Source organism: Lissotriton vulgaris, chromosome 5 (assembly GCF_964263255.1).
Source record: "Lissotriton vulgaris chromosome 5, aLisVul1.2, whole genome shotgun sequence".
Taxonomy (NCBI): domain Eukaryota; kingdom Metazoa; phylum Chordata; class Amphibia; order Caudata; family Salamandridae; genus Lissotriton; species Lissotriton vulgaris.
This window is the reverse complement of record NC_141693.1, coordinates 1,953,657,148-1,953,729,236: the sequence shown is the minus strand read 5'-3', so window position 1 is coordinate 1,953,729,236 and position 72,089 is coordinate 1,953,657,148. Positions and strand designations below refer to the sequence as shown.

The following is a 72,089-nucleotide window of genomic DNA, read 5'->3' as shown; positions in this document are numbered from 1 at the left end:
TTATGGTCAAGATGTGTTCCCTAGCGCGTACCCCACCGTCTCCATGTACGAGTTAAAGTGCATGTAACTTCCCTCCTGTACCAGCTATGAAGACGCAAATACATTTGCGTCCAACGTCAACATGTCCTCTTTCAGACCCACCCTGAATGGGTTGAATGGTCTGTTCCTAAGTATGCTATGCCAACGTCTTTTTGTAGTGTACTTCCACGTTTTTCAGCTCTAGCTGAGTAGGCCCTGAATTTCTGCCACTGAGCCTCTTTTCTGGCTTCTGACTCCAAGGGCCTCTGTCCAGGCTGCCTCTGTACCCGTGAACTCTGACTTACTTTCAGCGCGGCCCCTCGCGCTCAGCTCAGCCTGCTGCCTGCCAAGATTGACTATAACCTTCGAGTTATCTGTTCCGCTCCCCGAAAATACATTCCTGCCCGCTAGCTTCAGTAAACATTCCCCTCAGCTGCAGAGCCAAAGGGCCGACCTGTCTCTATGCAACTAATTCAAGTAATTCATAGCCTCTGTTGCCATGCTCCCATGGAAGGCCCATGCCCCCACGCTTCTCATACAGACACTCAGGCGCTTATGCACGCACTCACAGTCAGTATAGAATAGCTTCTGCCCTAGAGACCTTTCCGCCCAGATAGCTTAGTTCCTAAACACCAGATATCAGATATGATAGAAGCACAAGTTGATCTGACATGCCAGACTTCTGTCTCTTTCCATCGGTGCAAATGTCAAGCCCCCTGCACCCTCCAGCTTCACGTCAATCACACGTCATGCAGCTGCGCGCGCATCCAAGCTTCCGATTTCTGCTGACATTGCAACATTTCTGTTAGTGCCACCCCTTTGTGACACCTACCTGTGACGTTTCTAGCACACACCTCTAGTTCACGCCTTCTGATTACGTACTTGTAACACGTGTATACTGTTATCTTGTCTTCTCTCAGCTGTTACGCCTACTATAACTGTTTTCTTATGACATGAATTAAGTATATAAGCTATGTAATGTAATAAAAGGGGGCTCTATCCCTTCTGACACCCCTGTGGTGGTCAGAACATGATATCCTGGTCTAGACCATTCCTTTTCGAGGAATAAAACCCCTAAGAACTCTAACACCACGGACTCTGTTTTCTTTCTTTCCGATTGAGTTATTATTGATTAAGTACTTACCTGCATAGAAATTAAGAGAGTAAATTAATTATTTACGTCACTTTCCTCAATCTCTTCTTCTAGCTTCTGAGCAGCTAGGTGGGCTGCCTTTCGCAGCTCTTTTCCCAACCTACTCTCAGTTCTCTTTTTACGTTGTTCGGTTTCTTTGCGCCACATGCCGAGACAATCAAGCATAGTGGGCGTTGTCTTGTGTTTACCAAGGGCTGTTTCTAGCGTAACTAAAGCTAATTTGGCAACCAAGTCAAAGATCAGGCGCACAGCTCTGAGTACAGGAATATATTACAAATTCAGCAAAATCTGAAAAGTGAACTCCAAGAGAGAAAGGTACTGGTTACCAACAGTGACCCAAGATACCCCGGAACTCCAGGGAAATAGACATACAAAACAGTATCTCTCTGAGCTCCACAAAAAATAATCACTAGGTTGTAAATTCACCAATCCGATTCAATGTTCAACAATATTTAGTGCAGAAGTGATATCTTCCTTGTCACAGTAAAGTCTTTAGTTAATGAAACTTCCACAATTCCAGTATTCCAATCTCCTTAATTGGTATTTCTTCACTCCAATTCACAATTTTGTCCTTAATTGTCTTTCAGCCAACACGTGTTTCGTCTGATGCTAATCCCTGCATCAACAGACTTCATCAGGGCTCAGTCACAATTAAGTCTTGCCAAAACAAAGCTTCACAATGTATTTGTGATATGTAGAAATCAGTTAGAAGAGCCTATCGTAGTATAGGTGTTTTCTCACTAAGGTGCACATCAGATCCGATGCAGCAATTAAAGATACAGGATACACGAGTACGTGTACCTGCTCGGTTATCGCAGCGTCTCCTCGTCAGCTTCCCGGCTTTCGCTGTTTCTAGCGTGCTTATTTTATCCTCATCGAAGGATCCTATCAGTGGCCACAGACTTTCTCGATCCTTTTTCGTATATTTATACCACAGCTTGCTATAAGCTATAGCGATCAATCCATGCTTCATGAACATGTCCTTATTAGGGGTACCTTCCAGAGGAGCCGGATGGTTCATCTCTAATAAGCGGTCCGGGCTAAACAGGCTACCAATCAGTGGGGAGAAGACAGGCATGACGGATTACAACGGGGACAAAAGTCTGCACTACCTATCTTATCACTGCGTGCAAAGACTAGACAGAATATTTCTATTTTTCGTTGTTTGCAGGCGGTGAATACCTCAAAAAGAACCAATATCGAACAGTCAATGTTCGGTCAATCAAACAATCAATGGGGAGAATAAGTAGGCACGACGGGTTACAACGGGGACAAAAGTCTGCGTTACCTACCCTTTCACTACCTGCAAAGAGAGAACCTGTTCTTCCCTGTTTGCAGACAGAGAATCTCCAGAGAACAATCCACGAACAGCAGTTCGGGCCAAACAATCAATCAGTGGGGGAGGAAGATAGGCACGACGGATTACAACGGGGACAAAAGTGTGCGTTACCTATCCTTCACTGCTTGCAAAGAGAGAGCCTGTTGTTTCTCTGTTTGCAGACAGCGAATCTCCAGACAAATCAACAAAAGAGTAATACTAGTATTTTCCAAACAATCAAACAATCATTTCGCAATTCGTCGTGTTTACACGACCTTACCCGGACCGCATGGACAGTTTCTTGTCTTCCGAATCCAGCGCCCGATCGTCCTCTATTCTTCGTGATCCTCGCGGCACTCCTGATGGTTCCCAGTCAGGACCGTAGATCACTCGAGAGAGGTCTGTTCGGAACCAGTGAAGTTCGGATGATCGGCTTTCAGACGAGGGTCTATCGGACAGGAGCTCTCCCGATCGTTGCAGTCGTTCACTCTGTCGTCAGGACCTCTCCCACTGGATCCACGAGTCGCTGATGGGCCCCACGTTTGGGACGCCAATTGTGGAAAAAGGTAGGGCTGATGACCTTTTTCTAAGTTGCCCGGCGTTAACCGCCTCTTTACCCACTCAAGTTACCAAACAAAGAGGCAGGCGCTGAAGACTGGAAGGCAGGAAACAGAAGTTTTATTCCGACGGAGCAGAACACATCAAATCAGACAACAGGGTATCTTCTCGAGGTGCTCTAACCGCATCTCTGAGGCCTGGCCTCTTATACACGAGTTTATTGCTTTATTGTATGAAACACATCTCTGTCAATACTTTGATGTACGGAAAGACATCCTCGGAATCCCCCCTTCAGGCCCGTTCCCACACACATTTACAGTTGGAGTCCCCACCCCGGTCACAACAGGTGATGATTATCGCGCAGCTGGATATTCCGCCGATTTACGGAATGTGTGGGGTTGATCGGATCTCATAGGGTGGGGGCTTTGATCAACTCGAGGGTCCTTTGATGGGGGAAGCTTCCTACTGTACAGGGGGGCAATAAACAATATCCGCAGGGCCAGGTGGCGACCTGGGAACGAGGAAGACAAACGGGCACACAGGAAAAGGGGGTTGTATCAAAGGACCCAGGACCATGAAAGGAATGAAGGGAGGTGTCGCGCTGGGAACAGGATGGGGTTCCGAGGCAGAGCTGCACTGAAGAGGGGTTTATGACCCAAGGCATGTGAGAGTAGGGGTTGTCAGCGTGCGGGGGATGCTTGCGAGGTTGGGAGGGAGAGAGAGTGACGCGCTGGCTATCAGCGAGGGGCAGAGAGGCCATGGTACTCAAAATGGCTGCCGCTTACGCGCACGAATGGGCTTGAAAGGGGGCAAGATGGCGCCGATAATGTTGACGTTGCAGCCTAAGTTTTAACAGGTCTTGGGTCTGTCGTAGGCTCAGTGGGAGGGTGTTCCGTAACTTGGCTGCGAGGTGGGAGAAGGATCTCCCGCTGGTGGTTGTTCTTCGGATGCGCGGGACGGTGGCGAGGGAGAGGTCGGTGGAGCGTAACTGGCGGTTGGGGATGTACAAGGAGAGCCATCTGTTGAGGTAGGCTGGGCCGATCTTGTGGAGTGCTTTGTGTGCGTGGATGAGGAGCTTGAAGGATATCCTCTTGTTGACGGGAAGCCAGTGCAGGTTTCTCAAGTGGGGGGTGATATGGCCGTGTCGTGGTACGTCGAGGTGGCGAGTGAGTCGCACAGGGCTTGCGACGGCGGGATGTCTTGGTGTTGGGGTTGGAGAGTTCCTTCATGATGTTGAAGAGCTCCTTGCTATTGTGTGCGTTGTTGTTGAAGCGGTCTTTGAAGGAGGTCCTCTTGGCCGCCCTGATGAGTTGGTGGTGGTTGCAGATGGCGTCCTTGTGTGCTGCGTGGCTGTCCGGAGTTTGTTCACTGTGCCATTCCTTCTCTAGTTTCCGGCAGGCTTACTTGGAGGCAAGGAGTTCTGGGGTGAATCAGCTGGCCCTCTTGCTAGTGTCTCTGTGGTGGGGTTTCTTCAGCGGGGTGAGGGTGTTGGCACAGTCCTCGATCCAGCGTCTGAGGCTGTGGGCAACGTCGTCAGTGTTGGAGGGTTTGGTGGGTGGGCTGAGAGCACGGTTTGCATGTAGTTGGTCTTCGGTGATTTTGCTCCAGCAGCAGTGGGGGATCTGTTGGGTGCGGTGGTGTGTGGTGGGTTTCTGGAAGGCGAAGTGGATGCTGCGGTGGTTGGTCCAGAGGAGTTTGGTGGTGTGGCTGACGGAGAAGTGCGGGCTTGAGGAGAAGAGTGGGTCGAGAATGTGGCCGGCGGAGTAGGTGGACATTGTGACGAGTTGCTTCAGTCCAAGGTTGGCGAGGGTATCAATCAGGGTTGTGGAGTTGTTGTCATTGTAGTTCTCAAGGTGAAAGTTCAGGTCTCCGAGTAGGATGTAGTTGGTGGAGGTCAGGGTGTGCGTGCTGATGAAGCCGGCGATGGAGTCGCTGAACTGGGGACAGGATCCGGGGGGTCGGTAGACAAGGGTGCCTCTGAGGGTGGAGTTAGGGTCTGTGTGGATATGGAAGTGCATGTGTTCGGCGGTGCTGAGTGCGTCGTTGGTGCTAGTCGAGACCCTGATGCTGTTCTTGTGGACGATGGCGATTCCTCCTCCAACTCTGTTGGTGCAGTCTCTGCGGTTAATCTTGTAGCTGTCTGGGATGGCTATGGCGATGTCGGGTGCGGAGGAGTCATTTAACCAGGTCTCTGTCAGGAAGGCGATGTCTGGGGATATTGTGTCGAGCAGGTCCCAGAGCCCGACGGCGTGTTTGCGTGCGGAGCGGGTGTTCAGTAGTATGCATCGGAGGTCGTTGGGGTCTTTCTTGGTGGGTGGTCCGTCGGCTCTGAGGCTGGTGTAGCTGCAGTTCTGGCAGGTGAAGGGACAGTGTGTGCGTTTCTGGGCGGCCTTGAAGCAGTTGTGGGTATGTCCGGAGTTGAGAGCATGCAGATTGCTGGCGTCGTAGTGGCGGCGGTCGTCGTGGTGGGTGCGGGGGCCAGGGGTTCTGGCACTGGGCACGGTCCAGGCACGGACTGGCGCAGATGGGCTTGCCTTAGGTGCGCCTTCGGCACTCCTGCTGCGCACAGCCACGCAGCGGCCGGTATACACGGGGAGGTGGGATAGAGGAGCAGCTGGGAGGTGGGAGGCGGGGTAGCGATTGGGCAGTCAGGGGGGCGGGGACGCAGCGTCAGGGGCGGTGAGGGACGATGAAGGGAACAGAAGGTAAAAGGGCACAAAAAAACGAGGTAAAGCGAGTGTCACAGAAGGCAAGAGGGCATGTAATACAGGGAAAAAACAAGTGGCACAGAAGGCAAAGAGGGTACAGAAATACAGGAAAAACGAGTGTCACAGAAGGCAGAGGGCACAAAAATACAGGGAAAAAACGAGTAGCACAGAAGGCAAATAGGGCACAGAAAAACAGGAAAAACGAGTGTCACAGAAGGCAAAAGGGCAAAGAAATACAGCGAAAAAATGAGTGGCACAGAAGGCCAAAAGGGCACAAACATACAGGAAAAACGAGTGTCACAGAAGGCAAGAGGGCACAGAAATACAGGGAAAAAACTAGTGGCACAGAAGGCAAAAGGGGCACAAGAATACAGGGGCTGCTGAGAAACAGAAGGCAAAAACGGGCAGAGAGGCACGGGGCAGCGAGGGGAACAGAAGGGAAAACAGGGCTGAGAGACTCGTGGGCAGCGAGGGGAACAGAGGGAGGAAAATGGGCACGGACCACGAACAGGCAGCGGGGGAAGACAGAACAACAGCAGTCACAGACACAACAATGAAATACAGGTAATACAATAAAACAATAAAGTGGAAGATGAACAAACCTACGGCCTACCATTGGCCACCAGGGATGAGGCGCAGGTAGTAGCCTGCGGGTGGTGGAGGGCCTCAAACTTCTTCAGCAGTGGCAGCTGAGACAGGGACACACAGGCGGTGCTGTGCGGAGGGATAGCGACCTACCTGGTGGGGTCAACGGTCGTTCTCCTCACCGCGCAGCGGCCGGCCTATATGAGGAGGTGGGAGGGAGGAGCAGCTGGGAGGCAGGAGAGCGAATGGGCAGTGGGCAGTCAGGGAGGTGGGGCCGCAGGGGACGCAGAGGCGGAGAAAGTGAGGGACGATGAAGGGAACAGAAGGCAAAAGGGCACATAAAACGAGGGAAAACGAGTGTCACAGAGGCAGAAAAGGCACAAAATAGAGGGAAAACGAGTGTCACAGAAGGCAAGAGGGCACAGAAATACAGGGAAAAATCAAGTGGCACAGAAGGCAAAAAGGGCACAGAAATACAGGAAAAACGAGTGTCACATAAGGCAAGAGGGCACAGAAATACAGGGAAAAAATGAGTGGCACAGAAGGCAAAAAGGGCACAGAAATACAGGAAAACTAGTGTCACAGAAGGCAAGAGGGTACAGAAATAATGGGAAAAAACGAGTAGCACAGAAAGCAAATAGGGCACAAGAATACAGGGGCAGCTGAGAAACAGAAGTCAACAAGCATTTACAATGCAATGGTCTCGGCATTATTAAAGGTAGAGCTATTGGCATTGCTCATGACTTTTTTTTTAAATCATAAATAAATAGCATTGTCATTTACAATGCCAATAGCTTAATCGCTCGCAAATGCATGACCTATTGCATTTACACCCACACAGAGCCACACACAAAGCCACCCACACACACATACAGAGCCACCCACACACACATACAGAGCCACCTACACAGAGCCACCCTCACACAGCCAGAGCCACCCACACATAGAGCCATCTACAAAACAAGATTCAGGCACACAAACACACTTATATGGCACAACGGAAAGGAAAGGTGTCCCCTGCAGTGGCCTGGTAAGCAATGCCTTGAACTCAGCACTTTTTTATTTACAAATTAAGCACTGAATTACTAATAGGTTGTGGGTGAAGTGGGATCTGAGAGGAATAAAAACAGTAACTGTAGTGCCTTTTTAATAGAACACTTTGGAGCATTTTCCTGCATATTAAATATCTGATGTTAGTTAAGCTTAGTAGCTATAATGGCACTCAATGTACTGACCCCTGTAAGCATAGAAGGCTGAACTGATTTTGAGGAGATGTGAACCCGTAACTTTCTTCCTGCCTCTATGACATTTTGACCCTGCCTGCCTGTGTCACAAAGTCACGAACGATCCTGAGTGGCGGCAATGGTGGCCGGCTGCCATGTGTCCCCCGGCACAATCCTCCTTGGTTGCCAAGAACCTTGGTGTTAAGCTGGATAACAAGCTCTCTTTGAGAGCGCACGTTCTTGGCCTGTCCGGCACTTGTTTCGGCATTCTGAAAATGCTCCGCAAATTTCTTCCTCTATTATCTGCGGAGCACAGGCGGATTACGGTGCAGGCGCTTATCGGATCTAGGCTGGACTATGCCAATGCCCTTTTCTTAGGCCTTCCTGATTACTTGGTCCAACGTTTGCAGGTGGCACAGAATTCTGCAGTCCGTGCGATTTTTGGTCTGCATAGACGAACACGGGCTTCTGGGCTGCTGCAGACGCTTCATTGGCTGCCGATCCGGAAACGGATTATGTTCAAATCCCTGACGCTGATGCACAAAGCTCTGTTTGGCTCAGGCGCGGGATATCTGCAGAAGAGATTGGCCTTCTATCGCCCTGCTCGCTCACTGCGTTCTGAATCCCTTTTCACTGCTGTGGTCCCGCGTGTGAGGAAGGCCCGCATTGGGGGGCGCTCTTTTAGCCTCAAGGCCCCCCAGCTGTGGAATTCGCTCCCGCTGGCACTTCGCAGTACCCCCAATCTGCTTCAATTCAGAAGGAATTTGAAGACTTGGCTTTTTAATCTTTCTGTTTAGGTGGGTTTTTTCTTCTTTGGAATCTGTTTTTCTTGTTATGTTGTTCTACACCTCAGCCTGTGGAAAGCGCCGGGACACTCTTTTAGAGTAGCCGAGCGCTATACAAACGCATTTTAACATAACATAACATAACATAACATAACAAGTCACGTTGTTCTTGTGTGGTCAGTGTGTCCACGGCTGTCTGATGTTGCCTACCTCTGACTGTTGCTGTGAGTCTGCCCTTCCATCTTCCTGTCTTTTCTCTGACTGTGTGACCCTGTCAGAGTCTCACTGAGTCAGATTGTTGTTTTGTCAGCCTGCGTGTCCCATGACTGCCTGACAGAAAGACAGGAATGAAGGAGGGGTGAAGAGACTGAAAAGAGAGAAAAAGGGAGACAGGGAGAGAGAAAAGCGCAAAACGAAGTGAGAGACAGATGAAGTGGGAGGAAGGGTAAACGAGAGAAAGATGCGGGGTAGGGGAGAGAGGGAGAGGGGGAATAATTTAACAAGATGGGTAGAAAGAGGGGAAGTGGAGGCGCTGCTAAAGAGAGCGTGATTGATGGGGAGCAAGAGAGAGGTGGGAGAAGGAGGCAGCTTTGAGGCAGAGAAAGTAGTGCGAAGAACATGGCTACGGATAGAGAAACGGTGATGGAGGTGTGGGTGAGAGAAAGGGTTTGGCCCAGGGGCGACAGACTAAGGATGATGCAGAAGACGGCGGAGAGAGAAGGAGAGGGAAAATATAACACAAAAGAAGGAATGGAGAGGGAGTCAGAAAGAGCGAGAGTGGAGGAGAAAGATGTTGGATAGAGAGACAAATAAAGGATGAGAGCGGGATGTTGGAAAGGGAGAGAGAGAAACTGGGGTATTGAGGCGGGGATGGATGGATTCTGTACTGGAGTCAGAGGCTGAAATATAAGGAATGAGTGGAAATGGAAAATGAGAGGAAGGTGGGGTGGGGTGAGGCGAAGCTATGCAGCACACAGACTCCCGAGGGGAAAAGATGCATCAAAGATAAACGGCATCCGCCGAAGAAAACGGAAATGTGAGAAGGATAAAAGGAGAGAGGAATGAGGCCGCGTGGAGCAGCAGCAGATGCCGACGCACCAAGGCGGGCTCGGGCGGCTGCCCCAGCTACAGGAGCGCCTCATAAATTAACAATAAATAACAACAGAGGCGCTGGCAGGGAGACGGCACCGCCGGCTGACAGAGAGGCACTATCACACCTACGCACAGCAATACCGACGTGCAACGCCTCCCAGACACGGCAACACACACCCATAGCCTCGCGTGTCCACAAGAGACACGCCACAAAAAGCAGCGTCACATGCGTAAAAAACTACGCAGCACACAGCAACACACCAGCAGCCTCCCTGGTACAAAGAGAGAGCCACACAACACAGAGACAGGCGCACCAACACACTGCATAACTGTCAAAACGCTCCCCTCACACAGCAATACTCAGCAATGTAGACACCCTACCACACAGCAGTACTGCCATGCGGCGCTACACAACACACAAAGGATGACAGACACACCAACACACTATTTGGTGCACATAGAAACACACAACAAACATACTATCACAGAAACACGTGCTCACAGAGCTACACATGATAGACAATGTCACTCAAACCAAAACTTAGAAATCATTAGTACAAAGAGACCTTCACACAACACTCACACAGGCGCACCAACACACAAGATAACTGACACAATGCACACACACAGCATTACTGAGCAACACGAACACACTAACACAACAGTACAGCTATACGGAGCTACATAACCTCATGGGTGCATATAGAGAGCATGACACGGAACACAGCCCTCTGATACATGCACACACAGCGTCACACACGCACCAGGACAGCTACACCATCACTAGTACAGAGTCACACAAACAACTTTAAAGACACTGACACTCGTACACAAACATGATTGACCGTTACACAAAGCACACACTGCATTATAGAGCTTCGTTTCGTTTATTGTTTAATAAATAAAAGCCATAACAACATGCAGGCAAAAAACAATAGAATGCAATCATGACGATAAAATCGCTTGGCTTGACGACAGATTACAAGATTACCTCCAAAAGGCACTGTGTATATGTTTACAGCATTATTGATTAACGCTGACCCACAAGCAAACAGATGTACTGCCACACTGAACTACACAGTGTCAAGGGTACACACACGTGTAGCTACACAGCATCATTGACTCACGCTACTGAGCACACAAAGCGTCACAGTTACGCCAACACACTCACAGAGACACTGGTACAGGCACACACGCAGTCACATGACAAATACAGCGTCGCTGACACGTGCACACGGAGCTGTACAACATTCCTAAACATGTACCCTACATAGACACACACACAACGCAAAGTAACACAGACAAGCCATCATACCTGTGGCGTCACACATAGAACAACCAACACACGGATTGACTGACAGAGAAGACGGAGAGATACACAACACTAAAAGTGCCACTGACAAAGACATACGCCACTGATACAGAACACCGATATACTCGCAACATCGCTGTCAGACAGAGCCACACACTGCTTAATTTGCACATCCAATGAGAGAGAGAGAGAGAACACAAAAACCTTCACTGATACAGATAAACCCAGATACATCACTGACAAAGAAACGCGTACACGCTCTCCTCACTAATACATAGAACAGTGCAATACACCTACACAAGTGTCACGGACACACCTACAGACAGCATCTCATACACTAACACACGTCATTGACACACAGCTACACAACATAGTGCTACTGAAACCGATACAACAATATGCTTCCAGCGTAACACACAATAACAGAACTCGCATGGTATTATACCTGAGCAGTAACACAGGCGCAGCATCCCCGACAAAGACACACAACACAGTACATTACACACAACCACAGTTACAGAACAGGACACAACAGAACAGCCTCTTTTATACAAACACACCTGCACACTCACTGTATCGCTAACGTGCCACAAACTGCACACAGAGCAGAACAGAGGAAAACAAGCACACTAACACATCCTCGAGTGACACAAGGCACAAAACACCAGCTGCATCTCCGACGGTAAGGCAGTCGCCATTCATACCTCTTCCCTGACAGCAACAGACACACCAAAGTAGCACAGACTGCAACACTAACAAAACACACATAGCATTCCTATCATTAACACGCATGCACAGTAACAGACATGCTAGCGCACATACATTGCTACGAAGACACAGACTCACAAAGACAGCAACAAGCCAAATGCTTCAAATAAATCAACACCTATTAGGGACGTTGAGTTATATTTTGGGGGGAGGGGGCGGCAAGGCACGGGGTACTTATTGGATCAGCGAAGGTGTAACCTACTGATTTAGTTTTCCGTTCCGACCGCTTACCTCGTTTCCCCGTCGCCAAATGTCTATATCCCACGTCTTCTGCAAGGCACCAGACCCTTCGAGCTCAGGGTATGTCTGGACCCCTCCCACCCCCCTAAACAGCACAGGTGTCCCCCTTTCTCTGCCCGTGGCTCGACTGTAGCGAGACGACTGCAGGGGTGAGGGCTGCACAGGACTAGGAAATTGAAAAGCACGCTGTCGGCAACCACGAGAAAAGTGCCAAATGATTACATTGGGAGACCCTTTCCTTATCTCTGAAAGGCTGGCTACACTGTAAGATTCAGGGAAAGACATCTCGAGGCTGAGAGGGGGAGGTACCTCCTCCGAGCGGCGGAGGATGGAGGAAGGCAGCTCGCCGTGAAGCCCAGAGCCCCGGACCGCCATCCGCCGATACTGCTGCGGCCACACTGTTCCAGCACTGGGGGCCCACACAGGCTGAACTGTGCACCCCGCTCCTTGCCTGCAGCACCCCAACATTCCATTACCACGTTTTTGGGGAGCGGACCTGTAAGATTCATGGAAAGACATCTCGAGGCTGAGAGGGGGAGGTACCTCCTCCGAGCGGACAATGGAGGAAGGCAGCTCGCCGTGAAGCCCAGAGCCCCGGACCGCCATCCGCCGATACTGCAGCGGTCGCACTGTTCCAGCACTGGGGGCCCACACAGGCTGAACTGTGCACCCCGCTCCTTGCCTGCAGCACCCCAACATTCCATTACCACATTTTTGGGGAGCGGACTTGAGTGCGAGCCTGTAGGTGCTCGGAGGGACAGCTGCAAAATGGCGGCTGGAAGCCTCTAAATTTTTCGGAATTGGGGGCGTGGTTTTGTGGTTCTGAGTGACAGACAACATCACTGTCTAAAGAACGCAAAAAATCACGCCCCCAAATCCGAAAAAGACGGGGCTTCTTTGGAGGGATGGCTCTCTCCTCCAATGGCTGGCCTCTGTTTAGGAAGCCAGCCAATGGTGGACAGACAGAGCAGGGAGGCGGGTTCTGAAGTCCTACTAAGTAACATTAATTCTCGGACTTCCGGTCTACCGACCGGATATTACCGAGACCTAAAAAGGGGCAGAGAGGCACGGGGACAGTGAGAGGAACAGAAGGGAAAAGACAGCTGAGAGACACAGGGGCAGCAAGCGGAACAGAAGGAGAACCGGGCAGAGACACGGGGGCAGCGAGGGGTACAGAAGGTAAAACCAAGCTGAATGACACAGGGACAGCAATGGGAACAGAGGGAGGAAAACGGGCACAGACCACGAACAGGCAGCGGGGGAAGACAGAACAACAGCAGTCACAGACACAACAATGAAATACAGGTAAGACAGTAAAACAATAAAGCGGAAGATGATAAAACAAAAGAAAACAAAAGTACAAGCACCCATTCATGTACTTCAAGGTATGCTTCCAGAGCCTGTAACTCCGTTTCAGCACCGCTACTAATATGGGATTGATATTGGTGAACTATAACATGAATGCTCATCACAAAATAATAAGTCAGTTCCCTTTGTTATTCATGGGTTAAGAAAACTGAAGACTATGAAAGTAGAGTTACGTATAAATAAGGACATCCATCCCATTGCTCAAAGACACAGATGGATTGCATTTCATTTACTTGAAGCAGTTGAGAAACAACTTGAATCATTACTCAAACATGATATCAGTGAGTGTTCAACTAGTCCGACACCATGGGTTTCTCCCATAGTGGTAGTATTTAAAAAAGACGGTGAGGGAGCTGTATGAATCTGAGTTGATATGTGTTGAGCCAACAAGGCAACTGAAAGAGAATGACATCCGGGTCTTCATACTGATGCCATGATAACACATCAAAATGGTGCAAAGATCTTATCTCGCCTTGATTTTAATAAAGGATAGGATGTCATCACTTGGAATTCAAGGAGAATTGCGAGTACATTACAACCTTTTCTACGCATATTGGTCTGTTCCAATATAAAAGACTACGTTTTGGTGTACTATATGCTGCAGAGATTTCCCAACGTGTTCGACATATCATATAGCCTGTCTTAAATGCTTTCAATTATAGTGATTACATATTGGTTTTCGGAGCTATCCAGAAGCAGCATGACAAAGCTCTCATGTGTCTCGTTTGCTATCTGAGGCAGGTTTAACTTTGTATGCTGATAAATGTGAGTTACATAAGACAAAGTTAAAATTCTTTGGTCATATCTTTTCTGATGGGGTACGACACCTGATCCAGCTAAAGTGCAAGCGTTGTCTACTGCCAGTCCCCCATAACACATTTCCATGTTATGTTCATTCCTTGGCATGACTAATTACTGTTCTAGATACATAAAAAACTTTGCCACTGTCAGTGCTCTGCTAAGAGACTTAACGGAAAATAATGTTTCATTTCATTGGTCACATGAGTGCAGGCAAAGCTTCCAGAAAATCAAACAAGCCAATAAGAATGCTACTGAAATGGCATACTGTGATCCAAAGCTTCATACAGAGGTTGTTGTTGACGCTAACCCCATCGGATTGGGCGCAATCCTTGCCCAGCACAGCAGACACCCAAATACTTTTAGGCATATTGTGGCATACGCAAGCAAAGTCTGTCTCAAACTGAATGTACTTATTCACAATCTGAGAAAGAAAGTTTAGCAGTGTGGCTTGTGAACATTTCCATGTACTCTGGTATGGAAAGCCATTCACACTTCTGACCGATCATCAAGCATTGTTGACCATCTTTTGCAACCCAAAGGCAGAAATACCTCCTTACATTGAACATTCGGGTCTAAGGTTACAAGAGCACAACTACACAATGATGCACTGTCTAGGAAAAGATCAAAATCCTGCTGACTATTTTTCGAGAGTGCCGTTGTAGTGTCCTAGTACCCCTTCTAAGACGGCTGAAGCATTTCATTGTGAAATCAAGCACACTAGCTACCATTTAATTGGAACAAATTGTCACTGCCACGAGTCACGATAGTGACGTGTTAAAACTGAAAGACATTATAGCTTATCAGTCGTGGAACCAGCACTCTCAACCTCTCATCAGTGGCAGTGAATACCTAACGTTTAAAAAATGTCAAAGATTAACTGTCTATTACATAAGAAAGCATTATCCTGAGAGGAATGAGAATTGTTATTCTGGCGAGTCTGCTACAATAGATATTTGAAGTGGCCCATGAAGGACATTGTGGAATCGTTGCCACAAAACAAACTCTGCGAGACAGAGTCTGGTTTCCTCATCTCGATGAGAGGGTGGAAAGAGAATTGACGGTCGGTCATTTATGCAACTGCCTTTCATTGAAAACCACCCAAAACACCTTAAACATGCCAGAGTTGCCAAAGCATGTATGGTAAAGAATTGCTGTTGACTTTTCCGGTCCTCTTGGCAAAGGACATCACTTAATGGTGATTGTTGATGAATACTCCCATTTTCCATTTATGGAAGGTTCTTTCCTCTATCACTCAAGAAAGATGGCATCTGTTAGATCTGGCTGTCTCTAGTTGGCAGAGGTAGGTACCAATGTCCAAATAGGGACCCTTGCTTCTTGTCAGGGTAAGGGGGATACACTCTTTAGATAATCCCTGCTCACCCCCTTGGTAGCTTGGCACGAGCAGACAGGCTTATCAAAGGCAATGTGTAAAGTATTTGTACCTACACTCACAGTAACACAGTGAAAACACACAAATGGACTCCACACCAGTTTAGAAAAATAAAGTATCTTTATCTAAACTACACAAGACCAAAACGACAAAACTCCAACTTATACCGTTCAAGAATATGATTTTAAAAGAGTTCTAGGGTTTGCGTCAAAATAATCCACGTTTAGCCCAAAGTACCTGTAGATGCGACAAAAGTTCCAAGTGGAAGCTGCAGCGTTGAAAACCAAGCGATTCGTCACTCCTGAGACCCTGGGGAGGCGATGTGACAGCCCCGCTGCACGCAGCGGGCGTGTTGGGACGAATCCGGTCTGTATGAGGAGGGATGCGATACCATGAATGGATTCCGGTGCACAGGTTTGGTAGGAAGCGTCTCACACAGGCATGATGCGGCGATCTTCGGGACAGCGACAATCTCACGTGCGGCGGCGATGCACGGCGCAGCGTCAATCTTCTCGTCTCGCGACCCCTCGATGTCATGGCTCTGCAACGATGTTCGCAGCGACGTGAGGCTGTCCACAAGCAAGTGGTGCGACAATCTCATCCAGCTACGAAAGGCTCTACGGCGATACTCGCAGCGACAGGAATCTTCCCGCACCGGCTCGATGCGCTCCACAAGCAAACTATGCGTCGGTTCTTGCAGCGGCAATGGGCACTGTGACGATCTTCGCGGCGACAGCAATTTTCTTGCACTGTCTAAGATGCGCTCCGCAAACGAGCGATGCATGAAAATTGCAGATCTTCTTTTCTTCTTGTCCAGCTCCCCAAACAGCAGGCACAACTTCCAGAGGCCCCATAATTGGATCAAGCACTCTAGGAAGGGCAGACCTCATACAGCAGAGTGTAGGGGGAAGCTGGGGGTGAAGTCCTTTTGTTCCTGGGACTTCTTAACAGGAGGCCAGCTCTCCTCGGGCCCTTGGAGAGCTCTTCAAGCAAGGGGACAAAACAACAGCAAAGTCCTTCCCCTCTCCTTGGCAGCCAAGCAACTGCAGGTCAGCCTTATAGCAGGTCAGTCCTTCTTCTTCAGTCTTCCAGCTTTCTCCTTGGTAGAGGTTCCTTCTTGATTCCAGGATGATCTAATTTTCTGAGGTCTGGGTATCCCTTTTTATACCAATATTCTCTTTGTTCTCTGAGGGCAGAGAGGCCTTGGCATAGTCAGAACAAGTTCTGGTCAGTCCTGGAGCACTTTGTTTACTTGACTTCTTCTTTCCTTTGAGAGAGAGGGGCAGGGTCATCAGCCTCCCAGCAGGATGTGGAGCAAGCATTGTGTAAGGTAGGCACAGCCCTATTCAGGCCCAGGTGCTATCCTCTCCCGCCACTCAAGATGCAGATAGAGCTATTCAACCCTGGTATGACTCCTTCAGCCTCTGGGAGCCACCCCAGCCCCTGTCACTTACAAACCAGACAGTCAATTCCCAAACAGGAGAGGCACACAGAAAAGTCAGACAAGAAAGCAGCCACTTTCTAAAAGTGCTGTTTTCAAACACAGGATTTAAAAACCATCTTTCCTAAAAGATGTGTTATTAAATTCTGAGTTCAGGGATATCAGACTTTTTTTCTATCTTGCTCCTATGGGAAGATATGCAGGTAAACATTATACACAGCATTCCCCATTATACCCTATAGGCAAGATAGCCTTTCAATAGTGAAAAACTAAAATAGCTGTAATTTACTACCAGAGCCTGTCATCCACTTTAGTACATGCTCTACCTCTCACATACACTGCAGCCTGCCCAGGGGGGTACCTAGGGCCTTCCATAGGGGTATCCAATGTATACAGAAAGGGAATGGTTAGGCCTGGCCAGTGTGGACACTGATCAAGTCAGCATGGAAGCTAGCAACTGCACACTGGCACTGCGGTGGCAGGCCTGAGACACCATTTTAGGGCTACTCCTGTGGGTTGCACAATCAATGCTGCAAGCCCACTAGTAGCATTTGAATCACCAGCCCTGGCACATTCAGTGTACTTTACTAGGGACTTCCTGGTAACACAAATATGCCAATCATGGATAACCAATCACAATAACAATTTACCTAGGGAGGACTTGACTTTGATACTGATCAGCAGTGGCAAAGTGCCCAAAGCATCTAAACCAGCAAAAACGAAATCCAGCACTGCGTCAAAAATACAGGAGGTAGAGGCAAAAAGTCAGGGGAAACCACGCCCAAGATGCCAGGTCTAACAGCACCTTTCCGACATGGGGTGCCCCTGTGATTTTAAAATCTGACAATGACCCACCTTTCAACAGCTGAGAATTCAGAATTTCTCAGTCATCTCAATGTGAAGCTTCAGAAGAGCACACCTCTATGGCCACAGGCCAATGGTCCTGTACAACATTTCATGAGTACTTTAAAAAAAGCTGCTCACCATGCTGTGTTGGAGAAGCTCACCTTAAGACTTTCTTGAATTCCAATGTTCGAACTTACTGTTCGACCCCTCACTTGACCACAGGTAATAGCCCTGCAACCTTGATGTTCGGGAGAGCCATGACCACCATGTTACCTCAATGGACCAACAGTACATCAAGTACTGAGGAAGATACCTGTACAAAATAATTGGATCGTAAAAAAAAATGAAGGCCTATTAAGACAAGCGACGGCATGCAAAAGATGTTACCTTTACTAGAAGAGATCGAGTGCTTGTTCGTCAGTCTAGAAAGCGAAAATCTGATGTTCCCTTTAATGTTGAATTCTTTCATTTTGTGACCAGAAAAGGACACAAGTGACTGCCCAATGTCCGGGGAAGTCCATTATGCAAGAATCCTTGCACTTTTGACATGTGGATAATCACTCGCTGGGCATCGATGTCAATATAGAAACTGGGTCTGAACAGGCAGCTGGAGATCCCTTGACTGCTGTTGTTTCTACATCACCAACGCAGCTCACCGACACTTTGACTGCCTGTCCCCAGTTTCCGACGAAACTATCAGGACATGTGATCAGAGCACCACAAAGACTCATTGAAGAGATGTAATTGTGTATATAGTTGTACATTTTTTTAAAAAAATGTATTTAACAAAAGGGGAGATGTAGTGTTGTGTGAACTAGAAATAACTGATCTCATTTGGCTCCTGGTGGACTCTGTAGACCTGCGACGTAAGTGCTCAAGCGTAGTGAAGTGAATGCAGGTTTAAAATGTTGAGTTTGCATTTACATGCTGAGGAATAAAGACGTGTAAAACTAATCTCTGTGCGTGGTGTACTCATTGATGAGTAACCAGGCTGGGGAGGATGCTACAGTTTTCAGGAGGAGGGCTGGCACCAATAACAGATTACTGACTATATAAAAAACTGAGACAGTTTCATGGAATGTTAACCGCATCGCTGCGGCGGCTTTTCCCGCTGTGTGCGGCATTTTGAAAATACCGCGTTACATGACGAGCTCAGCTCGTCATCAGCATATGAGCGCCGTAGCTGATGATGAGCTGAGCTCATCATCAGCATCGAAGGGGTTAAATGAAAGCAGAGGGAGATAGGGTGTCTATGAAACTAAGCATTTGGCACTTGCCGATTTGATTAAGTGTGCAGACAAGGCATACAATGCATCACAGGCCCACAGAAAACAGATTAAGGCACAATACAAGTATAGATCATTTAATGGGAGAACATCAAATTCAAAATAGTGAGTGTGGCTGTGCCCCGCATCATCAGAGTGCATGAGTCCATCCAAAATAATACACCGGGAGAGGGTGGACGAGGGGAATGGCAATGTTGCCCTGAAATACTAGGAATGAAAAGAGGATGAGATACTGCATTGAGGGACAGCACGCCGACCTGTCGTTCCCACCCAAGATCACAACAATGGACATCCTAATACACCTCTGCAATGAAGGTTTCCCCGAAATACCAACCCTGAAAGTAAAAAAAAGGATTACATATTGATTTGCTCTTGAAAAATGCAAGTTGCTAAAGTAAAAAAGGGGATAACGCTATTTATTGGATAACAAAGTATTCATTTTAAAATGTTCTCAATTTATTTTGGATAAAATACATTCCTAATATTTAGGTCAATGTTTTTGACAAAGCAGCACACAGTGAGTCACATTACAGCCACCCTTCAGCTGTGTCCCATCTTAAAAATCTACTATTGCCACAGGTCTGAAAGAGAAAGCCACCAAACAAGCTCTAGAAAATCATTGATGTCTTTGTCACTGTTGAGTCCAGCAGGGCAGATGAAATCAGCATGTGGATCCCTCAGAGGAATGTCATCAGCAGTGTAGCCATCAGGGTCAGCAGGCCCGCCAGCAGGGAGGGCCTCGCCAAGAAGCCGGCATTGCAGAGACTGCCGAAGCAGCAGGAGTGGGACACAGAAACATCAACCCCATTATAGTTCTCTGTGGAGGAGGACAGGCAGCTCAAGGGACTCAGACAGCCTTTCCCCTTTATGCTCAAGCCCACTAGTGGCAAAAGGAGAGAAAAAGAGAAATATAATCAATTCTGCCGTTTTACAATAAGCCATTGGTTCTGTTCTAAGGGTAAAGGTTAATACGGGGACAACAGGCCATTGGTTTGGAAAGTTGCTTGAACTGGGGAAGAATCAGTCACATCTGTTGCCTTAGAGTTAGTCGCATCACATTCACTTTTTTCCTCTTACAATATATAAAGTGCATTGTCTCTTTGAAAGGCAAGAGTCTGAAGAGATAAAAGTTGTATCTAGATTAATTTCAAATGCTAATGTATCTGTTTATAAATAAACTAATAAAATACTTTGAAATTAAGAAATCAAAGTCATCTTTTGGGCCAGAGTGTATATCTGAAAAAGAAGAGTTGATTAGCATTTTAAAGAATGACGGCAGTGCATGCGGATAGAAGGTTTTGGAAAATTAAATAAGGAATTTAAGAAACAACTGCAAAATGTAAATGCTAACTCTTCATGTTGCAATGTGAAGTAGTTTAGGATGAGCGCTCCACAGTTGTTTAAAAAAGGCTACTCTATGGCTAAGGTCTGCCGTGTCACCTTGTCTTAGGATGACAGACTTACTCCAGATCATTACAGTCAATACCTTAAGTCCTGAACATTTCACCTACGAAACATTGATTTCATGTGTGTTGGTCTAATTAGTTCAGTGGAAGCAAAAAAAGACTATAACACCCAAAATGCATTAGACAATCACACAAACGTCCAAGTCTAAAACAATGTCCATAGTGACAATGGAGTGATGTGGTCACTTTACTTACTTTCCTTAGTGAAGCACAGACCCGGGTTCTTGATTATATCAACAGAAATCATCACTTCTAATTTAACAAATTCAGGTACGCACACACACACACACACACACACACACACGTCTACACAGCTGCAGCTTATCTCTGATCATTCTTTGTCTCATACTGTTGTATTTCACAATAAACAATATGTGCAGAGATCTATGACCCCAAAATGACCTTGTGTCTGAAGATGAGGTATCAGGTTTGAGCATGACTGTAGGAGTGTGATACTGCTGTGAATTTAGTAGGTGGGCTGCAAGACGAGTGCACGCTAGAGGGTGTGCCTGCAGCCAGTCACGGCTGGTGTCGTGGGCAAGTGGTGGGGTGGGGGATGAGGGGGAGAACCAAACAAAAAATGAATAAACAAAATAAAATGTACCTGAATCCTGCTGCATCAGCCCTCTTCTGGCTCTACCGCAGGCACAGGCTCCCAGCCTGCCCTGTGGCCAATCCTGACGCTGCTCTCACACCATGGAAGCAGCGTTACGATTGGCCTGAGAGCCCTCGTTTTGTGCTCCCAGGGAGACTGGGAGCCTGTGTCTGCTCTCTCCAACCGGGCAACATAACTGGGATGGAGAGAGCTTCAGTGTGCTTGACGGTTTGGCCGAAATCCGACTGCTGGCCAAACCAGGCAGTGCCCACCCCTCCCCCTCAGACCTGTCATCCAGTGGCACTGTGCCCAAGACTACAAGGAAGGAGAAAAATAAAACAATAATGAATATGGTTTATTATCTTTTTATTTTTCAAGTTTTGTAGCTGCTGCTGCTGGCAGGGGGGCAACGCTCCTCTGCCATAGCCAAGGAGACGCCCCTGCTGCAGCCTATGTAGCTGACGCAGCGGGATGCTGATTGGCTGTCTGCCTGCAAGGCGTGGCTGTGAATGGTTGATGTGAGAACTCCGACCTAGCGTTTGGTCATTACAGACCCTGTACCCGCCTCTCTTCCGTTCCACTCTCGATTGCTCCCCTCCTTTTTCTGCAACTTGGAATCATCTTTTACACCATTTTCTAACTCAGCTACTGTTCCTCTGGTCCTTGTTCTATCACAGAAGCTATTTTACGACGTACTTGTTGGAGTCTGCCTGGTTCATCAGTCTCTAAGACTCACCACTGTCCCCCAGCACTCATACAGCTTCTACCCGTCAGGGAATGGAGCAGTTACTGACACGACCAAAGAAGCAGCTGCAGCACTGTCTAGAGGACTTAGAATGAGGAATTACTGACGTGACCAGAGTGTGGGAAGTTGGCCTGGTATATGATGTTCATTATTCTAGTGAGCACCTTGCACCAGTCCAAACAACCCTTATGGTGATGGTTGTAAAGTCAACCTTATAGATCAGCTATCCTAGGGGTAGCATGGACAGAGCAGTCTTAGGCTAAACTCAAGAGGGCATGTGAAGCCAGCTGTTTTACCATATGAAATCCCTTTAATACCAAATGAAAGGACACCACACAAGATATATATTGAAAATATATATGTATTTATTTCTAAACAAACCTCTGAACTCTTCGTTTTTGCCCGATGGTGCGCCGCATTGTAAATACGGTGCATCAAGGGTGGCGGAGCTGCGGCGCACAATTACTGGCGCATCCTTGCCGATATGCAGGGATGCGCCAGTAATTGTAAATCTGCCCCATAGTTTTCTCCAAGTATAAATACCCTGAACAGTAAGAACACATGTAAGAGGGGAACGCCTTATGGGAGGATACAAAATTCCAAAAGTAGAGACCACTAAGTGTATTCACCAATGAAAAGCCAGCCTTTCTAAAGGACAGCAAGAGGAACCAATGAAAGAGATACGCATTGTTTCAAGCCCATCTCCTAGATACAGCATGTCTCGAAGAGACAGAGCAAGTGCTGCCTCAACAAGACCTAAAAAGGGTAGTTCCAGTAAAAATGCATTCCATTACAGTTAGTGGCTGGTCCTCGTGTATATAGGCATGACATGTGTGTGTGTGACTGGGAGTGCACGACCTACGTGTTACGTGCGCACGCGCGTGCCTGTTTTGCACTACTCACCAATGCTGGCTGACACTGTGGCGGTGGAAGTGTCACACATCTCACCAAAGGAGCACGACGTGGTGGTGGGTAGGAGGCAGAGGCCCAATGGGCAATAGTAGCATGTCAAAGCTTCCCCTAAAAGAGAAAGAAGAGCTGTGTGAGACAAGGAAGCAACCAACAGGGAGGTGGCAAAGTGGGTGGGCAGGACAAATTTATACCAGACCCCGCCCTCCACGCTCCTGAATGTGCCTGTGCCATGGACCGACTGAGGGCAGACATCACTAGTGCACTGTGTAGGACTCGGCATGAACAATGGCCTGGTGATGATACTGCGCATTAGGTGCCCATACTGAGCCTCACTGAGTACAAATAACACATATGCCAAATTGAAATGTTTTAAAACTTTTTATTGTGAATTTTTAGTTAAACAGAACACACAACTGTCCATGACAGCACCAAAATCGCAGCTCTCTCCCGCAACAGGTTCTCATGACCTACTGTCCAAGACACAGAAGCCATCAAGGCCTCACACAGAATGAGAGCCCGCAGGCACCTTATCCATTCAGGAAGCCTGCTCTTACACCCCCATCCTCCTCGCCCACAGCTCCAACCGGTGTGGCAATTTTCAAATGTGCAGAAAAGGAATTGTCTTTGCGGTAAGTAGAAGTCCTCCGGGATCCCCAATAGTTGAATTGTGGGACAGATGTCTCTATAACTAATGTGAGTTCCCCAGTGACCTCTCGCCAGTAGTCTCGTATGAGGGGGCATCCCCAGAGTGTCTGGAAAACACATGCTATTGGTGTAGTTACATCTCAGACAGTTGGGGGAGGACGTCCTACCCTTTTTGAACAAGCAGCCGCGATCGTAGTATCGCTTTCAGTTAAATAAGCTTAAAACTTGTTTAAGATTTCACAGCGCCATTTCTTGGACGCTAATGTGTTAATATCTTACGCCTGCCATGAGACAGGCGTAAGACTGATGTGGGAACTATCAACATGGGACTTGCCCATGGTAATGACCCATTGCTGAAGTTGCTTCACTTTTGGGACACACTCCAGCAATGTGTCATTTTTGCACCTACAGCTACGTTAGAAATACTGACGGATCTGTAACTCCTGCGACATAATGTGTCATACTGTAAATATGACTCATCATTGGTGTCGCAAGGAGGCCGCAATGAAAAGTGACGCAACGCTGTTTTCACGTAGAGATGCGTCCCTTTTCATAAATGAGTCCCTTTGATTTCACCTCCTTGTGCAGTTTTCTGCAGTTTTTATGTAGTGCTAACTGAGGTATTGAAGCACTTTACATGAACGCAGGTACATTACACAAGGTCACATTTGTTTCTTTTATGTACTGTAGATTTGCCCAGAAACACAGGATGCTGAGCCAACGCCGAGACTCAAACCTATATTGTCCAGTTCCAAAGTTGGAAGCTCTTCCGAGCCAAACACAGCACTGAGACCGCCCTCATCGCAGCAACAGACGACATTCGAACTCTACTGGACAATGGAGACACAGTCGCCCTCATCCTCCTTGACCTCTCTGCAGCATTCAACACAGTCTGCCACAACACCCTTCTACAACGCCTCAATAACATCGGAATCCAAGGAAAAGCACTTGAATGGATCACCTCGTTCCTCACCGGAAGAACCCAAAGAGTCCGCCTCCCACCATTCAAATCCGAGGCCTCTGAAGTCATCTGCGGCGTACCTCAAGGATCCTCACTCAGTCCCACCCTCTTCAACGTATACATGAGCCCCCTCGCAGCCATCGCCCGCCAACACAACCTCAACATCATCTCTTACGCGGATGACACTCAACTGATCCTTTCTCTCACCAAGGACCCCAGCACCGCCAAAACTAACCTACACGAAGGAATGAAAGAAGTCGCCGAATGGATGAAACAAAGCCGTCTGAAACTGAACTCAGACAAAACAGAAGTCCTCATCTTAGGTACATCCCCCTCTGCATGGGACGACTCCTGGTGGCCGGAAGCCCTCGGAAAAGCACCCATCCCAACAGACCACGCACGGAACCTTGGCGTCATCCTGGATTCTTCACTCTCAATGAACAGACAAGTCAGCGCCGTATCCTCTTCCTGCTTTAACATTCTTCGCATGCTCAGAAAAACATTTCGCTGGATCCCCCCCGAAACAAGGAAAACAGTCACCCACGCTCTAGTCACGAGCCGACTGGACTACGGAAACACCCTCTACGCAGGTACCACCGCTAAACTCCAGAAGAAACTACAACGAATCCAAAATGCCTCAGCCAGGTTGATATTAGACATCCCACGCAACGAACACATCTCTGGTCACCTTAAAGACCTCCACTGGCTTCCCGTCAATAAGAGGATCACTTTCCGACTGCTTACCCACGCACACAAATCACTCTACGACATCGGACCAGATTGCCTCAACTCTCGACTGTCCTTCTACACCCCCCCCGCCAACTTCGCTCTTCCAGCCAAGCCTTCGCCACTGTTCCTCGCATCAACAAGACCACCATGGGAGGCAGATCCTTTTCATACCTGGCTGCTAAAACATGGAACTCACTCCCCGCCTACCTTCGCCTCACCCAGAACCACCTAGCGTTCAGAAAGCAGCTTAAAACATGGATATTCGACAAATAATCCCCCTCCCCTTCCTAAGCGCCTTGAAACCCTCTGGGTATGTAGTGCGCTATACAAATTTTATGACTTGACTTGACTTGACTCTGTAAAGCCACATCCTGGGTAGATTGAGGGTGGCAGGCAGAAGGTACATGAAAGCTCAGCTCGTTATGGGCTTGAACTTCCAACAGGACCTCACGCTGAGCCAAAGCCACACTTCATGCTCATGCCTGGATCGAGCTTTTAGTGGGTCCTCAGTCTCTAGTTGGGATAGGGGTGACAAACGTTTACCTGCCAATGATGTAGCAGGTACAGTGACACCAGGGCCCAAGCCTGTTTTCGGCCTTCTGTACCTCAATTATGGTCTTTGTGGGGGTTCTGATAGTTTTTATATTAGCTTGAGTAAGATGCATGCAGTAATATACTGTAGGATGGGGCACGCATTATTCTATAAATGTAGTTGCACTCCATGTTTCATTGGATGAACAACTTCCAGGGCGAGAGAATCATAAATGTCCAACAACAATAATTATGGAATTCCAATGCCTTCTAGAGTAAGGGCCTGATTTTTAAAGGTAAACATAAACTTCTGGGTGAGTTTACTATTTTTTTTTGTATTCATGAACTATAAGTTTATTTTTACTAACAGTAATTCTATGACTCCGGAGATGCCGCAGTCGGGATGGAGAGCTCCGCACATAAGAAGCTAGGACAGGCCTAACTTTTTATGCGTGGATTCTCTGCAGTGTGTGCAGAGCCTCCACAGTCGTAAAATTACTATTTGTAAAATTGAACTTATAATGAATTAATATTAAAAAAATACAAAATGTACACAAAAGTGTACGTTTACCTTTGTGAATCTGGCGCTAAGCATGTATGTCGGTTTACTGCCAGATGCTGTGGTGAAGTAAATAACTGTGTTATCGCAAGTAATATATTGTGTTCGGCTGAATTATTCTCACCAGTAAGGCAGAGTTACAAATGTGAGTTGGGCAAATTGCAAGGATATAGTAGCTTGTCTTCCTATTGCGAAATGTCAAGGCTTAGGTGTGGTAACAGGGGCCTCATTAACCTTAAATTACTATTACACTCTGCTTGGAATCCAGGTGCTTGTGTTGAAGCCTTGCTTGCTGGAAATTGTAAATGTTGGGGCTATTGAGTACAGACATCAGCTCCTACTCTCAAATAACTCTATAGATGCAGGGTATTCCTGTTTGGAAGGAGCTCTGATGTAGATCTTGGAATTGTAGGCTACCTCCAGAGTTGACAAAAATGGGCCTATGGTGGCCTACCCAAGCGTACCCTTGGCCCATCCAAATGAAAATTCCTTGAATCGGGCCTGTGTCAAATCAAGTATATTATTTATCAGCTTCCAGTAAGTGAGGGAGGCCACTTTCCCAGGCATCTCTTCCACCAATATCCAATTTTTAACAGGGTTACGTTCCTTCTAGGGTCTCACAATTGATAAGACTCCACCCTGAGGGCGTGGCGCAGTTGGTGATATGGAAAAATCCTGTAAGGGATCCAATACATGTTTTTCTCATAAGGTTGCAAAGGGTCTCATCCCACCCACCTTCGGCGAGGTCACACAGTGTGGAGATACTTATTTAGGGTGACCAGATTTGAGAAGCAAAAACCGAGATGCCCTAGACATAAAGGTAGGACTAAAGCCTTTAGCCTTACTTATGGCTGGCATGTCCTGGTTTATGTGTAGTGTTGTACACAGGTTTATGTGTAGTGTTGTACACAGTGTTGTACACATTATGTGTGTGTTTGTGTGTGTGTGTGTGTGTGTATATATATATATATATATTCACTGAAAAAACCATATATAGTTAGGAATTAGCATTTACAAAACCTTATTTTACTCACACAAAACCATTGAAATTCGCATATATAGTTAGTTGCACTAACTATATATCGCGCACCCGCAATCCACTGCTGATCATGTCACATATTACATCATTCATGAAATGGTCAGTGACATCACTGATGACATCACTGATGACATCTCAAATGACATCACTGATGACATCACTGATGACATCTCAAATGACATCACTGATGACATCACTGATGACATCTCATTTGACATTACTGATCACATCACTGATGATATCATTCATGTGATAATACCATGAACCTCTTCAGACTCTAATATAACCTTAGATACACTCAGTGTAAACAGACACTCACAGACTGTCACTCATCCATGGAGTTACTCACACACCTAGTCAGTCATACAAAGAACCAATCACACCTCCATTTCCTCAACTATACAGTTATACACACCTTACTTATTCAAACATATACTATCCCTGATACAAGTTCACAATGATCCATACAGCCACTCACACATTCACTGGCTCTTATGCACAGTTATTTATATATGCCAACTCTCACATGTACTGTGTTTGACATATGTACTTACTTTGACATGTAGCACTGAGATATCCATTCACTAACCAATACACTCATGCACACAGTCAACCGCCAATACAGATGTTTCCACATGCACTTTTGAACCCATACATCTAGATAATCAACTGCTCACACATGTATGCACAGAGTCATACACCTCCCAGCCACCCACACACACACTCAGTCTCCCATGCAAATACTTGGGCAACCAATCAATAACCCATATAGTTACTCATATAGCTACTGATCATCACATGCAGCAGTTTACAGAACAACAGACATAATGATGCACAAATTAAGACAGTTTAGTCCCTAACCCATGCACTCAGTGAGACACATTTAATCACTCACTCATACAGTCAGTCATGCACCGACTAAATCCTTCATCCAGACACTTATACTTCCACTCATTCTTCAATATGTAAGACATATTTTAACTTTACAGAAACATACAGTCACTTGATGTTGTCATCAGTGATGTCATCAGTGATGTCATTTGAGATGTCATCAGTGATGTCATCAGCGATGTCACTGACCATGTCATGAATGATGTAATATGTGACATGATCAGCAGTGGATTGCGAGTGCGCGATATATAGTTAGTGCAACTAACTATATATGAGAATTTCAATGGTTTTGTGTGAGTAAAATAAGGTTTTTTAAATGCTAATTCCTAACTATATATGGTCTATAACCTATGTTTTTTTCAGTGAATTTTCAAGGTTTTGTAAATGCTAATTTCTAACTATATATGGTCTATAACCTATGTTTTTTTCAGTGAATTTCAATGGTTTTTTAATAGCAAATATCAAAAGCTGTAAAAGGTATTCTTCTTTTAAAGGAAAAATATATTTTATATGTATTTCATATAATTTTTTAATGTATATACATTTTTTGAGGGAACAAATTTATCAACTATCATGCTGAAGAAGAGTGTGGGGAAAAAAAACCAAAGAGGAGGACTAAGAGGAAAGAACAATCAGTTCAAAAATACAATTGCTTTAAAGCATGAAGTGCTTTTCCACACATTTACATTTAAATAACCCATATTAGAACATACAAAATATCTACAGAGGAAACGGTGTACATTGAATTTTAGACTCTTCATTGGTACCTACATGTTGGTACTTACATCACTCACACAACACAACAGCTCTATTCAGAGCTACCCTACCTCAAAGCACTCTAAAATATTATTTTACTATTTCCCTTGGTTTTCCTCTTGTTACGCTTTTTTTTTTTTACATATATGGGCCTCCTCAGCCACCCTCAGAAAACCTAGGGGGTCAGGATATGTCTCCCGTGCCCCCTTATACCCATTCCCAACCTTGTTTATCCTCCATCTTGTGACTAAGTTCGTCTGAAACACAAGATGGAGGACTCCCGTTACGCTACCCGTGAGCTACCCGGTTCGCGTACCGGGTAGCGCTTCCACCGCGAAAAATCGAAAAAAATTATTTTCTTTTTTTGCCCCGCGGGCCCTTTAATAGCCCCCACATCAATCCTAGGGGGTCAGGAGGGGTCTACCTTGCCCCTTTCATTCATTTCCCCCTTCGTTTATTTCCACCTCTTGTCTCTCGATCCTACCGAGAGACAAGATGGCGGCCGCTCTGGACTGTTTAGAATGTTGAGAGTCACCAGAGAGCCAATCCGCTTCTCCTCGCGAAGTTCCGTTACGCATCTGGTACGCGAACCGGGGCGCTAACCGGGACGCTGTCACAGATATATATATTTTTTTTAATGTTAATTTCTCAAAATGCACTGGAGCACATATCTTGAGACCTAGCAAAGGCCCATCGGGCAAAGAGTCTCTACAATTTTGCCAGGTTTCATAGAAATCCATTCAGCCGTTCGAGCTAAAAGTGAGTCCAACCGCCCTATGGAAAACTCAATGTTAAAAACATGTTTTTTTCGGCCCCCGCTTGACGAAACCCCCCCCCCAAACTTCCAGGGGACGCTCAGAAACAAAATGTGCCATTTTCCTGAAAATTTCAGCCAATTCCGTCCATCAACGCCAAAGTTATTCAACATAGAATTTTCAGAAATCCCTATTCAAAAAAATCCTAACTATATATACCTACTGGCGATGGCAAAATGAAACCCCTCATTTTGTTCCTTTGCAAATTAAATGTTTTAAGTGTTAACACTTTATTACAATCAAGATGACTTCAGGTGTGCCATACTTTTGTCATAAGTAAGACTGTTAGCGTTCTAATTGTTCTTTAGAACACTCTGGGACATTCTGTCACTGGGCTATAGTTGGGCTACAGCTGGCTGATATTTGGGCTACATTTGTTTTTTTTGTCTCTGGTGGCCATCTTTGGGCTACATTGGGCTACATTGAGCTACATTTGGGCTCTAACATATATATAGCCCAATGTAGCCCAATATATATTTTTCAAAGTTAATTTTCGTAAAAACCACTGGAGCATATATCTTGAGACATAGCAAAGGCACATCGGGCTACCAGTCCCTACAATTTTGCCAAGTTTTGTGGAAATCCATTCAGCCGTTCGAGCTAAAAGTGAGTCCAACTGTCCTATGGAAAACTCAATGTTAAAAACACGTTTTGGGACCCCCCTTTTTTCTCATCCTCCGCTTGACGAAACCCCCCCAAACTTTCAGGGGACGCTCAGAAACAAAATTTGCCATTTTCCTGAACATTTCAGCCAATTCCGTCCATCAACACCAAAGTTATTCAACATAGAATTTTCAGAAATCCCTATTCAAAAAAATCCTAACTATATATACCTACTGGGGACCGCCAGTAGGTAATATATAACATTTCTATGGCAAAATGAAACCCCTCATTTTGTTCCTTTGCAAATTAAATGTTTTAAGTGTTAACACTTTATTCCAATCAAGATGACTTCAGGTGTGCCATACTTTTGTCATAAGTAAGACTGTTAGCGCTCTAGTTGTTCTTTAGAACACTCTGGGACATTCTGTCACTGGGCTATAGTTGGGCTACATCTGGCTGATATTTGGGCTACATTTGTTTTTTTTTGTCTCTGGTGGCCATCTTTGGGCTACATTGGGCTACATTGGGCTACATTGGGCTATATTGGGCTACATTGGGCTACATTTGGGCTCTAACATATATAGCCCAATGTAGCCCAATATATATTTTTCAAAGTTAATTTTCGTAAAAACCACTGGAGAATATATCTTGAGACATAGCAAAGGCACATCGGGCTACCAGTCCCTATAATTTTGCCAAGTTTTGCGGAAATCCATTCAGCCGTTCGAGCTAAAAGTGAGTCCAGCCGCCCTATGGAAAACTCAATGTTAAAAACACGTTTTGGGACCCCCCTTTTTTTTCGGCCCCCGCTTGACGAAACCCCCCCCAAACTTTTAAGGGGTCGCTCAGAAACAAAATGTGCCATTTTCCTGACAATTTCAGCCAATTCCGTCCATCAACGCCAAAGTTATTCAACATAGAATTTTCAGAAATCCCTATTAAAAAAAATCCTAACTATATATACCTGCTGGCGACCGCCAGTAGGTAATATATATATATAAATTAATGACCAAAGTCTCCTGTGCGTCGCAGCTCTCCATAAGCGTGTGCAGGAACACAAAGCACGGACCAGTTTTTAGTTGATGTATTTTTTATTCGCTAGTCGGTTCCATAACGTTTCGGCACCCCAGTGCCTTGCTCACTCATATATATCTCTCTCTTTATATATATCTCTCTCTATATATACTTGTGGGGTCCATACAGGACTTGATTTGTGCTTTCTGCACCACACTTCCCATAATACACAGTCTCATTTGAGCCTCCCATCGGTGGGTGTGTCATATGGAAAATGGAGAAGTGGGTTAGCGGTTGCGCACAACGTTTCCGTTAAAGCCCCGTTAAAGCCCCTGAAGAGAAGCAGATGGAGCTTCGAAAGACGTCTGGCAGATCCATTACGGAGCGGCATCTACAAGTGGATCCCCGTCCTCACCTACACATAAATCAAGCTGCTGCTCGTGTGCTACTCAAAAGGTGGACAACCTGGAGCGACAATATATATATATATATATTTATATATATTTTTAAATTTTTTTTTTTGTGTACTAAAAGAATGATTTTATACCTATAATGTTTAACAAAATGAATGCTTTTGTATCTATATTTAATCCTTCCTGCAAATAAGTGAAGGAGGGTAAAATCATTAACTGTTGACGCTTTTAGATTTATACTTAATCCTTCATGCAAATAGGTGAAGGAGGGCAAAATCGCTAACTGTTGACGCTAAATATGTACACATTCGTTGGGCATTATTAGCTATACACCCTGACACTTGACATCTGTTTTTAACAAATTTTTCACTTTTATTCACATTCCTGCACTAGAACTGTTTTTTCTAAACAAGGCATAAGTCCCCATGTATACATTGCAAAGTTGTTGCATTTGTGATTAGTTGAATTGCATGTTCAAATATGGCCGCCGTAAACATCCTGGCGAGCATCAGTGCACTGTTTATGTTGTGTAAAGTGGTTGGGGATATAATGTCGAAACACACAGGGAATGGCTGACACTGAGGAAGCCAAATTGGTGAAACGCATCTGTCGAGGGGGTAGGGGGGTCTGCCAATAAACTATCTTGGTAGAACACACTGACTTGGAGTGCCGTCCTTTTTTGACCTCTGGAGATCTACGGAGGTATGTGGAATCGTTGATACGCGTCTCACCAACGCGGGACTGAGCACCCGGGAGAAGGAGGAGCGACGGCGGTGAAGGGAGCTGTTTGACAAGTTAATTTGGCCGTCGACCCGAGACACGAGGATTATCCCAGGCAACACGTAAGGGTGTTTAGCCGTTCTATCAACTAACGAGAGGAAGCTGCACACGCTGCACCGACATCGAGACTGACGCGGTAACTGCTTGGTATACGAGCGGCGGCTGGGAAGTTCCGGCGGAGGGTAAGCGGTGCACTAGCACCCTTGTTATTACCATTCTTGGAGAAAGTGTATATTCGTGTCTCTGTCCCGCAACAGCAAGTCACCTGTGGCGGACCCCCGCTAACTACCGTGGTAACCCCCTAAGACTGTGCTCATTTAACGCGGGAAAACAGTGCTTTGCCAGGACACTGCCCAACATGTCACTAACAGCGGAAAGGGAACGGGAGGCAGAAAGCATATTTAAAAGCACTAATGCTATCATTATCCGTGCGGAGGGTGCTCCAACCTCTGTAATACCACCAACTAATTTACAGACTCTGTTCCTGCAATTAGAGAGAATGACTGAGAGGGAAGTCCGAAAATGGTGGGAGGCAACTTCACTCCAGAGCTATGTGGACTGCAATCGAGTCCCGAGGGGGTTAAGAATCTACACTGTCCCCTCCTATGAGAACCCGGACCCGCAACTACTCAAAGATTGGGCATTATACACTGCGGAAAGTAGCAAAGGCATGCTACTAATGTTAATCAAATATGCCTGGAGTGATAGGGAAAAAGCCCTTGCCGAAATCCAAAAACTGGAGGACTCAATCAGCAAAGATAAAGATACAAAGTCGGCTGAGGATTTGCGGAATGCAATGCTGAAACGATTGAAAGACTGTGAGACTGACATCAAGAGGAGGAAACAAACAAAATTTTTGAGGGACGAACAAGACTACCTAACAGGTAGAATTTTAACCTTCGCAAAGAAATTTGACGCAACAAGGAAAAGACTAGCCCAGGGAGGACCAACTCGTTCAGGGGCGGTCACATCAGAATCAGAGGCGTCACAATCGGAGGATGAATCTACCAAAAGTAGCAAAAGTAAGAAGAAGACACATGAAAGTGAAAATGCAGTACCTGCCCCTTTTTTAGACGAGTACCAGGTGATGCAGGAAACAAGATATCGAGCACCTCCACAGACATCACAAAAAGCTCCCCCCAAAAAAGGAAAAGGAAAACAAGGCGCGGCAGAAGAGGGCGCACAGGGGGCACCACCAATGGTGACTCGCAGCAGAGGAAGGAGGGGGAGATGGCAGTAGAGGAAGAACACACCATTGTTAACCTTTCAGAGAGGATACTGACAATACATGAGGAAAATGTCCTAAAGAAAGGATTAACATTTTGCCCCACTGCTAAGTTTGACCTGGTTCAGACTAGAATTGACATTTTCAAGTTCGTCCGGAAATTGAAATTACAAAAGATTTTTGCCATGAAGAACCTCTCGGAAAAACCAGCGGCCACGGAGGAAATAACAACATCCGGAACCAATCTCATAGACAATGATCTCTCAATCCTGACTGTAGCACATGAACTCGTGGATTCAGAAGACATACCAGGATCCGCGGAGGTGCTAAGGAGGGAAGAAATAACACAAATAAGAGATCCAAGCGATTGCAAACGCAAATCCAGATTCTTACCTCATGCAACACATGACGCTATAGATGTCTTCAATGACGCCATCCTCCAGGATATGGAGAAGATGACAGCTAAGAACTCGGAACTATCCAATAAAACTTCCAATATATCAAGAGCAGAATGGGAAGCAATTAAATCTCTCAAGGAGGACAATACCATCGAAGTGAAACTCTCCGATAAAGGGGGAAACATCGTCATCTTCAGTAAAAAACATTATAAACAAGAGGCTCTGAGGCAACTCAAAGACAGCGACTGCTATCGAACTATGGAGAAAAGGGATTTTTTGAATTGTATCACTGAATATCATGCACTACTTTTGGGTTGGAAGGAGGAGGGTATGCTTAATAAACAGGAGTATGACTATTTGTTTTGTGAGCACCCCATCATTCCGACATTCTATCACCTGCCCAAGGTGCACAAGGATATCAAAAATCCCCCAGGTAGACCAATCGTCTCCTCCATAGGGAGTCTACTTGAAAATACATCAAGATTTATAGATGGTTACTTGTCCCCGTTCGTAAGAGATTTACCATCCTACGTTAGGGACACCCAGGACTTTATAAGCCAGGTTGAGGGCATCGGGTGGGAGGAAGACATGCTTCTTATCACCCTAGATGCCACAAGTTTATATACCTGTATAAAACATCATGACGGAATCTCTGCCATCAAATGGTTCCTGGGGAAAAAGAGCATGCAATACCATCAGCACAACAAAATGATAGTTAAAATGACTGAATTCTGCCTCAACAATAATATCTTTCTTTTTGCAGGAAACATGTATCATCGACTGCGATGGGAACGTGCTTCGCCCCCAGCTACGCAAACCTTTTCGTGGGCTGGTGGGAGAAGCACGTGGCCTAGGGGGGTCCCAATGAGAAGTGGCTGGACAACATCATGATTTGGTCGAGATATATCGATGACTTGTTTGTGGTTTGGCGCGGCGACGTCTCCTCGGCTGAGGAATATGTGGCGGTGCTGAACGACAATGAGTTGAATCTTAGATTCACCAGTACAATAAGTAGAACATCTGTACACTATCTCGACCTTGAGGTCTTTGTGAAGGAGAACTCCTTACAAACTAGGCTCTACCGCAAGCCTATGGCTGGCAACACCGTGTTACACGCGGCAAGCCACCACCCCAAAAGTATGATCAAGAACATCCCGTTTGGGATGTTCTTGATCATACTTTTGCGCATAAAAAGAAATTGCTCAGACCCCAGCGATTTTAGGCAGGCACAGGAAGGGGCGGTGGCCAGATTCAGAGAGAGAGGTTACTCAAGGTCGCTACTGACAGAAGCAACCAAGCGAGTAGACATCATTGACAGGAGAGACCTCATACAGACTATCGCGAGGGATAAAGCCGAAGACAGTACAACAAGGATGATCACCAGTTTTAATATGAGATCCAATGAACTGGTGCAGATTTTTAATCGAAATTGGCACATCCTAGGCACGGACCCAGTTATGAAGAGAATAATACCGACGAGGCCGTCCATTACATACAGACGCTGTCAGTCCCTCAATGACCATCTCGTAAAGAGCCACTATGTAGATCCACCAAGAACTTTAAAAAGTAAACCCATCAATGGCTTTTTCCCATGCATGCAATGCAAAGCATGCAAATTCAGCAAAAAGAGAACCAAGTATGAAGGGAGAAACAACGACCCACGGCCCATGAGAGAAATAAAGAAATTCCTAAATTGCAACTCTGAGTTCGTAATTTACTGCCTGGTATGTCCATGTGCCAAAAGGTACATTGGAAGTACCATTAACCAGGCTAAGAAACGTATCCTTGAACACATGCGTGCCATCGCTAACAAGGATAAAAACTACCCGGTGGCACGCCACTTTGAGACCCACCATGGAAGTAACAGGGATCTATTATCCTTCTATCTAATAGATCAGTTGTAGAGAAGGGAACGAGGTGGGGACAGAATAAGGTCACTAAGAGCGATGGAATCTAGGTACATAATTGACCTTCAGAGCATGCATCCCAAAGGGCTTAACAACGATGAAGAACTTTGGGTCCATTTAGAATAGACAACATTCACTCCCAAGTTGGTCCAGAAAGGGATAAGTACACTGCATAAAACAATACCCAGGGCTGAAAACCAATACGGGTAACTTTCCAGTTGGCAGAACTTAATCTGGCATCAATATTTGATAATGAATAGGATTCTTGCTGTATGGGTAAGTGTGTGGCCATGTGAGTGGCTGTACAGGTCAGTGACTGGTTGTATGACTGGCTGTAGGGGTGAGTGAATGGTTGTGGGAGTGGCTGTATGAGTGAGTGAGTGGGTGTGTGACTTTCTCTATAGAGGAGTGAGTGGGTATATGAGTACTGGTATGGGTTTGTAAATTGGTATGTTAGTGGTGGTGTGGGTGTGTCCGTGGCTGTACATGAGGTTCTATGGAGGTGTGAGTTGGTGTGTGAGTGGTACTGTGGATGATTTCCTCAGTGATGTCATCAGTGATGCCATTGATGATGTCATAAGTGAAGTAATATGTGAGGTCATAAATTACATTGCGGGGCAAAAGTTATAGTTAACTCATGTAATTATAACTGACGGTTTTGTACATGTGAAATCTTAGCCTAAATTTAACGTCGAATTCTATTTCCTAACTATACCATCCCTGTAGCCTTTGGTTTTTTAAGTGAATTTCTATGTTTTTTAAAGTAGTAGTTGCATTTAAAGAGTGGTGGAGAAAGGAGGCTTAGGCTCCGAAGTCCTTACAGTAATCGTCCTCTGTGGGACTTACTGGAGGGGTCAGGAGAGGTAGTTCGATCCTAGGGACCCTCAGCATCCAAGGGGACTTCCTCTACCAACCAGCAGTGCACCAGGATGCGCATTTGCAGAGTGGTGGAGAAAGGGGGCATAGCCTCCTAATATCTCTCAGCAATCTAACTGTGTAGGACTTACTTGGGGTAACATGAGGGCTTGTTGGCCCCGAAGGACCCTCAGGACCCAAGGGGACTCCATTGCCCAACCAGCAGTGCACCTGGAGGCTTATCTGCAGAGTGGTGGAGAAAAGGGGCGGGCGCTAGCAACTTGCTGGTCTTTTAATTGTTTCTTTATCCGTGTGGCCCTTCTTTGCAGGGCCAATTATGGCCCCAGGGCCCCCATCCCCCAGCCTATGCCTTTATTTATTTATTGTAAACATAAATAATAAGGAGAGGAGGGCCCTCCTCCTGGGCCGACTTTGCCCTTGGGACTGCATCCCTCAGGGTCTTGCCTCTGGTCTGGATGCCCTGGTCTCACCTTGGGCACCCAAACACTTTGTTGGGAACTGTGGGGGAGCCTGAAGGTCCTCATGGTCCCTGCCGGCTCACTGCGTCCTGTGGGGACCGGAATTGCTTTTGGACATAGGGACCTGCTGAACATGCAGCTCTCTCTGCCCAAAAGCAATTCTACTTCACTTTCAGCAAGTAAGAGCATTTTTAACACTCTTGCTTGCATAAATCTGAAAAGTATTTGCTATGGCTTGGCTGGAGCGATAGAGCTCTTGACAAGTCATAGAAAGCAGCTATGTCCCGGGGGTGGGCACCCCAGGACATAGCAGGAGCCGGCCCTGGGGGTGCCGGTCCCCAAAGCCATCTAGAGTGAAGCGGTCACGCGCCCCCCTCCCTTCTTCAATTTCGCCCTGAGGAGCTGGTGGTCCCCGGGGCTGCGAGGGGATTCGCGCGGCCACTGCGTTACTTAAAATGAATGCCTCTGGGAGGTGGTGACCCCCAGGGCTGTGTGGGGGTCTGCGCAGCTCCTACACATTCTTCAGACATAAAGCCCCTGGGAGCTGGTGGTCCCGGGGGATGGGGTGGTCCGAGAGGTCCCCCCATTGTTAAATAAATTAGCCCCGGGGAGGTGGTGGTCCCCGGGGAAGGCCATGTGGGCCTCACCGCATTTGGTTTTCTATAAGCCCTAGGGAGGTGGTGTGCATCCTCCTCCTTTATTTGTGGAGAAGCGTGGCTCACTGGTTAGAGGCGGCAGACCCGGAAGCTGAGATCGGCCGTGGACCAGGGTTCGATTCCCCGCCTCGGCGGGTCTCGGGCTCAAAAATTCCACGGAGTAGACAATTCTCGCTCCGGTGCCTACTCGACTCACGGGGTCACACTCTGCGACTCTGAGCAATAGCTTGCTTAATCTCCACTACGGGCCCTCGCGGCGGGATGCCTGGCTTTCACCTTGTGGATACCCGGCCGGGATATCTCACAGGGGAATACCAGGACGGGTTCCCTAAGCAAGCGCCTTGGGACCCCTGGGTTAAAGTGCGCTATATAAATCAAAACACATTTACATTACAATGCCTAATGGACCTGGCCCACCTGGGGGCTGATTAGAAACGAAGAGTGGAAGGCAGCGCTTCATTTTTTTAAAACAAATTCAGCAGGATCTGAGGATCCCGCCAATGTTTATTTAAAAAAAATATTGGGGCCCATGGGGGGGTCCATGTGGGTTTTGTGAAACTTCCTTGCAGATTCGTCAAGCGGTGCCAAAGTTATTGACGCAACAAAAAATGCTTTTCCTATAGACACTTAAGTCCTAAGTATAGCTACCTACTGGCTATCGCCAGTATATATACTGTAGCTCAATGTACTGTAGCACTTAGCACTTTAAATAAGCCATTATTACATTGGACTGAAATGTATTTACATTTTTAGCCAGCGTATAAAGAGAGGGTATAAAAGTGGATTATAAAGCATTATATATAAAAACCATAGATATTTACAAATGTATTAATTTATGTTTTGGAAAAATCCGCAAGGCAGTGTTAATTATACACGGTCTATAAAAGTTTACTGAAATGCTTATATAAATGCACTTGCATGAAAAATAAGATGAAATGCAACAGCTAAAACCACCACTCAAAAATGGCACTCACTTTTACTGTGAACATAAGGCTTAAATGTGTATTGGGATTGTCCTTTGTTAATGTCTATGTTGTAACAGGATGTGTATTTAAAGTTTAAAAAAATTGCACTATTCATCGTGAGCAAGGCTGCGCGAGAGAGCCGGAACGCGTGGATGCCATCATTTAAATAATTATGGAGTAAACTGACCTCCTTGGAGGGCTGGATTATTTCCGTGTGTAAAAAGGAAATTGGTAATTGAAAATATATATAATATAAATATTGACATATATACATGTATACTTATATATAGATGTATATATATATATGGTGATACAGGAGATCAAGGCTCCTTGGACGGCCGAAATGCGTCCTGACGAATGTGCGATTAAAAAATAAATAATGCTGGAGCACAAGTTGGTCTACGCTCGTGATTTTCATCCGTAAGTGAAGTACTTTGCGAGTTTTTGCATATATATGTATATATATATATATATATATATATATATATATATATATATATATATATATATATATATATATATATATATATATTACCTACTGGCGTGTCGCCAGTAGGTATATATAGTTAGGATTTTTTCCCTATGGGATTTTTGAAAATTCTATGTCTAATAACTTTGGCGTTTGTGGACGGAATCGGCAGAAATTTTCAGGAAAATGGCACATTTTGTTTCTGAGCAGCCCGTGAAAATTTGGGGGGGTTTCCTCAAGGGGGGGCCGAGAAAAAAGGGGGGGCCCAAAACGCATTTTCCCCATGTTAATTTCCATAGGGCGGTTGGCCTCACTTTTAGCTCGAACGGCTGAATGGATTTGCACGAAACTTGGCAAAATTGTAGGGACTGTTAGCCCGATGTGCCTTTGCTAGGTCTCAATATATGTGCTCCAGTGGATTTTGAGAAATTAACGTTCAAAACAAGATATATATCTGTAACAGCGCTCCGGGCTGCGCTCCGGTCCGCTTACTTTTCGCGAAACGGAACTTTGCGATGCGAAGCTGATTGGCTCTCCGGTGTCTGTCAACATTCTAAACAGTCCGGAGCGGCCGCCATCTTATCTCTCGGTAGGATCGAGAGAGAAGAAGAGGTGAAAAACGAAGGGGGAATTTAATGAAAGGGGGCAAGGTATACCCCTCTTGACCCCCTAGGAATGTTGTTGGGGTTATTAAAGGGTCCCGTGGGGAAAATAAAAAAAAAATTATTTTTCACGGTAGAAGCGCTTCCCGGGCCGCGAACTGGGCCGCGAACTGGGCCGCAAACTGGTAGCGAAACGGGAATTCGCCATTTTGTGCTTCGTTTTAATTAAATTACTAGGTATAAGGGGGTGCGGGAGACGTATCCTAATCCCTTATGTTTTCTGAGGGTGGCTGAGGAGGCTCATATATGTTGATATATGTCTTCCAGCGGCTGTGCGTGCGCCATCTTGTCTCTCGGTAGGATCGAGAGAGAAGAAGAGGTGAAAAACGAAGGGGGAATTTAATGAAAGGGGGCAAGGTATTCCCCTCTTGACCCCCTAGGAATGATGTTGGGGTTATTAAAGGGTCCCGTGGGGAAAAAAATTTGATTTTTCACGGTAGAAGCGCTTCCCGGGCCGCAAACTGGTAGCGAAACGGGAATTCGCCATTTTGTGTTTCGTTTTAATTAAATTACTAGGTATAAGGGGGTACGGGAGACGTATCCTGATCCCTTATGTTTTCTGAGGGTGGCTGAGGAGGCTCATATATGTTGATACATGTCTTCCAGCGGCTGTGCGTGAGCTTTTTTTTTTTTTGCTGCGTGACGTCTGTTAACGTTCGATTCGATGGAAATCGGGAAGTGTTGACCGCCAATTTGTCAGTGCGATAAAATATTTTGTTATAAATGAATCCTTATTGATAAACATTGTCTGCGCCATCTTGCCTTTTTTCCAATGCCACAATTTTGTCGTGCACGGCAGCCATTTTAGATGCCAGGCCGGTCCCAGGCTATCACCTAGCCCTGAGGATGTAGTTTATGGCCCCAGCTGTAGAGAATCCAGACATGCCAACCCTCCCGATTCAGGCGTGAGACTACTGATTTCAGTGCTAGTCTCCCGCCTCCCGATTTCTGCAAGCAAAAACCCGGGGGCATATTACCAACAACTAGCGATAATTTTTGTCTCTAACTTGTTTAGAGACAAAAATTATCGCCGCACATCGGCGATTTTTATCGCAGATAAACCTTGCTATTAGCAAGGTTTATCGCAAATGCGATAAAAAACGGCCGCAATGCATGAATATCGCTGAAAAGTCAGCGATATTCATGCATTATCGAGCAAATGCTCTTAGCCATGTTATCCACCTCCCATTGGATAACATGGCTAAGAACTGCTCAGGGCAGGTGTTAGCTTTTGGAGATATTCGCGCTTAGCGCGAATATCTCCAAAAGTTGGTAATAGGAGATAGCGATGTTAGGGACTGTTTCCAGTCGCTAACATCTTGGCACGCCCACTTTGCATGTCATTAGTGATAAATATCACTGACATGCAAAGCGGGGCCCAAGATGGTCGCTATCTCCTTTTAGCTGTCACTAACTGGTGTTAGCGACAGCTTGGTAATAGGGAGATAATTTTATCTCCGCTTTCTTGGCTTTTAAAGCCAAAAAAGCGGAGATAAACCCCCTTGATAATATGCCCCACGATTCCTCGGGGGTTTCAGCTGACAGGGCTTGGTATTGTGTTACGTGCTAATTCTTCCAGGAAACGTCAGAGGGTCGATGCAGGGGCTCTAGAAGGGGTGATAAACCATTTAAGCCTCATGAACAAGCGCATGGTCTTTTAAAGATCTGTGAAGTACTCGGGGCGGCGGTGTGTGTGTGCCCTCTTTCAGGAGCGGGCGGGGGGGGGCACTGCCAGCAACTTGCCAGGCCAGGCAGTGTTCAACACTTGCATCACCCTTTCTCTGCCTGCTATTGCGCTCCATGCTTCGGAAAGGTAAGAAAAAGAACGTGCATTTGAGTTTGAAATGTCCGATCCTGTAGCAGTACACTTGCAAAGCCCACACATGACAATAACCCGATTCAAGGCCCCATTCACCCGATTTTTTAAAAATATATAGCACTCCAACAAAGTAGGATTATAAAACTTTATTAACTTTTAAATATAACGAACGCAACAAAAACTGTAAATACATTTAAACATTTTTTGACAAAAAAAAGCAACAATGGTCAGAAGCTGTCTTTTGTGCGAATAGTCCCAAGGCAGCACAACGTGCTGAGTTCTGGACGGCACCCAGGTGATGTCACCTGGGTGCCGCACTGGTTTTTGGTTTCCTACAATGCAGCTCAGAAAAACAGCGAGGGGCGTCCCGGTTGGTGGTGCGGGGGGAGGTCTCGTCAGTAGCGGTCTGTTGTGCGAATAGTCCCAAGGCAGCAAAACGCGCTGAGATGTGGATGGCACCCAGGTGATGTCCAGTAAACTGCCGCACTGGTTTTGGTATCCTACAATGCTGCTCCGAAAATTGGCGTGGGGCGGCCGGGGGGGCGTGGGGGAGGCGGCGTGAACGGGCCTCCCCAGGTGGCGGCCATCCAGCTGAGTTGCGCCCGCTCTTGCGGCTTCAGCGTCTCGCTCACCATGTAGTTGACTTCCGCCCACTCTTGCAATGCAGCGATAGGCGGCTGCCACAGGACTCTTAAAATGGCGGACGGCTCTTCGGTTTTGGGCCTGGTCCACTAAAATGGCCCTGGGACACCTTGGAACTCGGACGCTTGCCTGCTAGGGCTTGGGCTCCATTCTCGAAAGCGTCCCCTCAGCCGTGAAGATTCTACAAAAGTCTTGGGGGCCCCCGACTCCCGCAGGCTTCCGGTGGGGAGCGGCTGCCATGATTGCTCGCGGAATGACCACGACGGAGCCACGAGATGGTGGTGCTCTCATGCTGACGCCAGCTTCAGTCTGAATCATCCAGAAACAAGGTGGGGCTTTCATCGTTTGGGAAAAAAAAATGTTCTAAACCAATGAAAAGTGTTATTTTTAGGTCATATGACCAAGCCTTCCATCTTTAGGAAACCAAAAGTAAAATGAACCAATGAAAAGTTTTATAAACAAGTCACATGACCTGTTATGCGGCATAGGGCTACAAAAAGCGTAGAAAATCCGTTGGCACGTAAGGCGGCGTCAGTAGCGGACCGATGTGCGAATAGGCCGAAGGCAGCACAACGCGCCGAGATCCGGATGGCACCGAGTTAGTGTCCAGCAAGTTGCTGCACTGGTGTGGCTATCCTACAATGCTGCGCCGAAAGTCGGCGTGGGGCGCCCCGTTGGCCTGTGAAGTCGCGTCAGTCAGTGGGGGCTGTGCGTCTCCCCCAAGATGGAGGCTCCTCGGCTGCAGTGGGGCGCCCCTTAGCGTTTCACTCGCCGTCCAACTGAGTTGCGTCCGCACTTGCGGCTACAGTAGGCCGAAGGCAGCACAACGCACCGAGATCCGGATGGCGGAGGTGGTGTCCAGCAAGTTGCCGCACTGGTGTGGCCATCCTACAATGCTGCGCCGAAAGACGGCGTGTCCAGCTGAGTTGCGGTACAGTGACTCGAACGCGCCGAGATCCGGATGGCACCGAGGTGGTGTCCAGCAAATTGCCGCACTGGTGTGGCCATCCTACATTAATTTCATGCGCAAACATGAGTGTGAAGTTAATTAATCTGGCTTTCGAGAAACACCAATGTTCCAAACGCAAGAAGTTTTAATTTTTTTTTTTGCTCCTGTTGAGCCATTTTCAATGCCTCTTTCTGTTCTTTCCCTTTGAAAAAAAACAAAAAAAATGGCGGCTTCACACAAAGCTGACTCAAGCGTTGCTGTTGATGCTATACAGACAAAAATTGGTTTTCGGTTTGTACATTCTTCAGGATTTTTTTTTCCATCCAAGGCTGATTGAGAGTTTGTAGAAAAATGGCTTCAGATTTTCCACATACTACTCTTCAACATTCTTCCTAAATGTAACAATGTGAGACTCACTAGGAGAACGGCTGTTTATCTTTCCTTTCAAAATGCTGCCAACAATATTTTCTGAATGGAAGACACCATCTTGTAGCATAAAGGGCCGAAATGGGTTCTGGTCTGGCCGATGGTTGGTGGAGACATTTTGACTATATCTTGCACCTGCCCGGCCTCGCCCAAAATGGCGCCAGTATAAATGGGACTCGTAACTCCTTGTTGTGTACTGGTTGAACAACCTTGATATCACGAGATATGAATGCAGTTTTGATGCCCATGGCGGGCGGGGACGAGAATTGATTGAATATTTTGACATCCCTATTGATATTAAGTTCTGATGTGTTATTGATTACTGTAGTATTGAAAGTTCGAATTAACGTCACCCATGGTACTTGCCCGCAAATGTATATCTAGATGATTTTTTTGTAAGTGGCCCTGTCGTAATTTAATTACAAAATGTACGTCCACCGATTCCGCAACTGTTAGACACCTTAGTTCTTGCAACCTAATGGCCCGCTCGTTACGTTCCTCTATAATGTAAATGTCTCCTCATCATATACGATTTCAGTTTGCTCCGTGGCCGGCCCACGTGGTTATAGGCCCGTATTTGTTTACTGACATTTTCACAATAAAGGTTTTTAAAACAAAACATGGTAGTAGTATTTACATTGGTAAAGTTTTTACTTTTAGTCACTGTTTTCGAATCAGTAAAAGGCAAGTGAAATAAAGCAGTCCAATTACATGACGGATAAAAGGTATAATACGTAGGAACGCAGTAAAGATAAATGGTCAAGGGCAGTTGTGTTTTCCACTCCTGCAACATAAAGTGATCAATAAGAATCTGATAATCAGGCGTATCGGCGACTAAGACAGCAGGCCGAGTCTCTTTTACTCAACGGCCCCGTCATGGAATGAAGAAACGCCCTTTTTCTCGAAAAAGGAATATATTTTACTTGCAGGACAGTTGTAAATTTTCCGGGAAAGTACATTAGCCTGGAATATTATAACATATATGTTTAAAAAAAAAAAGTTCGAAATCAATAAAAAGCGTATTTTTTAGGTCATATGACCAAGCTTTTCATTATTAAAATAACAAAAGTAAAATGAACCAATAAAAAGTTTTATTAACAAGTCACATGACCTGTTATGCTTACGTTACGCGCTGCGCGCCGCGCCCCGGATCACTTCCGGGTGCGCTAACGCGGCGTGTCATATAACGCATTACGCGACAACGTAGGTCAAGAATATAGTCAAAATGTCTCCACCAACCAGCGTTCGGAACACAACCCCTTTCAGCAGTCCAAAAAGTTCTGTTAAATGACAACAGAGGGGACAGGCAACAAGAACCATCAGTCAAAGAGGGGAGGGCAAGTTCTTCTCTACCGGGTCATGTTGGGGCGCTACCGGTATTGATGGAATTGGTAGTCTACAGTGTTTCTGGATGTTTCAGACTGAAGCTGGCGTCAGCATGAGAGCACCACCATCTCGTAGCTCCGTCGTGGCCATTCCACGAGCAATCATAGCAGCCGCTCCCCACCAGAAGCCTGCGGGAGTCGGGGGCCCCCAAGACTTTTGTAGAATCTTCACGGCTGAGGGGACGCTTTCGAGAATGGGACTCAAGCCCTATCAGGGAAGCGTCCGAGTTCCAAGGTGTCCCAGGGCCATTTTAGTGGACCACGCCCAAATCTGAAGAGCCGGCCGCCATTTTGAGAGTCCTGTGGCAGTCGCCTATCGTTGCATCGCAAGAGCGGGAGCAACTCAACTACATGGTGAGCGAGACGCTGTAGTCGCAAGAGCGGGCGGTAAACAGCTGAATGGCGGAAGAGGCACAGTGTAGCAAAAGCGGGCGGAATGGCAACTAAAACGGTAAAGGGGCGCCCCACTACAGCGTGTCTTCAGGTCAAACGGATTGTGGGACAAGGTCCAGAATAGAAGAGTCATCAAAAGGCAAAAAGTTCCGCCGGACCCCGGGAGCCGGCCGCCTATGTCGGGGGCGATCTCAGGCTACACCGGTGCTATAAGACTTGGGGAGGGGGTCGGAGCCAAGCGTCTTCTCCGAGTCCGTGCCATCACACCGCCCCTCGGGGGCCTCCGTCAAGCGGTTTAGGGAGGTACCTTATCACATTGTTTTCAAATGCAGTCAGGTCCACAAACGACCCTCACTTACTTTGAGAATAGTGAAGCTGCAGTAGGTGCAAATAAGCTTCAGACAGTGTTACAAGCGCTGCTCAGAACTCTGAACTATGACACCCAACATCCAGAACTTATGCCATTTGAGAATGGCAGTGACATCGAAGCAACTCAGGGACCAAAATCATTAACGTACTTTCACGTATGAAAATCTTACTTGGGGAGGGGGCAGGAGCCAAGCGCCCCCTCCCAGTCCGCGCCAACTCACCGTATGTTTAAAATCTGAAGCCATCGTTCTACAAACTCAATTAACCTTGGATGGAAAAATCTAGAAGAATGTACAAACTGAAAACCAGTTTTGGTCTGCATAGCATCAGCAGCAACGCTTGCTATCAGTGTATGAGTTTCATGCTCGATCGATTGAGCTAGCCGGATCGGGCAACAAAAAGTATAAAATAGTTATGTAAATAGTTATTTAATAAAATGTTTTACCCTGTTACTTTGCTGGTGTGTTGTATATATTTTTAATATTTGCATAGGGTTTGTCGTTATTTTGGGCGGGGTGGGTGACGTAGCCGAGCTGTCTTGCAGCCCTCATGGTGTGGAGCTCAGTTCATCTCACTATTTTCGTATTTCTCATGAAGGGTTGTTCCTAATGTTTCTATTTTAGCGAGGTCAAAAAGAGATCCAATTAGTGGTCTACTGATTTTGCTCGATTACTTTTATTTTTTTACACGATTTTTCACTATCTGCAAAGACTAAACAGAGTATTGCGACTTTGTGCTTGTTTGTAAATAGAGAATGAACCAAAGAGAACCAATTCTAAAATAGTAAATGCTTGGATAACAATCAATCAAATGGAGAGACAAGCAGGCACGACGGATTACAACGGGGGTAAAGGTCTGCGTTAACTACCCTTCACTATCTGCAAAGAGAGAATACTACTAAGAGAAAAGAGGGGAGGGGGGGGCAGCGTTCAAAGCACATCAGCGTGCATAAACACGAAAACGTTTTTACCTATCACGTACTTGACATTTGACAGCTTTTGATATTTGCTATTAAAAAAACATTGAAATTCACAGAAAAAACCATAGGTTATAGTCCATATATAGTTAGGAATTTGCATTTACAAAACCTTGAAAATTCACTGAAAAAACCATTGGTTATAGACCATATATAGTTAGGGATTAGCCTTTTCAAAACCTTATTTTACTCGCATAAAACCATTGAAATTCCATATATAGTTAGATGCGCTAACTATATATCGCGCACCCGCAATCCACTGCTGATGATGTCACATATTACATCATTCATGACATGGTTAGTGACATCACTGATGACATCACTGATGACATCTCAAATGACATCACTGATGACAACATCCAGTGACTGTATGTTTCTGTAAAGTTAAAATGTGTCTTACATATTGAAGAATGAGTGGATGTATAAGTGTCTGGAAGAAGGATTTAGTAGGTGCATGACTGACTGTATGAGAGAATGATTAAATGTGTCTTAATGAGTGCATGGGTTAGTGACTAAACTATCTTAATTTGTGCATCATTATATCTGTTGTTCTACAAACTGCTGCATGTGTTGATCAGTAGCTATATGAATAACTGCAAAAGGCAGCAAAAGAACGCAAAGGCACAGACCACGTCAGCAGGTACAATGGTGAGTTTATTCACATCGTAAACTGATCCACATTATATATATATATAAAATCAGCACAACCCCTACTCCCAACGGAAGAGCAAACGCACACGAGGGCTGCAGGTTTAAGGCTTCTTTATTGATTCGGGCCTCCCTTGACCCAGCAACCAGGAGAGACGTGTTTCGGCTGCACCCAGCAGCCTTTTTCATACACATATATATTACCTACTGGTGGTTGCCAGTAGGTAGTTATAGTTAGAACCTTGTCTCTATAGGAAAAGTTTTTTCTTTTGGCAATACCTTTGGCGTGATTTGACGAATCTTCGCAAATTTTTCAAAACTAATGGGGCGGTCAGGTCAGCTGCTGTGTTAAAAGTTTCATGGTGATTCAACAAGCAGGGGCTGAGAAAAAGGGGGTGGGGGTTCCAAAACACGTTTTCTCCATGTTCATTTCCATAGGAAACTTTAGACACAGCTACAGCCGGAACTGCTAAACGGAATTACACCAAACTTGGCAAAAAGGTAGCTCTTGGTTCAAAAAGCACCCTTTTTGCTAAATGGTGTAAATCCATTCAGTAGTTCCTAAGCAATTTAAAGATTTCTAAGAAATACAACTGTGGCCTGGGAGGATCCGCGAACCCTCCCTAACTCGAGCCTGCAATCTGTGTAGCTCCCAACACTTCAAACTAGGAAAAAAGGTTTAAAAGCTAGAAAAGGGGGCAGAGTAGAAACACCATGACATGCTAGGCCTGTTCAGGGGTCCCACAGGGACCCACAGAGCTGAAAAAAGCTTTTTTTCCAAAAAACTTTTCAGTTAGATTTGCAGTGGATCTGCAAATCAGGCAGAAATATTTTTTGTGAACTAAGCGCTGACTCGTTTCCTTAAGGCCCCCGGGTGGGCCAGGTCCTAGGGGCATTGATAAATAGACTAATGAGGGCCAGCTCGGGCCCCCGCAACCCCAGGAACTGCCACCTCTCTGGGACTTATACATTTTAGTGCGGGCATGAGGCCCCCCGCAGCCCCAGGGACCTCCACCTCTGAGGGGCTAGTTTCCCAATAGGAGAGGGGCCACTGGAGCCGTAGGTCTCAATAAATTATTCCTTTGTTCAACACTTGGTGGCTGGCAATGAGCAGGCAGGCTAACATATGAAACAGATATGTAAAGCATTTTAAAACACCAATGCATTAAATAAGTAACACATAACACACAATAAAAATCCAACACCAATTTATAAAAATAGGAATATTTTTATGATTAAAAGAACACCAAAATGACAAAAAATCCAATGTAGGGAACTGGGGAAATATTTTTTTAAAGATGTTTTCTAGTGCCTACAAAAGAAAATCATCCACTTCAGAAATCTGGTAGCGCCTGACCGGGGCAAAGTTTGAGGCTGACTGCGATGGAGCATGGGTCGCATAATGTTAGCGGTAGGGCCCAGTTAAGTTTTTACCTTCTAACAAAGTCGTTTTTCTGGAGATTTTTCTCTCAATGTCGAGAGAGGCACCTAGTCAGGCCACGTTTTGAGTCGACGATCATGGCTTGGTTCAGGGTGAGGCCTTGGTGAAATCCTGGAAGTCTTGATCTCCAGTGTTTTCAGCGGGATGAACCCGAAATCCATGCTGGATCGTGGTTCTACGTCGGTGGCTCAACTCTCGATAATGGATCGGTCAACTTATATAGCTCTTTACCAAAATGTCTCCAATCTTCTCCAAACTTCTGGGTCTTCTTCAAGAAGGTCCTCTTTGGGTTTCAGGCTCTGAGATGGTCCTTGGGATTTTTGGGACTACTTTTCCTCGAAAGCACCTGACCAAATCCTTAAAACTCCCCTGGATGCTGTCCAGCCGAGTTCTTCTCGGTAGAGATGATGCAGGTGGAGTTCTTTTAACCTGTAGCTTTCAGGGAGTTCCCTCTTTCACATCTTGAATAGAGGCAAAGTCCTTAGGGTTGTAGTTCCACAGTGTGCAGCAGGTGCAGTCATTCAGAGTGCAATCCTTTGAGATGCAGCCCAGGGTTCCAGCAGGGCAGTCCTCCTTTGCTCTATAGTTTCAGACAGGGATTTGAGTTGCTGGGCAGCTCTCCCATATTTATCTAGTGTTCCTGTTCGACAAGCAGGGGAGTACCCCTGACCAATGGAGTACCGGGTGATACCCAGGTGTGTGACAGCTTTCTCCAAAGTGCGACTTATTTTTGACCCAGAAAAAACTATTCTTCCAAAATCCAAAATGGAGAAACTCTCTCCTGTAGGTTAAGATCTGGCTAATCCATTCCACTGGCATGGCTAAATTTCCCTAACACTTCCCTTCCAGCCCCTCTGCTAATCTAATTACTGGGGCTCCTGTCTGGCTGGGGTAGCAGGACGTGGGGGTAAGCCTGTGTCCTGTCCTATCATTCCCTCTTTGAAGACCAGTTTGGCTACTCCACCCCCATCCTGCCTTTTTCTCTGCAGTTGCATTTCTCCTCCCACCAAAGCCTCCTTTGTCTCAGCTCAGGCCACTTCACACCTCATTAAGACAGCTTGGCTCAGCCTTGCAGAGGCTAGCCAGTCAGAGAAGGGCTGCTTGACCGCTGGCCAGTCAGAGAAGGGCTGCTTGAAGGCTGGCCAGTCAGAGAAGGGCTGCTTGAAGGCTGGCCAGCCAGAGAAGAGCTGCTTGAAGGCTGGCCAGTCAGAGAAGAGCTGCTTGAAGGCTGCATTTTGGCTCATCAGAAAAGCAAGTTCTATAACTTCTTTTCTGTGATAGGAATAATAAATCTAACAGTAGTAAGTTGTTTGATGTATTCTATTTTAAGCTCCCTCCCATCAATAGTCATACTTTATATTAAATTATTCCCATGTTAACCTTTGGAGTCATGGTGCTACAATGGGGAAAATGAAATTGGCCGTTTTTTCCTCGCCAGGGCACATGAAACATATTTTATGTCCCTGCCCCGCCCCTGGGGCATATAAGGAAGACCTTAGGGGTGACTCATATGTAAAAATAAGGTTGTTTAAGACTTTGGCAGTAGTTTTAATTCCAAAGTAAAATTTGCATACAATTTAAGTTTAAAAGTAGCCTGCAAAGCAGGGCTGCCTTTAAAATGACAGCAGGCATTGCAGTAGTGCTCACTTAAGTGCATTAAATCTATTGGGCCTCAACCTACATGCCCTACCATATACTTGGGGTTTACAAGTAAGTTGTCATGCCCATTGTCATTACATCTAATGATCATATACCTTTTAAACAGAGCACTGGCCATGGGTCCATGTCTGGTTAGCAGTAGGCCTGGACGGAGTTCGCGGAGTTCCGTGAATTTCTGGGAAGTGACCAAAAACCTCTGCCGCGCTACATGGAGATCCGCAAGAGGCGGAGTGCATTAGGTCATGCCGCTCGCGTTGATTTTTAGCGCCAGGTATTTGTCCTGCTGGAAAATCAGCGCAAATTGCACCATGTGTAGCGCAAGTGGGTGCTGCTTCTTTATGTCGCTTGAATAGATGTTTTACTAGATCAGCAGCTTCCTTAATTTGAACAGAAGGTTTCTCAATGCGAGCAGTAGGAGCCATCTGCGACCACCTACGTTGCGAAATCTCGCCGCAAAGTGGTCAGAAGTAAGATTTCCTCGCTCATGCTTGTCTTCTTAACATTGGCGAACGAGGAAAAAAACTCTGATTTTCGGAACTTCATGCACTACCCAGAGTGGGAAAAACTCCACAAACTCTGTATGCAGAACAGAAATTTTACACCCAGGCCTAGTTAGCAGAGCCCATGGGACAATCAGAGTCAGTAACCACCAGTATCAGTCAAAAAATAGGGGTGATCAAAGCAAAAAGGGGAGATTAAATGATTTGCCCAGAATCCCAGAATGTTGATCAAATGCCGAGAGTTGAATCTAGTTTCACAACTCCAAAGTCAGTAGCTCTGACCATTCCACCACATCCTCTCCTCGTTTCTCACAAGCACTTTCAGTTTTCTGACCTCTGCCTTACACGAATGCAGACACTCGAGGATGGCTGTTGTTTTATGTTTCTTATCACCTGATTGAATATTGAAGGATCATTTTTGGAAATGATGCTGTTGAAAACAAGGTGTGACCCACAATTTGGCAACTTCGACTAAGAGGCTCTGCTGATAATGCCTGGAAAGAAAAGTCTATACAAAATACACACAATGATGATTTCAAGATAACATTGACATTTAAACCGGAAATTGGAGAAAATGTAAGCTTAGGACAATATACAAAGTCCTTGAGTTCGTGTTTATTCTTTGGCTTTCCACGTATCGAGACGTTGCGGTTACCGGCAGGTCATTGTTAACAGAAACATCCCCTGTGCTGCACCTGTTCAAAATGTCCAGGGTCACACGGGATTCAACGCATCAGATAGAGCAAGCTGAGAGTGTGCTTGAGAGAGGAGAGTCCAAGCGAGAGAGAGTGTGAGGCAGTGGTAAAAGTGGGCGGGATCGGAAGGGTACTGCGTGCCCCTACTTTTAAAAATTATTTCAGTCCGTTCCCCTACTTCTTTCTTTCAAAAAAGCATCCCGGGATGGCAATAATAGTCCTACTTAAAACGATACATTTTTCATTTCAGCTGGTGCTAGGGACGGCTTGCACTTCTCTGTTACACTCCAAAGGCTGCAGCAGCCCCTCCCTGAGCTCTCACAGGCTCTGGGCAGGCCCATTGTCATTTCAATAGAGGCTGATTATCCCCTTTGGAATGACAATGCGCCCGCCCACTGCCTGCCTTTAGCATATGCCAGTGAGATCCTAGTTAGTGATTACAGAGGAGTTTTCCCCAAGTAGAGTACTGTGGGGAACTTGCCACCTTGTGTAATTTGTCAATGTTGTACACAGAGTGAACTGGGCAGGAGCAGTGATGGGACAGAAGACGCGACAGGAAAGGAAAGGTGATGGGGCAGGAGAGGTGACTGGGCAGGAGAAGTAGCGGGCAGGAGAAGTGACAGGGCAGGAGAGTCAACAGGAAAGGAGAGGTGATGGAGCAGCAGAAGTAACGGGCAGAAGTGACAGGGTAAGAGAAGTGACGGGGCAGGAGAAGTGACAGGGCAAGAGAGGTGACGGGTCAGGAGCAGTAACGGGACAGGAGAACGACAGGAAAGGAGAGGCGACGGGGCAGGAGAAGTGATGGGACAGAAAAGACGACAGGAAAGGAAAGGTGATGGGGCATGAGAGATGAATGGGCAGGAGAAGTAACGGGCAGGAGAAGTGACAGGGCAGGAGAAGTGACAGGGCAGAAGAAGTGACAGGGCAGGAGAGGTGACGGGTCAGGAGCACTGACTGGACAGGAAAGGCACAGGAAAGGAGAGGTGACAGGGCAGGAGAAGTGTTGGGGCAAGAGCGGTGATCAGGCATGAGCAAGAGTGCTGACCGGACAGGAGCAGTGAACGGTCAGGAGCGGTGACGGGGCTGCAAAAGTGACGGGGCAGGAAAAGTGACGGGCAGGAGCAGTGACGGGGCAGGAGAGGCAATAGGAAAGGAGAGGTGACTGAGGAGGAGTGGTGACGGGCAGGAGAAGTGATGGAGCAGGAGAGGTGATGGGGCAGGATACGTGATGAAGCAAGAGAAGTGACGGAGCAGGAGTGGTGATTAGGCAGGAGCGGTAACCGGGCGGGAGTGGTGAAAGGACAGGAGTGGTGAATGGGGCAGGAACAGTGAATGGGGCAGGAGTAGTGAACTGGGCAGGAGCAGTGAACAGGGCAGGAGCAGTGAACGGGGCAGGAGCAGTGAACGGGACAGGAGCAGTGAACGGGGCAGGAGCAGTGAATGGCGCAGGAGCAGTGAACAGGGCAGGAGCAGTGAACAGGGCAGGAGCAGTGAGAGGGCAGGAGAAGTGGCGGGGCAGAAGAAGTGACGGGAAGGAGAAGTGGCGGGGAAGGAGAGGCGACAGGGCAGGAAAGGTGACCGGGCAGGGGAAGTGACCAGGCAGGAGAAGTGACAGGCAGAAGAAGTGACGAGGCAGGAGAGGTGGCGGGGCAGAAGCAGTGGTTAGGCATGAGCAGGAGCGGTGAACGGACTGGAGCAGTGAATGGGGCAGGAGCAGTGAACGGGGCAGAAGTGACGGGACAGAAGAAGTGACAGGACGGGAGAAGTGATGGGACAGGAGAAGTGACGGGGCAGGAGAAGTGATGGGTAGGAGAAGTGATGGGGCAGGAGAAGTGACGGGCAGTTGACGTGACAGGCAGGTGATGTGACAGGCAGGTGACGGGGCAGGAGCAGTGACGGGGCAGGAGCAGTGAATGGGCAGGAGCAGTGACGGGGCAGGGGCAGTGAACGGGCAGGAGCAGTGATGGGGCAGGAGCAGTGAACGGGCAGGAGCAGTGACGGGGCAGGAGCAGTGAACGGGCAGGAGCAGTGACGGAGCAGAGGAAATGACAGAGAAGGAGCGGTGTGGGGAGAAGTGACCGGGCAGGAGAAAGTGACAGGGCAGGAGAATTGACTTGTAGTTATGTTCCTTGCCTATTTATATACTATTGCATGACATCCACTGATGTGTCTGCAAAGCATACCTGTTGCCCCAAATGTTTGTCCTGAATTTTGACCTCCTGTCCTGAATTTTTACCCCTTGTCCTGAATTCTCACACTCACCATCCTGAATTTGTGCCCATGCCAGTTGGCCACCCTAGTTTGCAGTGCCCACAACCTCCTCCCCCTTCCCTTCTATCTACAGGCACACAAACTAGTTTATTTTAACAAACTGACTACACTGAACTGAGTACCTGTGCACCCTAAACTGGAAACACATTGAATAACACAAGAGACTTGGGATTAGGCAGTGCCGCCAAATCTGGGACTAGTAGGAAGGCCATGAAGAGGCAGAACACACAGCTCCTACTCTAAAGAGCTGGGTGATCCTCTGCCTTGACAAAGCGCCGTCTGGGTCACGCAGCTTCCAATCCACTTATGGCAAGAGTGTCTCTGAACCAGCAAGAGGAGAGCTTAGCCTCTGGCACAACACAGGAACCTCTGCCTCAGCAAGGGTTCGGCAGTGAGTTTCCCCGGCCTGGACCCAAACCCATCTCTGCCCAATACAACTTCTCTTCAACTCAAAGTCACAGGACTGCAGATCCCATGAATGCATTCTGCCTTTACTTCTGTTCTGTACGGCATAGCCCTAAAAAATGTACAAAATTGGCTAGAAGTTAATAAAAAAACATGATGATATTGCTTGTTAGAAAGATGATGCAAACTTTAAAACATCTGCCAAAAGATTATGCATAGTAAAGCACAGGTGGGAATTGTACAGGAAGATCAAAAGGGTAAGTGGTCCTGTGTGAAGGTCCTTATGAATAACATTAATGTGCTTACCTCAGAGGTCTACCCAGATACCTTCTTTTGTGTACCAACCATGCTCATGTGTGTCATTCAGGCAGGAACCCAATTCAAAGGATATTCAGGAATAATCTGTATCGTACATTAACAATGATCCATGACGTTTATATCTAATAAGTATACATATCTTCATTATTGCATTGAAAAAGGTAACTATGCCGGACTGGCCGTTCCAGGCATAAGGCGTTTCCCACGGCTACTGGAAGGGTAGGGGGCCACTTTAGTTTAGGGGGTCCAGTTTTGTACAAGTGCAGGAGTTTTAAAAACACTGCAAAGTTCTTTGTATATTCAGCAGGTTTTGGTCAACAATACAAGTGCCAAGATAACTTTGGTGATCAATGTACCTGCTGGAGAGTGATGGGAGCGTGCTTTGTCTAGTGGCTGTTTTACTCATCTAAGGTAGCGCAGAAGGGTAATATGCCTGCTGCAAAGAACATGTACCATGCATATCAAAGAGCAATATTTTATGTGCATACTTCAGTGGTTACTGCTTTGTGTTCACTTCCCGAATGAAAGGACACCTGAATACATATGGCCTGGCAGTTTGGGCTGGACTGTTCCCATTGGGTGCAGGATCAAGACTGATTTGCATATGGCTGGGTCCAAACTGGAATGGTATGGTGAGCAAAAAACGATGGATTTAGGCCCAGATATCTGTACTGGGGTGAATGTATGACATTGTTCTGTATTCTGTCCATCTTGTTCTTTTTTCTTTTGTCACCCAGAGTGGGACGGGTATGTCCAGACGCGGTTCCCGTGCTCTCCATGCCACTGGAATCAGCTATCCTGGCTGATGAGGGCTGAAATCCCGAAACCGGTCCTAGGATGCTTGTTTCCAGTCCAAGGAGGACCTGGCCTGGCAGTTCTGGCTGGACTGGGCCCATTGGGTGCAGGGTCAAGACTGATTTGAATATGGATGGGTCCAAACTGGAATGGGTTGGTGAGCAAAAAAACGATGGATTAAGGCCCAGATCCCTGTACTGGGGTGAATGTATGACATTGGTCTGCTTTCTGTCCATCAGTTGTTCTTTTTGAATTTGTCACCCCGAGTGGGACGGGGATACCCAAACGTGGGTCCCGTGCTCTCCATGCCACTGGAGTCAAGCTATCCTGGCTGAAGAGGGTTGAAAGCCCAAAACCGGTCCTAGGATGCTTGTTTCCAGTCCAAGGAGGACCTGGCCTGGCAGTTCGGGCTGGACTGTTCCCATTGGGCGTAGAATCAAGACTGATTTGCATATGGCTGGGTCCAAACTGGAATGGTATGGTGAGCAAAGTAACAATGGATTTAGGCCCCGATCTCTGTACTGGGGTGAATTTATGACATTGTTCTGAATTCTGTCCATCAGTTGTTCTTTTTACTTTTGTCATCCCAGTGGGACTGGTATGCCCAGATGTGGGTCTCGTGCTCTCCATGCCACTGGAATCAAGCTATCTTGGCTGATGAGTGCTGAAAGCCCGAAACCGGTCCTAAGATGCTTGTTTCCAGTCCAGGGATGACCTGGCCTGGCAGTTCGGGCTGGACTGTGCGCATTGGTGAACCAGTGTCCGTGAGAGAAGGGAGAGTGTCTGAACTGAAGGCATGTGTGAGAGAGAAATGTGCGTGAGAGAACTTGGGTACATGTGTTTGAGAGAACGTGTGCGTGAGAATGCGTGTGATAGACAACCTGAGAAAAAGTTCAAATGTATGTCTGTGTGAGAAAATGTGTGTGTGTGTGTGAGAGGGGGGGTGGCTAGGGGAGTGAGGTGAAATTGGTAGTAGTGCAGCCAGACATTGTCAAAGTGTAACCGGAAGTGTACAGCCCATGCAGAACCTGCGGAAACGCCCAACCACGTGCATGCACCCCATCACGCTGCTGCCACCCCCCCCCGCCTCCACACAAGGGAGTTGTAACTGTGCTCCTTTGTGTACAACGGGTGGCAGTTACAGGTCGTTGGCGCCGCTCCCGGGATCTCAGCCGAGGTGCCAAGTATCCCGTATGAAAGTCATGCCACCCCTAGGGGCAGATAGTGAGCTTGTAGGGCGCCGGGTGCAGCAGCAGGCAGCAAAGACCGACGTGCACAGACAGCGCAGCAAAGGGGCCCTGTGCATGAAGGGAAGATAGTATCACGGCCCGGGGAAGAAGAGAAGGGTGAAAGAGCGGGATTGAAAGAAGAGTCAAAGTTTATGGGGTTTGAGTAAAAATAGAAGAATCCCACGGAAAAACGTAAGAAACCATTAGAAATCTAAAGGAACGACGAAAAAGAAGAGAAGTAAAAAAACATTATAAAAGAAAAAAGAAAAGAAAATAGAGGAAATAAAAGAAAGAGGCGCTCAGTGGTTGAGTCCCGGCCTCTCGGCGCTTTTTGAAGCCTGTTATTTTCTCATGTTCCCACTGTTCCCGCCACCTTACTACCGGGTTTCAGATGAAGTGGTAAGGCCCGTGGGGGTAAGTGGGGGTACCCCACTTACCGGCTAAGAGGCAGCAGAGGAGGCAGAGTCCGACCAGGAGCACCTGCAGATGGAGGGGTCCCCCGGCTTGGGGTGCAGGCAATGAACGCCGGGGCTCACTAGAGGGCAGTCTCAAAATCGGGGTGCAGTCTACAGATCGGGGATTCAGTCTCAAAAAGAGGGGTGCAGTCAGTGAACTTGGAGCGCAGTAGTGCAATAATCAAGGGCGGGACGTGAATCGGGGGTACAGTCTTTAAATTGGGGGTGCCGTCTCAAACCTAGTGGCGCAGTCGTATTATTAGGGCGCAGCGTCGAAATCACACTCTTGAAATCAAAGGGCTGCCAGGGAACTCGAGGCTGCTGTCTCGAAATCATGCAATGCCGTCTCAATTTCGAGGGTGGTCTCAAAACCAGGGGTACGTTCTCAAAAGGCGGGGCTGCGGATACAAAACCAAGGCTGCAGACAGTCTGTGAAGGGGGGACGGGGTAGCAGTCGTGCAATAAACGAGAGGGACGTGAACCCCGGGCGGTTGGGGGAGGGGGGACTCTTAAAATCAAGGGGGTGATGTTGAAATCAGTGGTGTAGGAGTAAACTGGGGGGGGGCGGGGGTTCTTAGCATCCGCTGGGCGGCAATCAGTGAATTATCCCTAGGCGCTTTTCGAGTTGGGGGGTATTACGATATCTGCGGTTATTTCGGGGCGCAGGCTGTGCAGCAGGGGAGCCCTGGGCCCCAGTACCGCAGTATTGGGGTGACTGAGCGCATCTGTCTCCGGAAGCAATCGGGTTATTGTAATATCAGAACTTCCGATTAAAGGATTTTAGGCAGGGTTTTAAGTGCGCCGGGTCTCACCGGTGCAGAGCACCGGCAGTTTTTCAGAGGGCGCCTCAAAACGGGTCTCTATCGGGCTTCGTTTTGTGCCCTGGCACAGGCGGTCCGTTTTTCCCCCGGACTGCAGTGACAGCATGCACAGGTGAGCGTTGTAGGGGAGGGGGAACCGTTTAAAGCGAGTCATTTTCTCTCTGGATTTCCCTTCTCTTTTTGAAACTCAGGAGCAGCAACGTTGTCGGGGTGTCACCAGGGCTTTAAGTGGAAACTTTTTCAGTAATGTACACAAGCGGTAGTTGCTGCTTATTTATCTTATGCAACTAACAACCATTGACAAAGCCAATAGCCCGGACTTGTTAAAGGCATGATGTTACTACTTGTATCATATATCTGGATGCAATGACAGAAACAGCAAAATACAAGTCGGACGGCGCACTATGCTAAGCACAGATTTTTAGTTTATGTTTTTTTAAGCCACGACCTAAATTACACTGGCCACGCCATTTGAGAGACCCCCTAGTTTTTTCATCCCATTTAAAGCCCTGGTTTTAGGTTCAAACTTTGTGCAGTTTTATCACTTTATCTTCCCTATTCTTATGTGTGTGGAGAGCTGTAGTAACAATAATAGGGCCTTAGCCCCCTGCAGAGGGCTAAAGGCCCTCTAGCACAGTTACAGGTCTGCCTACTTGTGAGGGCCTATAATGAGGGTGAGGGCCTTTAACACTCCGAAGAGCCTGAGGCAGAAGGGCTATTATGCTATTAGAACATTCCTACTGAGAGCAGAATGCTCTCAAATAAAGAAAGAGAAAGGCATGGAATGGAATGTTAAAGGTCTGTACCAGCCATTATTAGTCCACAAACCACTCCATGGTCTCCAGTGGCGTCCCAACATTCCCTTGTCTATGTAGCTGTAGACACTTCCCAGGGCCCTATCGTTCACTTACCCACAGACAGGCAGCAGAGGGCTGCCAGCCCCACCACAATCCACTTGACCATGGTCTGTGTCTCTTGTGTCCTCCTGGAAGCAGCTATGCCTTTCCACTTCACGCGTCTTCGAGGTTGCGGAGCGTGCCTTCCTTAGTTGTCGAACCGTAGCTGGAGCGTTGAAACTCAGAATGTCCTACAGGAGGGAGTCTTCTATTCAGTATACTACACTGCTTGCACGGAAGTCCAGTCTAGTCATGAAGAGCATCGCTGCCACACTTCCTTTATATCCTCATGGCCAACAAAGGGTGCACGTCACTGGTGTTGAGGGAAGGGCAGCCAGCAATACTTCCTGCTTCCTACTGAAGGAACAGAGAGCTCGAGAAACGAAACTCAGTCTCTGTGCTGAACCTCACACACGCACCGGTACCTCATCAACTATAACCAGTCTGACAAGATTATTGGGGAAATTCCGTAAATTGAAATCCTCTCCTGGAGGCAGCCTGTTTTACACGATTCCTTCGGCACTGTTTGCTTTAAACCACAGTATGTGCCCTGCCCTGCCTGCAGAAACGCGCTTAGGGGTTACCTTATTAATGTTGACTGTAGAAGTTCCCTCACTCAACCCCCCTGTGTAGCATTAAAACTGGCAGCTCCCCTTAACTTCCCACTGCTGTCCCTTTGGGAGCCCAGGAGGTTCCATCCTTGCCCCCTGCTCTTCAGCCTTTACATTGAGCCCCTGGGTGAGGTGATCACCCAAGCAAGTGCCCGACCGACATGCAGCAGCACCTTAAGACTGACAGCACTGAGTACATTGACTCTCACTCAGGGCCATATGTATCAAGGCAAAATGGGTTCGCAAACGACGAAATTCGCAGAATTCCATGCCTTTTGCAAACCCATTTTCGCTAAATGGTATGTATGAAACCTTTTTGGTGCAAAATAAGGAATCGCTAAATTTGCCATTCCTTATTTTGCGATTGCATTTAAGGAATTCATTTTTTTTTAAATCAAAAGGTGCCATGTGACGCTCATACATGCCCTTAGGGCATGTAGGTGCGCCATATGCGCACACATGTCATTTTCAGGGGTGCAGCAGGGTGTTCTTGAGACACCCCTGCACACTTGAAAATATTCACAATTTGCGATTAGCAAATTGCGATTCGCAATTTCCCCTTCATTCCTATGGGCCTCCTGGGCCATAGAAATGAATGGGAGATTATTCCTTAATTGCGATTAGCAATTTGCTAATCGCAATGATGGAATGTTAAGGAATCGCTAAAAAGAAGCGATTTTCTACATACGTACCATTTTGCGATTTCTAAATAGCAATTACTTAAAAATCGCTATTTAGGAATCGCAAAACGGAATGTTGATACATATGGCCCTCAGTTCCTACCCAATAGGGAACCACACCTCCCTTGGTGACCCCAGCCTAATGCACAGAGATCATGTCCTCTCTGCCAGCAACGCTGCTGCTGCTCTTACAGAGTGAACAGAAAATCCACAAGCTTGAACATCTTCACCAAGATTGAAAGTCGGAAAAATCAACTGGCTTCAATTAGAAAAATTCCTTAATCTCGACCTTCACATTAAAACATTAAAAGGTTCATAGTTCAAGTAAAGCTGCTCTGTAACACCAAAGCCTTGCTGACAGGCAGGTCTTCGAGTCTGCGGCTAGGCTCAGGTGAGGTCAGGTACAGAGGCCGGCAATGATTTACCAAAGCAGTTGATGGCTCAGTTACTTTCCGGTAATCTTTAATTCTTCAATGTGTACACAACACAAATCCAAGGGGTTGAAGCTCTGAGATGGCTCCTGGGGTGCTGGGACTGTTTCCGAGAAAGCACCTGCCCAAATCATTGAAATAAGTGCCCTGGACACTGTCCAGCTGGGCTCTCCTTGTAATTGGAGATCTGTTAACCTGTTGCTTTCAGGGAGTCCACTCCTTCACTTGAATCCAGACAAAGTATGCAGCAGGTGGGTTGGGACGCGGGCCAGGGTCCCAGCAGGGCTGCCCTTCTTCTCCTTGTAGTGCAGGCATGTATCTGAGTTGATGGGCGGCTCTCCTATATTTATCCAGTGTTTCTTAGCGACAAGCATGGGGGCACCCCAGACCAGTGGGGTACAAGGGGACACCCAGACGTATGACAACTTTCTCCAAATTATGGCATTTGCTTGACCCAGAAAGCACTATTCTTCCAAAATGGACAAACTCTCTCCTGAAGGTTAGGATCTGGCTAAGCCGTGTCACTGACGTGGCTAAGTTTCCCTAACACTCCCCTTCAAGCCCCTCTGCAATTTTTCTTACCAATATAATTTAATTTTAAAAGCAAGCTACAAGGCAGGACTTGTTTTTAAAAATTGCAGCAGACACCACAGTGGCGCACACTTACATGCATTAAATCTACTGGACCTCTAAGCCTGCCATATACTCGGGGCTTACAGGTAGGTTGTCATGCCCATTGTAATTACACCTAATTACCATATACCTTTTAAACAGAGCACTGGCCCTGGGTCTGGTAGCAGCAGGCCTGGGCAGAGTTCGCGGAACCGACCCAAAAATCTCTGCTGTGCTATGCAGAGTTCCGCAAGCGGCGGAGTGCAGTAGGTTGTGCCGTTCACGCTGATTTTGAGAAACAACTGTTTGTCCCGCGCTAGAAATTCATCACAAACTGTACCATTCACAGTAACAAAGGCGCTGCTTGTTTCTGCCGCCAGAGTAGATGTTCTACTTGAGCAGTAGCTCCCTCAGTGCGGACTGAAGGTTTCTCAATGCTAGCAGTGGGACCCATCTGCGACCCCCGCATTGAGAAATCTCGCCGGGAAGAAGTATGGATTTAGATTTTCCTCATTAGTGCTTGCCAACTTAATGATGGTGAGCTGGAGCGAGGGAAAAACTCGGCCTCGTTTACGAGGCACCTTGCGCCGTCGGAACACCACTCTCTGTGACGTTCTGTGGCACAGGAGCCTGCTCCATATTTATGAGGCAGCACTAAGCCACGTTTTTGGCTTAATGCTGCCTTGTAAATATCATCCCCCTTTAACACAGTTTTCTAAGTTAACCCTTTGAGTGCTCATGACGAGGTCAGCTCGTCATGAGCTACGGCGCTCCAGTGCTCATGACGAGCTGAGCTGGTCATGACCCCGCCCGTTCCGTGGAACGCTCGCATGCTGGGCTGATTCCCCTGCTGTGCTGATCGTTCCATTGGAACGGGTGTGGCCATGAAAAGCTCAGCTCGTCCAGCTCGTCATGAGCACCGGAGCGCCGTAGCTCATGACGAGCTGACCTCGTCATGAGCATGGGGGCGCTGTACGGGCCCGCCCCCAGCACAGCGGGGGAAACAGCCCAGCACGGAAGGGGTTAAAGGGGCGTGGAATGGGTGTTGCTGGGCTTTCCCAGCAACATCCAGGGCATTTTTACACTGCCCCATATTTACGAGAAATTGTAAATCTGAGGCAGCGCCAAAAACATATGCCTCTGCAGGGGAGGGGTAAGGGAGGCACAACGAGAAGAAGCATTGTTATTTCTCCTTGTTTTTCCTTTTTCATGCAGCACACATGGAAATCATTGCGCGCCGGCGCAGGGGAAAAGGACAGGAATGTGCCCTATCTCATAGATACGGCGCATTCCTGCCCTTTTCTTTTGTCGTAGAGCAGCACGGCCAGAAGGTCTGATGCACTGCCCTACGGCAAAAACACGTAAGTAAGGCCCCCAGGCCTTCAGAACTCCATGCACTACGCGGAGCATGGGTGGGAAAAAGTCTGCAAACTCCGTAAGCGGAGCAGAATTTCACACCGTCATCAGTCAAAAAATAGGGGTGGTCAAGGCAAAAAGAGGAGATTAAATGATTTGTCCAGAATCACAGCATATTAATCGCACGCTAAGAGTCAAATCTTGTTCCCCAGTTCCAAAGAAATTTGCTCCGGCCTCTACACCACATCGTCTCCCCATATATATATCTCTCTAGCACTTTCAGTTTTTTTGCCCTCTGGCTTACACAAAGGCAGACACTCAAGGGTGGCTGTTGGTTTATGTTTCTTTTCACCTGATTGAATGTTGAAGGATCGTTTTTGGAAATGATGCTGGTGAATACAAGCTGTGTCCCACAATTTGGCAACAGCGACTTGGAAGCTCTGGTGATAATGTCTGGAAAGAAAAATCTATACAAAATCAACACAATGATGATTTCAAAATCAATTTGATATTTAATCAGGAAATAAGAGAAAAAGAAAGCTTGGCACCATATACAAATTCCTGAAGTTTCTGTTAATTCTTCCGCATATTAAGACGTTGTTGTTACCTAGTAGGTCATTGTTATTTGAAGCAGCCCCTGTACTGCACCTGATCAATATGTTCAGGGTCACACGGGATGCAAGGAGAGAGTGTCCATGAGGGCAAAACTGTCTGTGAGAGAAGAGAGGGTGTCTGAAAGCACGTGTGAGAGAGAAATGTATGTGAGAGATAAATGTGTGCCTAAAAGAGAAAAGTGAGGACACATTGGGTGCGTGTGTTTAAGAGAACGTGTGCGTGAGAATGTCTATGATAGACAGCTTCTAAAGCGAGCTTTAGGAAGGCACAGCATAGCACAAGGCCTGCAATATTCATACATCCTCCAGTTACCTTCAATACACCTGCCCCCCATTTCTCACGCTTTCATTAGCTCCCCTAGGTGCTGCACCACCAGATGATTCAGAAAAGGGGGTGGTGATGAACAGAATGTCTGAATTAAGCAGACCACTCTTACCCAGTCCAAAGATCAGGGCTTGATCCATCACTCTTTTTTAGCTCACTGCACCATCCCAGCTCAGAACCTGGCTACATGCAAATTAGTCTGTTCCTTTCCCAGTGCATGATGGGAACAGGGCAAACCAAACTACCAAGCCAATTCTTATACTGGGAAGGAAACAAGCTTCTGGGGACCGGTTTCTGGCATTTCAGCCGCCCTCGGCCCGGCTTGCTTGAATCCTGATGGTGCAATGAGCAAGGGACTCACATCTGAGTATACCCTTCCACGCCTATGGTGGACAAAATGATTCAGAAAAGGGGGTGGTGATGAACAGAGTGTCTGAATTAAGCAGACCACTCTTACCCAGTCCAAAGATCAGGGCTTGATCCATCACCGTTTTTTAGCTCACTGCACCATCCCAGCTCAGAACCTGGCTACATGCAAATTAGTCTGTTCCTGTCCCAGTGCATCATGGGAACAGGGCAGACCAAACCACCAGATGAGCGGTACCCTTCCTTAGGGTTGGGGTCCCCCTAATAAGATAGGGCTGGATTTGGTGCGGGGCTAAGGGGGGAAAACTGTTTTCTTGAAGCAAAGAATTATGCTGGCATGTGAGCTTGTTCCTTGTGGCAATTTTAGAGTGCAATGACCTTCTGTGTCTTTATTTATCTTGCATGGGATCTGCCTGCGAATTCTGGGAGTTGAACCCAGCATACGGGGTGAAAGACTACCGGGGCACGCATTCTTTTGGTTGGTATTGGTAAGGCATCCGGAATTTTATGCTAGTAGGAAGGTATTTAGCATGCCCCGCACTCCAGGAGACATTTCTTGCAAACATGACCCATAAGCATGGGGCATATTGGAACTACTCAGGGGCAACATTTACTAAGGCCATCTCATCAGATAGTGTGCCACCCCCCTCAGCCTTTCACCCTTCTGATACCGATAAAATGAGTACATGCGAGTTGTGTAGCAATAATAACCTATTAATCAGTGCCAGGATAGCCCTCGGGTGAAGGTGTGCAAACACGCCCAGGTTGGGTTCGGCATAGCCTGTTCAACTGCTGTTGGCAAGCTTTCCTCACTAAGGACAGGGAATAAACACATGGAGAGCCATTGTTTTTGTATCTTGCACAACAGTAATAATGGAATAACATTTACTTTCGACAGGCATGAGTGCACACAATTGTAATAAAGTTAAGCCGCGGCTTCAGCCAGCTGATCTCATTATGAGTTTCAGAGGCTGAGGGGGTTACCTCTCTAGGGGTAGGTCTAGGATAAATTGTTGTGCTTAGTGAGGTTCCCAAAACCAAAGTGGGTGTTGTATCTTTCCAGGGGAAGGAGATATGTTAGGTACCTAATATCTCACACCGTGCCGAAGCTCTTCTGAGGGTTGAGCCTTTACACATCATTGTAGGATAGCCACCTACGTTGAACAGGCTTTTGGGTATGCCTTACCAGGACATTGACGTACTCTTATTACGAACTGAAACATCTATAAAGGACAAAGGCTGAACACACGGCCTGGGGGGTACATTTGGCCAATAACCCCCCTCAAGCTTCTACCTCAGGTTGCCTGATTTCTTTGAGTGATTCAGAAAAGGGGGTGGTGATGAACAGAGTGTCTAAATTAAGCAGACCACTCTTACCCAGTACAAAGATCAGGGCTTGATCCATCCCCGTTTTTTAGCTCACTGCACCATCCCAGCTCAGAACCTGGCTTCATGCAAATTAGTCTGTTCCTGTCCCAGTGCATGATGGGAACAGGGCAAACCAAACTACCAAGCCAATTCTTATACTGGGAAGGAAACAAGCTACCGGGGACCGGTTTCTGGCATTTCAGCCCTCGTCGGCCCGGCTTGGGTGTTCATCACCACTCCCTTTTCTGAATCATTTTGTCCACCATAGGCGTGGCAGGGTACACTCAGACATGAGTCCCTTGCTCACTGCACCATCAGGATTCAAGCAAGCCGGGCGACGACGGCTGAAATGCCAGAAACCGGTCCCCGGAAGCTTGTCTCCTTTCTGGTGAAGAATTGGCTTGGTAGTTTAGTCTGCCCTGTTCCCATGATGCACTGGGCCAGGGACAGACTGATTTGCATATAGCCAGGTTCTGAGCTGGGATGGTGCAGTGAGCTAAATAACGGTGATGGATCAAGCCCTGATCTTTGGAATGGGTAAGAGTGGTCTGCTTAATTCAGACACTCTGTTCATCACCACCCCCTTTTCTGAATCGTTTTTGGCCACTATAGGTGTGGCAGGGTACACTCAGACATGAGTCCCTTGCTCACTGCACCATCAGGATTCAAGTAAGCCGGGCCGACGGCGGCTGAAATGCCAGAAACCGGTCCCCGGAAGCTTGTCTCCTTTCTGGTGAAGAATTGGCTTGGTAGTTTAGTCTGCCCTGTTCCCATGATGCACTGGGCCAGGGACAGACTGATTTGCATATAGCCAGGTTCTGAGCTGGGATGGTGCAGTGAGCTAAATAACGGTGATGGATCAAGCCCTGATCTTTGGACTGGGTAAGAGTGGTCTGCTTAATTCAGACACTCTGTTCATCACCACCCCCTTTTCTGAATCGTGGTTTCTTTGAGTGACAGGCAAGGGCAGTAAGGGAACAGGTTTTAAGTTACGAGGTCACTTGCAGTGGGCAGAGGGGTCTCAGCAGACCCACGTAGGGGGGTTGCAGCTAAACTAGAATCGGGGAATCTTCGGTTCCGACATTAACATGGGTTTAATACTACACAAGACTCTTTGCTATGAGGAGTAAAACTATTCCAGGGGAATTACAAGGCAATTAGAAGGGAAACTGTACCCAGATTTTATTCTGTAGAGGGCTAGAAATTCCGGAGATAACAAAGCAAACTAGGTAGCCTGGTGGGCTGTGTAAGTTGTCACCTCATATAGGGTGCAGTGAATGCCATAGGGGGCGCAATACAAACAGTACCTCAAACCTGATTTGACAGCATTCATGTGTTTGTCATGGTCGAGCAGTCAAAAAGGGTTGTGCATATGTTTGGTCCAACTCAGTAAAGCAGTTGCACACGGGACCCGGGGCATGTTGCAGGTGGCATCAGTTCTACAACATTCCTTGCCCGTATAGCTAGTGAGATAGGCCGGGAGGAAGCTGACATCTAGTAGGGGTGCTGCTGTCCCATAGTTGGGGAAAAAAGGTAGGAAAACACTAACAATCTTCAAGGTATTAAGAAAAGTTGGCATGCCATTAGTCTAGCTGTACTTATTGTGCCCCCTGTCCCCATCCACTTGGCTGCGCACGGTTCACACTGGCAGAAGTTTTAAAGTGAATGACTTGTGCTAGGAGGGACATCAGCCTGGAATCCCAGCACTTCTATTCGCAGGCAGAAGGTGAGGGGCTAGCATGCAATGGTCATGTTATGAAGCAGAATACGAGGGGTCAGGTGTGATGCCATAGAATATTATTGGCATACACAGGCAAAAGGATACAGTGGCAGGAGCAGCGAGATTTCTGGAGTTAGCTATGGGCAATCATGCTTTGTCATTCTATATATGGGTGTGCCTCGACTCCAAGGAGGGGGAGAAAGAATGGTTTGGCGCACTCATGCCCACTGTTAGTAGGTCACAGCGTGTACACAAATATGAAGACGCAGGTAAATTCATACTGCTAGTGCGGTACATGGGTATCAGTTTGAAACTCACCCCTGGTGGTCCAGTGGACCTCTTTCTCCTTTCTCTAGCTCTGTTTTTCACTCGCTTTTCTACCCTCTTTTTCTTCTCCTTTCTGCACTTCTCTAAATTTCTGGTCCTTTCTGCTCTATTTCCTTTTTCCTTTACTCCTCCTTTTCCCTCCTTTCCTGCCTTCTTTCCCTGCCGCTGCTGCCCCAGCGGCCCCCCCCCCACTACCAGTGCGACTGGCCCAATCCAGCTCCACTCCCCACTCCCGCCTTCCAGCTGTCCAGCCCTCCCCGACTCCTACTTAATGGCGTGCCAAAGGCAAACCCGTCTGGGCCCGTCCATGACCCGACCGCGACCAGCGCTAGGAACTCTGGATCTCCTCACCGCCAACGCTACAACCCAGCAGCACTCCACGCACTCAACCAAGGCTGCAACAACAACTGCATGCTAGCCTCACCGGCCAACACCCATGGACCCTTTAGTTGTCACTTCTGCCGACAAACCTACAGCATCGCTAGGAACACAGGCCCAGCACAACCCGACCACAAGAACACACCTGTACCGAATACCTTGCAATGTATCCTCCTCAACGTCCGATCCCTCTACAAACACGGCACCGAAATCTGAGACCTCCTCGACAGCACCACCCCGGATGTAGCGTTCTTCACCGAAACCTGGACCAACACCACCTCAGGGTCAGACATCGCCATCGCCATTCCCCAAGAATACAAGATCTCCAGGAAGGACCGCCCCACGCTCCTGCGAGGAGAAATCGCCATGGTCCACAAATCCACCCTCCGCCTGAGCACACTCCCAGACGAAACTACAGACCTGATGGAACACCTTCACTTCAATATACTAAACAGCCCTACGACCAGCCTCCAAGGAATCTTCATCTACCCACCCCCTGGACCACGTGGACCCTTCACCAACTCCATCATGGACATCATCTCACCGCATGCCATTTCATCCACCAAGTACACCCTGCTGGGAGACCTCAACTTCCACCTCGACACCCAACTGGACCCCAACACAACATCCCCCCTGGACAACCTCCACAACATTGGACTCCACCAAATCGTGACCGAACCAATGCACTCAGCAGGACACACCCTCGACCCCCTCTTCACAACAGGAAACTCCCTCACCGTCAGCCACACCACTGAACTCTCGTGGACTGACCACCAATGCGCCCACTTCACCTTCAGAACACCCACCGTTCACAGACACCAGCACCTGCTCCTATGAAGAAACTGGACCAGAATCACTGATGACCAGCTCACCTCCTCACTCAGCAACTCCACCCCAACCATCACGGGAAACGAAGACCCCAACACTGCTGCCCGAACCCTGCACGGATGGATCTTCGACAGCGCCAATATAATAGCCCCCCTCAAGAAAAACAACACCCACACCAAGAAAACCAGATGGTTTACCACCGAACTTCGAGAGTCCAGATGCACTTGACACCACATCGAAAAGGCCTGGAGAAACAGAAAATCCACAGAAGCACACAACATCAGAGCCGCTACCAACGCCCACCACCAACACATCAGAAAAACGCAAAAAAAGAGACTGAAGACAGAATCTCCACACACGCACACAGTAGCAAAGAACTCTTCAACATCATCAAGAAGTTTGCCCAACCAGCGAGTCGACGGACATTCCTCCCTCATAAGACCTCTGCGACAAAATCAGCACCTTCTTTCACCACAAAATCAAGAGCATCTACCACAACTTCGACGAAGACAACCAACACACTGAACCCCCGCCAACCACACTCAACACCCTGAAGCCAGCAATTGGCAACTGGACAGCCCTCACCACCAAAGACACACTGAAGACAATGAAGTCAATCCACTCCAGGGCCCACACGGACCCCTGCCCCACCACATCTTCAACAGAGCCGCTGACACCATGGCACCCATACTCCGCCACACCAGCAACCACTCCCTGGCAACCACCTCGTTCCCCGACAACTGGAAACACGCCGAAGTCAACCTCCTCCTGAAGAAACCCCTAGCAGACCCCACCAACCTCAAAAACTACAGACCCATCTCCCTGCTCCTGTTCCCAGCAAAATTCATCAAGAAAGCCATCAACAGCCAACTCGCCACATTCATCGAAGAGCACAACATCCTCAACTCCTCCCAATCCGGCTTCAGAAAAAAACACAGTACGGAAATCGCCCTCCTCGCTGCGACAGACGACATCCGCACCCTACTGGACAAAGGAGAAATAGAAGCAATCATCCTCCTCGACCTCTCAGCGGCGTTCGACACAGTCTCTCACCACACCCTAATACGCAGACTCCTCAACCCAGGGTTCCAGGACAAGGCCCTGGAATGGATTTACTCCTTCCTCTCCGTAGAACGCAGTAGTTGAGTCTCCCCCCTTTCCTCTTGGACCCTATACCAACCAGGGGTCCTCCCTCAGCCCTACGCTTTTCAACGTCTACATGGCTCTACTCGCCCCCATCGTCAGAACCTACGGATTCAGCATTGTGTTGACACCCAACTCATCCTCGGGCCCATTGTAATTACACCTAATTACCATATACCTTTTAAACAAAGCACTGGCCCTGGGTCTGGTTAGCAGTAGGCCAGGGCGGAGTTTGCAAAACTGACCAAAAAAACTCTGCCGCGCTATGCGGAGTCCCACAAGCGGCAGAGTGCAATAGGTTGTGCCGGTCACACAGATTTTGAGCAACAACTGTTTGTCCTGCGCTGGAAATTCATCACAAACTGTACCATGCACAGCGAAAAAAGGTGCTGATTGTTTCTGCCGCCAGAGTAGATGTCCTACTCAAGCAGTAGCTCCCTCAATGCGAACGGAAGGTTTCTCAATACTAGCAGTGGGACCCATCTGCGACCCCGCATTGAGAAATCTCGCCGGGAAGAAGTCTGGATTTAGATTTTCCTCATTAGCGCTTGCCAACTTAATGTGGTGAGCTGGCGCGAGGGAAAAACTCAGGGCCTCATTTATGAAACCCCTTGCGCCATCTGAACCCCACTCTTTGTGGAACGGATCCCTCGACCCCTCGCAGTCCGGGTTTCGGGCCAACCACAGCACCGAGACCGCCCTGATCGCAGCCACCGACGACATCAGAACCCTGATCGACAACGGGGAAACAGCGGCCCTCATCCTCCTGGACCTCTCTGCGGCATTCGACACCGTCTGCCACCACACCCTAGTGAAGCGCCTCAGCAACATCAGAATCCGAGAGAAAGCGCTGGAGTGGATCATCTCGTTCCTCACCGGAAGAACCCAGAGAGTCCGCCTCCCTCCGTTCAGATCTGAGGCCACCGAAGTCATCTGCGGCGTACCACAAGGATCTTCACTCAGCCCAACCCTCTTCAACGTCTACATGGGCCCCCTCGCAGCCATCGCACGCCAGCACAACCTCAACATCATCTCCTACGCCGACGACACCCAGCTCATCCTCTCCCTCACCAACGATCCCACCACCGCCAGAGCCAACCTACACGAAGGGATGAAAGACGTCGCCGACTGGATGAGGAACAGCCGCCTTAAACTGAACTCAGACAAGACGGAAGTCCTCATCCTGGGATCATCACCCTCCGCCTGGGACGACTCCTGGTGGCCCCCGGCCCTGGGCACCGCTCCCAAACCAACGGACCATGCACTCAACTTGGGCTTCATCCTGGACTCCTCCCTATCAATGACCAGACAAGTCAACGCCGTCTCATCCTCGTGCTTCAACACCCTGCGCATGCTACGCAAGATCTTCAGATGGATCCCCACCAAAACCAGGAAGACCGTCACCCAGGCACTCGTCACCAGCCGACTGGACTACGGGAACACCCTCTACGCTGGAACCACAGCCAAACTTCAAAAAAGACTCCAACGCATCCATAACGCCTCCGCACGACTCATCCTCGACATCCCCCGACACAGCCACATCATCGGACACCTGAGAGACCTACACTGGCTCCCCATCAGCAAGAGAATCATGTTCAGACTCCTCACCCACGCACACAAGGCTCTCCACGACCTGGGCCCCAAGTACCTTAACGACCGCATGACCTTCTACACGCCTACCCGCCAGCTACGATTGACCAGCCACGCACTCGCCACCGTACCACGCATCCGCAGAGCCACCGCCGGAGGAAGATCCTTCTCCTACCTGGCAGCCAAGACTTGGAACTCCCTCCCCATCAACCTTCGGCGAACCCAAGACCATCTCTCCTTCAGGAAGCAGCTCAAGACCTGGCTGTTCGAGCAGTAACTTACCCCTCCCCCAGCGCCTTGAGACCCTCCCGGGTGAGTAGTGCGCTATACAAATGCAGTGATTGATTGATTGATTGATTGATTCAGTGGCACAGGAAATACATATACAATTGGTTCTGTTGGGTGCGCGATATTTCTTACTTATTTTTTGACATTTTTCCAAAGATATTCAATCATTTATAAGTGTAAAAAGCAATCAAAGAAAAAGGAATCCAAACCCTCTAGAGTATCACAAATTATTTTATAAATTGTATTCATTTATAAATACTCTTATTAAATATTCACAAGGCTGTCAACAGTACATGGTGGTGCATAGAGTGAAAATTGGTGACATTTAGTGCTCAGTGAGGTTTTGTGCAAGTGTAATATATGCAACGACGATTTTGGGTAGAAGGGAGGGGAAAAAA

At 47.3% G+C, this 72,089-nt stretch overlaps 1 protein-coding gene across 1 annotated transcript; it reads right to left on the bottom strand.

The window, feature by feature from the left end:
* Positions 1–18,953: 18,953 nt before the first annotated feature.
* Positions 18,954–59,471, bottom strand: LOC147717853 (uncharacterized). The gene is made up of 3 exons (XM_086924634.1): positions 59,070–59,471; positions 22,602–22,718; positions 18,954–19,772 (listed from the first exon to the last, which is right to left on the bottom strand). The coding sequence occupies exons 1-3, from the start codon at positions 59,119–59,121 to the stop codon at positions 19,570–19,572; spliced, it is 372 nt and encodes a 123-aa protein (XP_086780760.1). The 5' UTR covers positions 59,122–59,471; the 3' UTR covers positions 18,954–19,569.
* Positions 59,472–72,089: the final 12,618 nt, after the last annotated feature.

Excerpts from the sequence above, each read along its gene's own strand:
- LOC147717853 (XM_086924634.1), bottom strand. The coding sequence starts at position 59,121 with ATGGTCAAGTGGATTGTGGTGGGGCTGGCAGCCCTCTGCTGCCTGTCT. Across the intron at positions 22,719-59,069 it reads CCTCTGCTGCCTGTCTGTGG|GGGAAGCTTTGACATGCTAC; the intron begins GTAAGTGAACGA and ends TTTCTCTTTTAG. Across the intron at positions 19,773-22,601 it reads CACAGTGTCAGCCAGCATTG|TGGGCTTGAGCATAAAGGGG; the intron begins GTGAGTAGTGCA and ends TTTTGCCACTAG.